Source organism: Myodes glareolus, chromosome 21 (assembly GCF_982192425.1).
Source record: "Myodes glareolus chromosome 21, mMyoGla1.1, whole genome shotgun sequence".
NCBI lineage: Eukaryota > Metazoa > Chordata > Mammalia > Rodentia > Cricetidae > Myodes > Myodes glareolus.
This window is the reverse complement of record NC_142046.1, coordinates 8,954,710-9,026,798: the sequence shown is the minus strand read 5'-3', so window position 1 is coordinate 9,026,798 and position 72,089 is coordinate 8,954,710. Positions and strand designations below refer to the sequence as shown.

Below are 72,089 nucleotides of genomic sequence, written 5' to 3'. Positions count from 1 at the left end.
GTTGAGCAAGGTTTACTCCAAAGAGAATAGGATCCCACAAAGCTGGTATATACAAGTAGAGGCACATCCCAGTGTCCCTATCAGTGGCCCCTCAGTCTGCCCCAGCTGTCAACCCCCTTCAGAGGGGCTTGGTTGTTCCCAAGCTCATTTACCCCCAGTCAAGTTGGAGTTGGTGAGCTCCCATTAGCTCAAGTAACCTGTCTCAGTGGATGACCCCCTCATGGTCTCACTCCTTCCATTCTTAAACTGGATCTTGGGAGCTCAGTCCAGTGCTCCAATGTGGGTCATTGCCTCTGTTCCCATCTGTTGTTGGACGAAGGTTCTATGGTGATATTTAAGATACTCATCAGTCTCACTACAGGGTAAGGTCAGTTCAGACACCTTCTCCTCTATTGCTTAGGGTCTTAGCTGGGGTCATCCATGTGGGTTCTTGGGTATTTTTCTAGAGCCAGGTTTCTTGCTAACTCGCTCAGTCAAGATATCTCTTTCCTTGTTCTCATCTCTGTCCTTCCTCCATCTCGACTATCCCATTCCCTCAAGTTCTCCTCAACCCCCCTTCTCCCTTTTCTTCTATCCCCGTCCTCTGCTCCCAAATTTTTGTCTGATTCCAATTTCCAGGTGGGTCTATATATGTTTTTCTTTGGGTTCACCTTATTACTTAGTTCTGAGAAGAGATTTTTACTGCTGTTGCTACTGCAGGGAGCCAATCCACATGGTCCAGATTGTACCGGATCTAGGTTCTGGGTCTCTACCTGCCCAGGGAGTGTGGAAGTCTAGAAGGTTAATGATCTTTTTGTTTGTTTTTGTTTTCCATACAGAGTTTCTTTGTGTAAGTCCTAGATCTCCTAGAACTAGCTCTGTAGACCAGACTGCCTTGAACTCACAGAGATCCACCTGTCTCTGCCTCCCAAGTGCTGGGATTAAAGGCATATGCCACCACTGCCTAGCAATTTTTTTTAATATCAGTACCTGAGTCCAGCCTAATGTCCATTTAACTGTCCTATTTTTCGGGGTTCCTGGAATCTAGTAGTAGGTTGTTGTTGTTGAATGTGTTCTACTACAACAGCTGGCATGGATGAATGAGATAATGTGCAGGAGTCATCGATAAGATTGTTACATGTATTAGCACAGATTTCTCCCAAATCCCCATAGCTAGATAACATTGTCTCTTTGAAGAAGAGAGACTTTGGCACATGGGAAATGTTGCCTAACTTCTAATGCTGCAGAAGTGTACTGATGAGGAAGGGTCTTTTCATCTTGATGGTGAGAGTTTTCTTTCCTAAATTGTTTGGTATTCTGTGTGATGCTGATAGGATGTAGGGTTCAAGAAGGACTCTTGCTATCTGTTAGATTACCTGTGATAAAAGCACTGTTTGGACCATACTTGAGTTAGTGAAAAATTTGTACTGTGTCCTGAAGGAAGTCTTGCTTGCACTAGGTATAAAACTGTGTTCAGAATTTAAGATTCAGACAGTAAAGCAAATAGTTTGTCTGAATTTTGATGCAGTCAGTCCCCTGAGAAAAAGCATGTGTCCGTTGTGTCAATTGGGTAAAGAGTTCCTTCTCTTTCATTTCCAACAGAGACAAGAGCAGAATGAAGAGGAAGAGCAAGAGAAGGGGGTCTGAGTTCCTCATTCTGGAGCTCCCCATCAGACCAGAGCAATGGGGCATCTTCTTCACCCTGTTGCTGGTCATGTACTTGACCACAGTACTGGGGTATCTGCTCACCATCTTGCTCATCAGGCTGGACTCTCACCTCCACACCCTCATGCCCTCATGTACTTCTTCCTCAGCCACTTGGCCTTCATGGGCATCTCTTCCTCATCAGTCACTGCCCCAGAGATACTCAGGACCATTCAGACTCAACACCTAAACATTCCTTATAAGTGGTGTTTCTCAAATGTATCTTTTTTTTTTTTTTTTTTTTACTTTTTGTATATGTTGGAAATTTGCTTCTTGGAGTGATGATCTATGAGTGGCTATCTGCCACTCACTGTACCACACTATTATGATGAGGGAGGAGCTGTGTGTGACTAGGTGTTGGTTCATTCCTTGTATACATGCCTTGTTATAAACTCCTTCCCATTCCATCCATCCCTTATCTGTTCTATGAACTCAATAAGCCATTGAAGTTGCCCTGCTTAGACATTGGGATAATGGTCTTTACTGAGGGGTGAGTGTTGACTCTTGTGCCATCGGATACCATTTTGGGTTCTTATGCACTGGAGCTACTGTTCTAAGGGTCCCCTCCACTAAGACCTATGAAGTTCTATCCATCTGCGGCTTTCCACCTCTTCCTAGTACTTTCTCACTATGGGACTCTTACAATTATTAATTTCTTTTCTTCTTTAAGTAACCCCTAATTTAAAGACATGATTGCTTCAGTTTTGTGTGCAGTGGTGAACCCCATGCTGAACCCTTTTATCTATAAAAGGAGGAAGAGATGTGAATGGTGAGGGAGGTCCTTCTACCGTGTGTTGCTTTTCTTGGTTAATGAATAAAGAAACTGCCTTGGCCTGTTGATAGGGCAGAACTTAGGAAGGCAGAGAGAGATGCCATGGAGACAGATGCCGGGTGGAACTTGAGCCAGTAAACCACAGCCTTGTGGCGATAAACAGATTAGTAGAAATGGTTTAAATTAATATGTAAGAGTTAGCCAATAAGAAGCTAGAGCTAGTGGATCTGGCAGTGATTTAATTAATAGTTTCTGTGTGATTTTTTTGGGTCTAAGCTAGCTGGACAACTGGGATGAACAAGTGGCCCCTCCCACTACATGTGAATGGTCTCTGGAACTGTTTTTGGGAGTTATATACTCAATTTCTTTGTTCCTTTTCCTCATTTGAATAATTATTTGATTATTTTGTACAGTGTATTTGTATCATATTTACTGCCTCCTAACTAACTCCTCACAGAGTCTTTATATAGACTTGGTGAATTTTCTGTGTGTTTTTTGGGGGGGAGGGGTTTGAGACAGAGCTTCTAAGTAGGTATGGAGTTAGTCCTGGAACTTGCTCTGTAGACCAGGCTGGCCTCGAACTCACAGAGATCCTCCTGATTCTGCCTCCTGAGTGCTGGGGTTAAAGGCATGCACCACCACTTTCTTTTTAATTTTTTTGTTCTTTTATTGAGAATAGATATTTTTCATACACTATATTCTGAAAACAGTTTTCCCTCCCCAAACTCCATCCAGTTCCTTCCCACTTTTCATTCCATCTAGAGCCACACTCTTTTTGTCTCTCATTAAAAACATTCAGGCTCTAAGGAATAATTATAAAATAATAAGATAAAACAAACACAAATTGAAATAAGTCAAAACAGAAGAAAAAGAGTTGAAGAGAAAGCTTGTGAAATCCATATAGACACATAGACACACTCCTTCACACACAGGAATCCCATTAAAACAAAGCCACAATATATACACAAAGGACTTGAAAGGTTAAAAATATCCCCAAACCCTGACTTAACATGATACAAAAACCTTCCAAGGATGTGATTGAGTTATGTTGACCTTCTATTGTTGGCCATGGGACCTACCCTTAAGAGTGGTTTGTTTGCCCAGTGAAACTCCTTTGGAGAAAACTGATTTTTCAGTTGACAGTGGTTACCAATTGGAGATAGCCTCTGGGTTAGGGATGGGGCATGTGCCCGCTTCTTTCAGCTCTAGTACTCCATTGCGCACAGTCCTGTGCAAGCCCTGTGCATGTGCTACAGTTTCTGTGAGTTCATATGTTCCAGCTCTAGAAGACCTTGGCTTGTGCACTCTTTCTGCCTCATTTTCTGCAGAGTTCCTGAACCCTGAGGGGAGGGACTTGATTGAGACATCCAATTTAGGACTGAATGTTCCAAGGTTTCTCATTCTCTGCTCATTGACTGGCTGTGGGCCTCTGTGTTTGTTCCCATCTGCTGCAGGAGGAAGCTTCCCTGGTGATGGCTGAGCTAGACACTGCTCTATGAGTATATCAGAATGTCATTAGAAGTCATTTAATGACTATGTTCCTCTAGCAGAACAGTAGTCTTTGTCTCTCAATTTGTTATATGGTAGATTATTTCTATTAATTTATGCATATTGAACCATCCCTGCATCTCCGGGCTGAAGCCTTCTTAATCTTGGTGGATGATCTTTTTTGGTGTGTTCTTGGATTTGCTTTGCAAGAATTTTATTGAGAATCCTTGCATCTATGTTCATAATGGAAATTAGTCTAATTCTCTTTCTTTGTTTATCTTTGGTTATCTTCCTTTGTTTGATCTTCTTTTGTGGTTTAGGTAGCAGAGCAGCTGTGGCCTCATAAAAGAATTGGGCAGTGTTCCTTCTGCTTCTCTTTTGTGGAATAGTTTGAGGAGTATTGGCATTATTTTTTCGAGAATTTGGTAGAATTCTGTACTAAAACCACCTGGCCCTGGGCTTTCATTGGATGGGAGACTTTCAATAACTGAATTTCTTTCACTTGGGATTATAGGTCTGCTTGTGTTAATTATCTGATTTTGATTTAACTTTAGTAGGTGGTTATGGCAGTTTGAAAGTAGTTGACCCCCATAACTTCATAGGGAGTAGCAATAATAGTAGGTGTGACTTTGTTGGAGTGATATGGCTTTGTTGGAGGAAGTGTTTCACTGTGGGGTTAGGCTTTGAGGTTTCCTATGCTTAGGATTGTAGCATGAATAATAAAAATCCAGAGACAGATATTGGGATTCAAGCTGAAGATCAGAAAAGCAAAGCAACCAAGCCACTAGGGAGTTCTTACCTCCACCTCTACTCAGACAGACAAAGGGCCAATTCTTTCCTCAATGTGAATGCAGACTGCAGTGTTCTCTATCAAACCTCTGACTGCTCGCTCTGCTCCTCAGACTCATTCTGCTTTATATTCCTCTTTCTGACAAGCCAAATTACTCCTGTCTGCACCTCCCTAGTGCTGAGGTGAAAGGTATGGGATTCTAAGTTCTGGGACCACCTTTGTGTGAGCTCTATTTCTCTTTTAGACAGATTCAATCTTGTGTAGACATTGAGTACAGGATTAAAGGTGTGTGCCACTTTCAAGAACTAGAAATCTGCATTACATTATTAAATGAGTTGTATAGTTACAATACCTTGAAAAAGATTAGAAATGTATGCTTTAACAAAATTAATTAAATTTGTATCAATATACAAAATTTGTATACAGTATACAAAAGTCCAGTCTGATGCAAAATATTTAAAACTAGCAGTTGCTTTAAAAAAGTATATTCAATCATCTACCTTTTTTCATCTTATCATACCTATATCCCCCTTTTTTCTTTTTAGAAGAGATTCAATAATCTACCCTTTTATCCTATCATATCTGTATCCGCCCTTTTCCTTTTCAAAACAGGAACTCTGAATTTAACCTTCTTTGTTAAACTTTTCTCCTGACGGTAACCAACATGTAATAATAATAATAATAGCTTGTAGCTACCCCCTGAATAATGACAAATATTCATAACACATTGAATGACCATAACCCACCCACTTCACCTCTTGGGAATGTGATTGTCATATTCTTAAATTCACTTCCTGCTATCTGGGGGCAGCGGAATCTGTAGGGCATTCTGAAAAGAAAAATTGGGTTAATTGTCAAGCCAGTCTGCATAATGGAAAAGTGCAGAGCTTGTCTCAAATCCTGGCTAGAGTTGTCTGTTAGGCTGGATCATCTCAGCCATCTCAAAATTTTTCTGAGCAATTTGTAGTTTAAAGCCGACCTGTAGGTGATGTTTTCCAGTTTAGCGGTGTTATTGTCGTTCTGGAGCCCCGTTCTCCTTCTGGAGACTTCAAAGGTTGCTGTTACGTGTGCTCATGGTTCACTACAGAAAATGGTAAGAGGCTCAAACTTGAAATCATGTATAGAAAGGTAGATGAAGCCTTTTTCTAGAACCAGTTAGTACTTTATACGATCATTAATACCATGACAAAAGTTTAATATATATCTATATCTATATTAATCTTATAAATTTTGAGATAATATTTATACATTAAGAAAAGCTGTTAAAGAGTCAATATAAAAGCAAATGATTATGAGATTAGTGGCAATGAAAGGGTCCTTAAATTTTGTTTTTCTTCTGTCCCATAGCAGGTGGCTCTTTTGGCATGATACGAGATTTTGGATTTTACTTTATTAAGTATGCTTGAGTTTAGAGAAGGAGAGAGTCACAATTCAACTCCAAAGTCAGCTTTAATCTTTAACTAGATTGGGACTATAAAAAAGATCGTTTACCTTATGTATATGTAGAGAATACCAGAAACAAACATTTGGGAAGATTTATGAAGTTTTATCCTGTTGTAAATGTGATATACCAATAGTCCAAATTACTCTTTTTCTTGAGATTTTTTTTTTCTGGGTGATTTGTCCTTTTTCTTCAGATGTCTCATTTGTCCAGTGGTCTTTTGATTCCTTTCCTAGATGCCTTTAGTCCCCTGAAAAGACAGATACAAAACCTTTCCCCAACACTAATCTGGGGGAGATTCTCTTTTGGCAAGTTATAGCTGATCAAATCAAAAGCGTTTGTTAGTTTTATACGTTAGTTTAGATTAAATGACCACGCTGTTTGATGAACTATCATCTCTTCTAATTAAGAAGTATCTCTTGCTCAAATCGAATCTTTATGTTTGTCTTTTACATTGCCCCCAAGTTACCAACATGTGCAACTGCCTGAGATAAAATCTGAGACAGTCAGAAGGTCACAGCTCCAGCAGGCAGACTTCATGGTGAGCACGCTCATGCTTCGCCATGAGCCAAAGATGAGCCAAAGTGTCAGAGTCACCACTGAGGCGCCGAGGAGTCAGCTAACAACCTGGGGTAGTTTGTAGTTGCTGATGAACAATGAATTTTAACAAAACAAACAGTAACAATCACAGAAGAACCAGTGGAGTTGCTGATCTCAATGAGAGCTTGGAGCCAACGAACACCCACCACACACCTTTTCCGACTCCTCATTTTAGTGGTTCTCAGCTGTCAGTGTGCTATGGCTGTGGTGTCTGTGGAATGGACACTCCGAAGCACCACCTGCGTTGTGATGTGGCTAGGTTGGAATGGGGCCGTGGAATCTGTATTCCAAATAAGCATTCCAGGAACTGAATGGCTGGTCTATGATGTTCTGAAAAACACTGACGTGCCTTCAATATGTGACAAAACACTAGTTATTGTCTGTAACTTCATGGGGAAGTTTTACGCTAAAGAAAGCATTAAAATAATTATAACAGAAATAGTGTATTACACAAATCTATCAACAATTACACAATTACAATTTCTTTTAAAAGTGGCATCATAAAATTATGTTAATTTTTTAAAATAAATTTTGTTTTAATCCAAGACACCTATAAAATACTTGCTGGTGTGAGAAGTAAACAATTCCAGTTACACAGAACACTACAGAACGGGGGAACTCTGGCAGAGATAATTTCCCCCAGAGCAGGGCTTTGCTCAGAAGATTCAGATTTAATGATCCTGAGGAAAATAAAGAGAGACACACATAGATCTAATCTACATGGGAAGTAGAAAAAGATAAGATCTCCTGAGTAAATTGGGAGCATGGGGACCCTGGGGGGAGGGTTAGAGGGGGGAGGAGAGACTCAGGGAGGGGAATAGAGAAAAATGTAGAGCTCAATAAAAAAGAAAAAAATTAAAAAAAACCTCATTTGCTAAAAAAAAAAAAAAAAAACCCCTCATTTGCAGGACTATGGGAGCAGTGAAAGCAGCAGTCGGTCCTTCTTTTCTTAGGATATTTACTGAAACCAGGACTACAGGACACCCTGCACACAGAACTCAGAATTGGAGGAGAATAGCATAGATCATTGCAAGAAAAATTTTGCCACTGGGAAAAAAACCCCACATTTTCTATACCTGTGAATGTATCAAATGGCCATTTCCGTGGAATCTATCTAGTCACATATATAAAAATTTCTAAAAATAACGACACTGTACTGCTTGCTGAAACCAAAAAGTTTAGGAACAGTTGGAGCAAAAATAAATGTTTGAAAGCACCATACTATACTGCACAAGGCTTCAGGAGACACAGGGTGCACCGCAAGATGTTGGCAGCTTATGTCTAGTGCAAACCATTACCCTCTGGTATGACTGACCTGGATGCACCCTGTAGACCACTCTAGTATGTCTTTAGGTAAGTGCAGCTGTTCACCCTGGTGAAAATACGGGCGAAACTGCTTTATTTCCACTTTCAGCAAAGTGTAAAATTCAAAACGTGGAAAATACTATATTCTGCATGTGTATTTTCTTTACTGCTTCTATTCATATGACTTCCAATGGGCTTAGTAAATTGCATGCCCTTCAGAATTTGTTGTACCTAAAAGAGATATATCATTTATGAATGAAAATGCCCAGTTAAAAATAGATGATATGAGAAAAGACTATTATATACCTAAAAATGCAAATTAATTGATGGTAAAAATAGAGCTACACATCTCATTCTATTTTAAATATATTTGCTTGTCTTGGTAGAAACTAAAATTGAATAGTTACCAAATGCAATACTAAGTTATTTTTGAGATACTCTCAAAACCTGCTTCTATATAGGTGTTCTTAGTTCATCAAGCACAAATGTGAGGCTCCACAACTGATGTGATTTGAAGAATTCCTTTAGAACACATTTGTAAACTATCTGTAACACAGATAAGCCCTTGAGGGACACACAAAGAGTAAGGTTGCTCCTGATTCAACTAAACCATTTCAGGAGGAATTAGTTTGTTTATTTACAAACATTTAAGGGATTGGGCATAATGTTGAGTATGTCTGACTAAAAACACTACTACTCATTCACAAATTTTGTTTCTAGACAATTCTTTTTTGTTGATGCTGTATTTCACCCCTAGAGTTCTAAGTTGTGAAGAGGTGTAGTGATCCTACTCTTGAGAACATTTTGTACATGTTCCCATTGAACACTGTGTGGCCGTTCAAGGCTGTCAAGGATATCAACAAGCAGCAGCTGTTGAAGAACATTTTACCTCCCACAGATCAGTGTGTTGTCCTTGCTTAATTTGCCATACAGGATTTCAAAGGCCTAAGAAGCATCTCATGGAGGGAGTGGACCTCAGCATACACAGCACTGTACCTATTCTAACTTGCACACTCATGACCACATCAAAACTCTGACCACTGAACCATTCCAATGAATTGTTGGTGTACAATCTCTCAGTGTGTTATAAGAAGAATTAGAGACTAAAATTAAAAATTCAGCCACCCCAGCTTTCCAAAGGAAATGTGTTCTGGGTATTTGCAAGGCTTCATTGTCTGAATTAAAGTTTTAAACCCACAAATTATCATGGCTGTATGAAACAGAGAAGTCACACAGAATGGGTCAGAGATGACTTTTCTATAATTAGTGGTAAAATCCAATTTTGAGGGGGTGACTCAGGCTTTCTTTCTTTTTTTTTTTTGAGGAAACAGATGCCCAAGCTCTTCTTGGTGACAGGTGAGATCAGGTTCCCATTTATTAGCTAAAAATAGAGTGCGTGCTTGTGTTGGCAGGTAAGAAGTGAGAGGTATCACCACTGGGGTCCCCATCCTACACAGACATGCCGACTTTTTCCCGGTGGTGCCGAAGGGCAGACGGTATGAGCAATGCTGGGCCTCGAGGCCATCGGTAGCCTAGAGTTTGTCAAGTGTAATGATCACCAAGCACCCAGAGTTTCAGAGAACATTCCCTAAGGAACATGGAAATATCCAGACAAGAACACGAATTAATAGACATTTATTGTAAATTGCTTATGGTTTACACATTACTGATGGCGAAAAAATACCTGCTAGATGAACAACTTCATCACGATAATTCTCAACTGGTGTGGCATGTCCTTTTCTAAAAATTTAAATTTTAAGCCCCATATCTTTCCTGACGTTGTCTTGAACCTACCCCGAGGCCAACATGACTGAGCCTTTCTTTCACCCTCACATCTAACACAACAGGCATGCTGTCCCATCGATTCAACACGCTCTTTACAAGGCAAATTAGCATACAAAATTGTTCTCATCTAGAAGCTACATAATGATCACTTTATATTTTGCGGCAAAATCAATGATGGCCACATGCACATGACACACTAGTAGACACAGAGTTCCAGATGAACCGTTGGTTATTAAGTGGTGATGGCCTGGTGTGGAAAATTAATACACTTATTTAGTAGAAGTAGCTAAAGTAACATGCATCAGTGGCTGAGATCAATTAGAATACAAATTAGGTGTATAAACAGCAGAATGAAGGCTTAATTTGTGTTTAATTTGATGCCTGGCATGTCTGAGTTATACACCTTTCAAATGGCAACAGCAAAGAGGAAATCAAACATTTAAATAGTCATTGATTTATAGCGTGGGCTGAGCTGTGAATACACACCCTTTATAAACATTTTTTTTATTAAATTATAAAAGTTTCCATTTCAGCCCCTCCTCCCAACACCCTCCCACTCCCCTCACTCCCTCTCCTCCTCCCTCTCCATCCCCTAGAGCAGTCAGGGTTTCCTGCCCTGTGGGAAGTTCAAGTTCCTCCCCCCTCCCTCCAGGTCCAGGGAAGGTGAGAGTCCAAACAGACTGGAGCGCCAAAATCCAGTATATGCAGAGGAAGCAAGTCCCAGGGTCATTGTCAATGGCTTTTCAAAAAGGCTCCGGGCCAGCCACATTCAGAGAATCTGGTTGGATCACGTCCTCGTTCAGTCCCAGTCCAACAGGCCTTGGTGAACTCTCATTATATCAGTCCCCTTGGATCAGTGGGTGCTCGCATCCCTCGCAGTCCTGATTACTTTTTTTATTTTCTTCATCCTTCTGCTCCTCATTTGGACCGTGGAGTGCTCAGTTCGGTGTTCCAATATGGGTCTCTGTCTGTATCGCCATCCAACGTCGGATGAAGGTTTCCACTGCCCCTGCCTTCTTTGCTCACGTTCTCTTTCCTTCTGCCTCTCATTTGGACCTAGGGAGCTAGGTCCAGTGTTCCAACGTGGTTCTTCGCCTCCATCTCCATCCATCGCCAGATGAGGGTTCTATGGTGACATGCAAAATATTCATCAGTATGGTTGTGGGCCAAGGCCGGTTCAGGCACCCTCTCCTCTGTCCAGAGAACCATCTGGGGATCTCTCCTTGGACCTGGGATCCCCTTTATAATCAAGTCTCTTGTAAACCCTAAAATGATTCCCTTAGTTGAGGTATATACTTGCCTGATCCCATATCCATCCTTCCTCCCTCCCCCCCATCCCAGTCCCCCGATCTTTCCCCAATCCTCCCCTACTCCCTTCTCTCTAACCCTCTCCCCTTTCGACAACCCTCCCCCCCCCACCATGCCCCCGAGGTTACCTGGGACTCTTGTCTATTTCCTACCTCCTGGTGGATAGCTAAATAATCTTCATCAGGTTCATCTTCTTATTTAGCTTCTCTAGGATCACGAATAATAGGCTCAAAGACCTTTAATTATGGTTAGAATCCACTTATGAGTGAATACATACCGTGTTCCTCTTTTTGGGACTGGCTTACCTCACTCAGTAAAGCGTTTTCTATTTCCATCCATTTGCATGCAAAATTCAAGATGTCATTGTTTTTTACCGCTGAGTAAAACTCTAATGTGTATATGTTCCACACCTTTTTTAACCATTCTTCTATTGAGGGGCACCTAGGATGTTTCCAGGTTCTGGCTATTACAAATAGTGCTGCTATGAACATAGTAGAACAAATGCTTTTGTAGTATGTTAGGGAATCTCTAGGGTATATTCCCAAGAGTGGAATTGCTGGGTCCTGAGGGAGGTTGACTCCCAGTTTCCTGAGAAACCGCCACACTGATTTCCACAGTGGCTGCACAAGTTTGCATTCCCACGACCCAGGCTTTCAATGTGCCTAAACTTTTCAAAATCAGGAAGTTCAAAGCTGGAAGTGAATTAGTGTCAATGGTGACACTAAGATATGATAACCATATATGATAACAATAATGCTGTTGATATCACAATTAGAAAATGATAATATATTCCTGCTGTAAAACGGTATAAATGTGAGTCCTGGAATCAAATTCACAAAGGCTAAACAGACTCTGTTAATTTGCTAATCTTTTCTCATCTCTGATAGCAATTCAATTCCTTTTTCATCATCCATTGTCACCATCCCTAGCCAGGTCCAGCTTAGGTAACTCATCAAAATGATCACGGCAAGGCAAGATATTTGTCTTGGGGGAGAGCTGATGCAGATAGAGAAGCTGTCATGGTATCTCAGGATAGAGTCCATAGGTAAGCTGATGGACACAGAACACAGCAGCAAGATGAGGATCTGGTTCTAAGATCTAAGTTTTGTTGAGCACCAGTCTGATAAGTATTAATGGAAAATATTTTATCTGGTTTATAAAACAATATACCACATTCCATCAGTTATTAGAAAATATAGAAAAACTGCAATCTGTAAGATCTGTCTGATGTTTTTTCATCACTCCTCTTTCAAAAGGTAAATGTTGATGTCTCATAAAATCCGTGAGTATTCACTTTCGAGTCATGTGGGACACACATGCATATATCCCATACTCTCCTTTCACTAACCCTGCATATCAGAGACCAACAACAATGGAGACAGGGTTTCAATTTTCCATTCCCAATCAACTTCTTCACATGTGGGATTTGATAAATGGTTTATTCTGTCAGAAACTGACCACAATGATCCTGAAAATATTACTTGAAATCTCCTGTTTTCATATACACAATTAGCATGTTTGTGAATTCTTTGACAGAGCCATTAGACTGAACTATATCTTCACGCATGCTATGAACTAAAGAAGACAATTTTAAGAGATAAGGTGAGCAAAAGACTGGGTTTCCTGTTCATTTCCTCAATGGTAAAAACCAAAGAATGCCAAAGAAGTTGTTGCTTTGGAGTAGTAAGCTTAAAAGAAAGCAGAATTGTAGAGATAGGAGTCCAAACAAAATAATTTTCAATACAAATGCAATGCACAATACGTATTAAATTCTATATCCCCCAGAATATGGTGCTGAAGCAATTTTCTTTAAGATTGAAGAAAATGAGATCTCTTGGGCATGAAAGCATTTTGACAAACAATGTAAAAGGATTCCTCCTAAATGAGATGGTCACGACACAGCTGCAGGACATATGAACTCATAACAAGAGGAACTAGTAGCCTCAGATGCTCGAGGAATGGGTGTCTATGGGTTCTTTGGAGGTTATAATTATTGCACTTTCTTAATTCTCAGTCTGTATTGGACAAATATGCTTTTTCTAAAGTATCTGAGAGTTATTTTTATTTGCCTTACATGTTAATAGTTGGTAGATTTTTTTTTTTGTAAAACAGTAAATAATTGTAAGACAAAACTTTTCCTAGTAAGATCCAATGCAGTCTAACTCATGCCTAATAGAGTCCACAACAGACCAAGGTATGTATATCACACAAGTCCACTTAATATTACTTATTATTGCCACGTGATGAATCAATGAGTTAAGTTGGGGTTTTACTTTACTGTTTTCCAGGAATACTGGTGAGAGGTTACTCTCAGGAATAGAAATGATTCAAGCACATTTGCACCACCAAAGCCCACTCCAGCCCTGGCAACAGCTCACAAACACAGAGATCCTAGGGCACAGTGCACAGACTGCAGGCAGCTCAACAGGTTAGAGACACGACCCTTTTCAAGAGATTCAGTTGACCTTCCTTATCCTGTTCCTGGCAACTGGGCTGGTCTCAGTCTTCTTTACAGCTTGACTTGTTAGAAAATGACTTTCAGCAACTTGACATATTCATTCTTGGGAAGAGAGGCGCTGGTAATTCTGGTCACTTTCAGGGACTCTTGTATCTATTTTGAGTTGTGTACCTTGCTGCTGAAGGAGAGCCCTGCTGGATGGAAGAATGCTTCAATCTCAGAGGAAACTTATACAACACTGAGAAGCGAAGAGAGCTGTCTGAGGTGTCCTGTATGATTGTGCATAAGTTACAAGTCTAAAGATTAAGTGTAAACAGCACTGACCCATCCTGATTCTGAGAGAACTTTCCACTTGTATAACTGCAGGATGCAATGTCACTGGTTGGTGGGTTGAAATCAGTTCTGAGAGTGATGATGCAAAAATGATCACTTGATGTGGGAGTCCCCTCTGTATGCTGTGATTACCATTAATGAATAAAGAAACTGCTTTGGACCTATAGCAAGGCAGAAGTTAGGTAGGCAGGGAAAGCTAGGCTGAATGTGAGGAGAAAGAAGGGTGGAGTCAGGGAGATGCCATGGAGCTGCCACCAGTCAGACATGCCGAAACTTTGTTGGTAAGCCACTGCCATGTGCCTATACACAGATTAATAGAAATGGGTTAAATTAATATAAGAGTTGGCCAATAAGAAACTAGAGCTAATGAGCCAAGCAGTGATTTAAATGATATAGTTTCTGTGTAATTATTTCAGGTCTAAGCTATCCCAGTGGCTGGGAAGAACAGGCACCCTCCTCCCCTACAACAGATTGGTGCCCAATGTGGGGCACGAACCCATGACCCTGAGATTAAGAGTTTCATTCTCTACCGATTAAGCTAGCTGGAAAACTACTCCCACATTCTCCCCCAAAATAGATTATGGATGTTTGTCTTTGTTTAGAATATTTATAGATGTTATAAATAATGGTCTGGACAAAAAGCTAAACAAAGGAGATTCGATTCAGAGATCTTGTTAAAAAGAGTGTGTGTGTGTGTGTGTGTGTGTGTGTGAAGGGCTGTGGTCTGTACCCTATCACTTGTGTTTTAAATAAACACTGATTGGTCAGTAGCCAGGCAGGAATTATAGATGGGGCAGCCAGGCAGAAGTAGAGGAGGGGCAACGAAAATGCTGGGAAGAGGGAAGCATAGTCTCCAGCTGTGACCCAGAGGCAGTGGAAGCAAGATGTGACTGCCTTGCTGAATAAGGTACTGAGCCATGTGGCTAACACAGACAAGAATTATGGGCTTATATAAGTTATAAGAATTAATTAATAAGAAGCCTGAGCTACTAGGTCAATCATTTTATAATTAATGTAGACTGCTGTGTGATTTCTTTGTGACTTAATAACTGTGGGAACCGGGCAGAACAGGAATCTCTGTCAACAATCACTTATATCTAAATTTAATTTAGTTTCTCTAGATTTCTTAGTCCTTTAAAATATTTCAATTAAATATTAAGTATGCCTATTGGTCCCCATCCTCAGTAAAGTGTCATTTAAAAAATAAATTAATGCTGTTAAAATTTTTAAAAATGTACACACATGCTTCGAACAACTATTATTTGCAATATCTTCAAATTGGACATGGTGCCAAAATCCTTCAGTGTGGAAATAGTTCAAATGAGGTATATAAAAATATGTTCCACAGGCATGTTGTATGCTTGATAGACTCCGAGTAAACCTCCAAATAATATGTAGTAATATGTATCAATAAATGAGCCTCCAATATGATTTTTAGAAAAGAAAATTCAAAAGCCCAAAGACAATTTATAGCCCTTATATACTGTGTTCTTGAAAGGAAACCACCACAGAAATGGGTAATGGATAATGGCTTGACATCCAGAAATAGGATGGTCAACACGAGAGCTCTATTGTTGTGATTGTAAAGCTAGGGCCAGTCATGAGAAGTGCCCTTTTCAATTGTTGACCGGGCAGTCTGAGTGAGTCCCCAAACAATGCAGTTTATTGGTCTAGCTGGTGCTTTCAGGGCTTGTTTGATGATAAGCCCATGTTGCTGAAGAAACCACACACATACGGACACAGTACACAGTACACACACACACACACACACACACACACACACACATACATATATACATATACATATACATACATGTGTGTAAGAAGTAGCTCTCACTCAATGGCTACACACAACTGACTAACTAGACTTATGGAACTCAAGAGGAGGGAAAAGTGAAATCATACCTGGTACTAGAATCCTAGGCAGCTTCTTGACTCTATTTATGGACCTTAGAAAAGTATCTCTTACCACTACATTTCTAGATCATCTTAATTCTTTACTAAGTCCTAAATCTTTTTTTTATACCCACATGTAGGTGTGGTCATCACTCCCGTTCCAAGTAACCAGTCATTACAGTAAACGCAAACTATTACAACTGCTAACAAGAAGCCACACTGCACACACTAGAGACATCACCAAAGCAGGGGTGCCCAGCCCCACTAAATAGATCTATATGCAGCCCCTGCATCTTCAACTCATGGAGCATCACAGAAGAGGGGTTGGAAAGAGTGTAAAAGCCAAAATACCTGGAAGTCTGCTGTAAAACAGTCTCTCCTAGAAATAGCTTCATAAAAAAGACCATAAAAATGGCACTACCAATAGACATGTTACCAATAAAGGGAAAATATTTCACAGGGCCCTATGTCTAGAGAAAGAGCTGGTATAGGAGTTCCTTCTGTTTGTGTGTTGCTTTCATTGGATAATGAATAAAGAAACTGCCTTTGCCTAGTTTATAGGCAGAACTTAGGTAGGTGGAGAAGACAGAACTGAGTTCTGAAAGAAAGAAAGAAAGCAGAGAGTGAGAACAGCCATGGAGCTGCCAGAATCAGACATGCTGAATCTTTCCCGGTAAGCCACTGTCATGTGGCGATACACAGATTAACAGAAATGGTTTAAATCAGGATGTGAGAGTCAGCCAATAAGAGGGTAGAGACAATGGGCCAGGCAGTGATTTAATTAATACAATTTCTGTGTGGTTATTTTGGGTGGCAGCTGGGATAAACAAGGGACCCTCTCTTTACAACAAAAAGCTACAGAAAACTAACTACTGCTGGCAAAAGGACAAACAGCATCTCCCAGGAACGAATCCCTTATTGGCTTTCCAATGCAGAGAGGCCAGACTTGTAATGATAAACACGCAAACACCAAAATCAGGGTTAGTAAGAAATGTGTGTGTGTGTGTGTGTGTGTGTGTGTGTGTGTGTGTGTGTGTAAGTAAGCAATAATAAAAAGAAAAAAGAGATTATCAACTTCAGAGTGGAAAGGGATCGAAGGGATTGGAGGGTTTTAAGGGAAGGCAGTTGGGAAGGAATCTATGTAGGAAAAGGAGAGAAAGAGATGTAATTCTGTTTCAATTAAAGCATAATAAAATTTCATAAACAAGGAAAAGAACAGAGAATCATTGCTGTAGTGGGGATGTCCTAGTCTGAACTGTACAAGTATAGATTTCCTGGTTCTATGATTGGAGACATTTCATTCCATAGGTTTATATGTTGAAGCTTAGTCCCCAGTGTGACAAGGATGAGAGATGGTGGCATTTTTTAAGAGACAGACACTCCCAAAAGGCCACCCTCTGATTGCAAGTGCTGACCTCAAAAGAATTAAAGCTGATTTAGTGGATCCTTTCTAGTGAATACATGAACATAATTGACTGAGAACAAGGTTAAGCCTGTCTTCCTTGTCTGCTCTTGTTTTACCCCAAGCTGTCTCATCCATGTCCCCAACATGACACTGTTTGGTGTGATGTAAAATAATCAAAGTTAAAATGATCAGAGACCAAATTGATAGACTACTTACCCTTCCAAACTTCAAAATGGTGAACAACAGAAAATAATCTAGCATATGTAGCTATCATAGCACACTAGGGTTTGGGGATGCAGTACAAGTTTGTGTAGTCTCAGCATCTCTGTTCATCCCTAAAATATTTTTGAAAGTAAAATTTTGTCTTGATAAAAACAGATGGGGGCTAGGCACATGTCATTTTGTCAGTTACGTCATGAGCCTCAGAACTCTGACATCACAGTGCTCAGTCACCATGACTACTGCAGACTCCTCAGACTTCAGTAGTTGGTCTGCCAACTGCTGTGGCTATCTGTGGTGTTTAGTGCCAAGGAGAAAAAAGAGAATTTCAAGTCCATTGAAAGGCTATCCCTTCCAGGCTCTGTGGAAAAGGTATTCTTCTAATATCCACTTTTGATCCTTAGGATGGACTGGTGTTCTCAGGAGATGTCCTATCTTGATCCTTCCAGATTATGTGAACTAATTCTTAAACTTCAGCTCCAGCTTTACAGAAGTCTACGTAGAATAATAATGTTAAGTGCTGTCACCTAAAGAAAGGAGACATTACACGTCAGGGGACGGATGCTCTGAACTACATGGGAAGGAAATGTCTGCAAGTCTCTTAAAGTGGCTGTTGGAGTTGTGGGGAGGTTTCATGTTCTGCTCAGTCCAGTTGTTTTAATTATTTTGACCACAGAGCAGTGAACTGGAGAGTGGGCACATTTCATCCACAGTTCTACAAAATCTCTGGCTTTTAGGAATCTTTTGATGTTTCCAAATTTATTTGTTGTTCTTCAGTACCTATTTTCCAAAATATGAGCAATCTTTATGGCAGGAATGACATTACAAGAAATCTAATTCACTAGAATTATGTCACTAAATTGGAACTACTTCTTTTCACACCTTCTCAAAGTTTTCAGCTTGAGGGAAAACTATTGTTTTCTCACCCCTCCTTTTCCCTTTTCCTTCAGTCCTTGCTCAGTAAATGTATTATATTTATGTGAGTCTTTCTTGAAGAATGGAGCATAGGAAATTAGTTAAATGTGTATGTATATCCTCCATATATATATATTTATATATGTATACACACACATATATGCTGGTGTGTATAAAAACATAAACTTACTATATAGGTAGCCACACTACATAGATTAGTGGTATTTTTAATGTAGTAATTCATACTCTTCAAAGTTGTGTATGAATGTATGTTTTCATTCCCCGATTTTAATGGTTTCTGGAAATTTGTAAATCATTCCTAATTAAAGAATTTTCCTAGTTCAGCCTCTTTCTTGGCACTGTAGAATTTATATTACTCTGACAGTTTACACAGACGTTAGTGCTTCAGCACTTGGAAACAGTAGACTGACCGTATACTCCACACTCTAGCAGTTGCTCATTTTCCTGCTGTCACCAAGAGTGGCAAGGCGGTTTTTTTGTTTTGTTTTTGTTTTATGGGAAGGGATCTAAGTACCATTAGAATTGTTTTTATTTTTTTTAAGCAGAACCACTTTTCTCCAGTAAAAATTGTTAGTTTTTAAATAGTATAATGGCTATTATTCATAGGAAAGTAACAATGTGACCCGTGTTTTTCTAGTGCCCTCTGTTTTGTAGTCTTCTCAATAATTTATATCATTATAATGCTTTTTCTGAATTCTCTGCTTTAATCTTTTAGAGAAAATAGATTTTTAAAATATAATATATCCTGATTATGGTTTTCCCTTCCTCTTTTCCTCACAGCTTCTTCCCACCTCCCCTCCCATTCTGATCTACTCCCTCTCTCTTGCTCAATAGAATATAAGCAGACTTCTAAGGGATGAAAATAAAATAAAATAAAATAACTTAAAAGAAAAACTAGTTTATTGGAACTTGAAAAAAACCCAAAAAACAAACAGACCAGCAAATAGTAGAAAAATAGTTCAGAAAAGGCCCAAGAATCAGAGACCCACTTGTTTGCACACTCAGAAATCATATAAAACACTAATGTGGAAGTCATAGTTTATATGCAAAGGACCTGGTAGAACCAGTGCAGGCCGTGTATGCTGCCTCAGTCACTGTGAGCTCAGATGCGCATTGGTCATGTTGATTTAGAAGGTCTTGTTTTCTTGGTGTCCTTCAATCCTCTGGCTCTTACACCCTCTCTGCCTCTTCTGCAGGATTTCCTGTTCCCTGAAAGGACAGCTTTGATGGAGACCTCTTTCTTAGGGCTGAGTGTTCCAAGTCTCTCAGTCTCATTCTAATGTCTCTGTGTGGGTCTCTGTGTTTGTTCTAATTTTCTGTAGGGGGAAGCTTCTCTGGTGGCAGCTGGACAAGGCATTTATCTAATAGCATAGCATATTTCATTAGGAATCATTTTATTACTACATTATTTTATTAGAACAGCAGTATTGGGTTCTCCCCTTGGTCCTGGGCTACCTGGTGTCAGGTTCTTGTTCACACTGACTGTGATGGTTATGGATTACATATTATGGAATTGGCCTTAAGTCAAATCAAATACTGGTTGTTTACTCCCACAAGCTTTGTGCTTTGTACCATTGCAGGCAGGACACCACCGCAGATTAAAGGTTGATAGCTGACTTGGTGTTTACATTTATTTTTGGGTAGTGTGAACAAAGATGCTAGATCGAAGGAATGAAGGCTCTGCGTAGGCATCAGCTCAACTTCTGTATCTTCAATGGGCTGTGTAGGTGTTTCCCTCAACTATGGGACCTTGCGATAGTTTGAAGAGAGAAACCTAGAGTCTTGGCAAAAGCCTGGGTTACTTGGAGATTCCAAAGGGAACATGGCAATCCTCTGGACAACAACTTAGTTAGATGCAACTGATTGTGGTACAGGAAGCTTTATTTCGTGACAAGATATGGACAGTTGAATCTTCTTTGCCTCTATTGTCTGGCAGTTGCATTTAGATAATGAAGCCTCTGCTGCATTCAGCTTCCATCCTACCCATAAAATGGCCCTCAGCTTTAGCAGCTTCTCCCTGTATTCTCTCCATGTCTCCCACTCCCACAGCCCTCCCATAGGCTCCTCTAATTTAACCCCCCACCATCAATTCATAGCTGTTTTCCTTTGCCCTGGCATCTGTTCCCACACCCTCTTAATCTATACTTAACATCGTGGGTCTAGAGATTTTGGTTGCTTATCATGAATTCATTCTGAAAGGTATTGTTTACCTACTTCTATCTTAGTCAATTTGTCATTTGTACAGAGGAAGGCCACTGATTTGGGTGCGTTAATTTTCTATCAAGCTACCTACATTCCTCAAAGTGTTTATCAATGTCTGAATTTGATGGTGGAATTTTTTGGGTCACTTATTTATACTATCACATTTTCTGCAAATAAAGGTACTTTGACTTCTTCCTTTTCAATATGTATCCCTTTGATCTCTCTTTAGATGTCTTAGTACTCAGTGAAGATGTCAGATACTGTATTGAATACATACGGAGAAAGTGGACAAGTTTAAATTGTTTATGTTTTTAGTGGAATTGCTTTGAATTTCTCTTCATTTAAGTTGTTGGCCTTGAACTTCCTGTAAACTGCCTTTAGTATGTTGAGGTATGGTTCCCTGTATCCCTAATCTGCCCAGGACTTTTATCATGAAGAGGACTTGGATTCTGATAAAATCCTTTTGTACATCTAATGAGAAGATTATATGACTTTTTCCAGTTTGTTTATGTGGTAGATTACACTATTAATATCCATATGTTAACCATCCCTGCATTTCTGGAATGAAGCCTTCTTGGTCATGGTGGATAATCTTTTGGTTATGTTCTTGGATTCAGTTAGCAAATATTTTATTGAGTATTGCTGCAATTATGTTCCAAAGGAAAATTGTTCTGCAATTCTCTTTCTTCTTTGGGTCTTTATGTTGTTTGCGTATCAGAGTGTGACCTCATAAAACAAATTGAGCTCTCCCTTCATTGATTTTTAATGTAAGAATGTTATTCACAGAATACCATTATTGTCACATTTCTATCAAATGACTTTGATTACATATGTAATGCCATAATTTTAGAACTCTGTGTGCTGTAAGTCATATACACAATTCTAACATGGATATATCAGTTATCAAAGACACAAAATACTTAGATCTTCCTCAAACCTTAATTACCTGCTTCTAAGGTTGTTTATCTATAGTAACTTTACAATTATTATTGCTGCCAATATGAATTTTTGATACTTCATACATTATCTAAGGAAATAATGCTTCAATTTAGTAATCCTATTTCCCTTTAAATAGCTCCTTAACCAAGTCTTTGGTACCCAAAATTCTTCATGTGGGTTTCAATTTCTTTAAAGTAAGTTAAGCTGTGTTCTTCAAAATTCTTTCACATTTTCAAAAATTTATTTTCTGCTGTTCCACATTCTTGGCATCTGTTGCAGCAGCACTAGGTCACCTCCATGGACTATGAAGATGAACTACCTGTGTAACAATTAGAATCTTAATCACTGAAAACAACACCGATAAACTTCAATTCTATCTGCAGTAAGCACAGGTGAACTTCCTAGTTCCTACACTCAGGGGGAACAGGTAGATCAAGGATATGATAGGCTGCATTCTTCCTTGGAGACTCAGAAAGCTTTGATTCTTGGTTCATTCAGAGTTTGACTAAATTTGATTATTGCAGAGAGGGTGGTCACCTGAGGACTGTAGTTTTCTCAGGGAAACTGTATTTCTTCACGGTCTTTCCATTCCACTTCAGTCAACAACCGCAATGTTAATACCACTTTTCTTCAAATCTGACTTTTTCTAGAGTAACAGGTGTCTGACTCTACCTGAGTAGATCTCTATGATTTATACTATCTTAGGTGATGAGAATGGAGCTGATGGGTTTCAGGATCACAATGCCAGTAACATCTGCATGATGTCTGTCCCAACTGACATATTCATAGTTTGGAAGAATCAGGGATTTGGGATCATTGATGAAATTTCTATATTTTATGGTCTTTTACACTACTATTCCCATCATTTCACCGATATTGTTCTCTTTGGCTTAATGTTCTCAATGACTTACATGTTGCTAATCCATTGGCCAGTTCTCAAGTGTTATAATTGGACTTAATGTATTTTTTGACATAACTATTGCACACTATCTGTAATATGGTCATTTCTCTTCTCTCAGTGTGTTTGATGATTATTTTACCTCCAAGTATATTATTCTTCAAATTCCAGATCTTCAATCTGTCCTTAGTACAGTTTCCTTAATGTACTCATGTATTCTGTATCTTTTAAAACTGTTATGCCATGGAGCCCTGCTATAAGAACTGAGCCTTCATGATTAATTTCATGTAACTCCCCAATCTTTGTGTTAGGTTATTTTATTGACTATTGACTCTCTATTCTGTTAGCGTTTGGCCTGTACCAGGAAAAGCCTCTGTACTGCAATGGAATCTGTCAATGAGAAAGCCTCAACTGGGGAGATGAATATTCAATACCTGGTGTCCCATGGACCAGTGGAGCTCAGACGAGGCTCTAGCAGTAAGAAGTGTCATCTGCATTTGTACAGAGACTTCTTGGTTGTGACCAATAGTCGGTATGTAATTTCTTCATGTTTTACTGATGTCAAGGATTGTATTTTCTCCAGCTCTTACTGTACAACAAATCAAAACGATTTTTATCCTTCTGTGCTTACAAGTGTTTTTGTTCCTATTCATTCAACATTGTGTTGTGGTCCTAATCTGTCCTGTGCTCCTGTAGAAAAGCCAGTCAAGAATCTACTGGAGCATTAGTAATTAGGGAAAATGTCAGTAATCCTACCACTTAGGAAAGTTATTGCCATAGTCAGGTAGATCTGGTTATTAAGAGAAAAAAACACAGTGGGCATCCTATGAATAACTGTTTTGTAAAATGTCATGGTATGGTGCATTTTATATATCTCCATGGTAGCTGTAGATTTATTGGTAACAAGTGTATGTAATTTGTCCCCTTACCTAAACATGCAGTGTCAATAGAAAGACTGATTATCCTGGGAAGAAAAGGACGCCAAGACTTTATAAAGGAGGGTCATTTTTCTTAGTGGTGCTCCCAAATAGAAACTTTAGGAGAGAGAAGATGAACCAGAGAGGCCCAGCAGTTCTGAGCTGGGCTTGACTATTAGATTGTCTGATTCTACCCATGTCTGTGCAGCTCTGGGTATTAGCCATTATGGGATTTCCTGTTATAGAAACTGGATCAGGTGATGTTATTTGAAGACTAAATATTTTCAAAGGATTTTCATTAGAGACAATTGCCCATGAAGCACTTAAGAACAGAATTATGACCTTGACTTTAAATCAATTTATTTGCATAGGTGTTGAGAAAGTATCTTAGGAAGTTTTTAAAATGAGATTTTTCTTGATTCATACAAAAAATTTCAAAGCACTGTTTCAAATACACAGTATAATTTATACTTTTCATTCAACATTCTGAATATACAAACCATCGATATTTGCAAATATGGAAAGGGTATATGCAGAACCTATGCTAGGTAAGCTTCCCTCAGCCTCTGCTTTGTTAAGATGCATTTGTTCATTTGCTGAGCTGTGTCTGCAGTGATAGAGATGGGTGAGTCCTGCTCTTCCTGGGTCAGGAAGAACTAGGTCTTTCTGTTAGCCCCACTGCTCCTTTGTTCAAGAACCAAACTAATGGATCTTCTCTAATTCTCATTTTAGGTGTAAGATAAACTTCAAGATAAAATACATCATCCCGCTAGCTGCCCTGTGGATGGGGGAATGTGTGGTCACTGACTTTGTAGGCCCCAGTCGGGCCAGGAAATCCTTTCTCCTGGGATGGCCCATGGAGAATTTTGTGGCCACCTTTCGGTAAGACCCATAGCTTGGTCTTGTGCTGATATGAGCTGGCTGTGAACATAGTCAACTTCATAATTGTCCAACAAAATTGAAAATGTAGATGAAAATTCTTTTTACTAGAACAGTTATTTTTTTCAAGACAGAATTTTTCTGTAGCTTTGGAGCCTGTCCTGGAACTTGCTATTGTAGACCAGGCTGGCCTCAAACTCACAAAGATCCACCTGCCTCTGCCTCTTGAGTGCTGGGATTAAAGGTGTGCGCCACCACTGCCCGGCTTAACTAGAACGCTTTAAGAGCAGGAAATTGTTTTATCTGGTTATAAACACAGTCAAGTCTCTTTCTAACCTGATGTTTTGACACTTGGCTTGTGTAGTATTTGCCTCCTGAAAGCTACCTACACGAAAAAAGTCCAAATGGATCAATGGTTGGTAGTACTGGAGTCCATTCTAAGATATAAATCCTAGGTTTGTCAGACTCTCAACATCCTTGTGTCAGTGGTGAGAGGGATCCTCAGGTACTGTGGAAGGAAGCTGAGTGAGTGAGCAATTGTCCTCCTTGCCACATTGTTCCAACAACAATCTGATGTTATGTTTAGTAAAATTACATGAGTATGTATTTTAAATACTATTGAGCAGGCAAGTTAGTTTTTACAGTTTTTTAATACTACCAAATTAGCATTGTTTTGCTATATAAAAAGATAATTACACTATAGAATCTGTCGTTCCTGAATGTCTCTGTAGCAGGTTGTCAGTCTTAGTACCTACAGAGAGCTTGGCAGGACTGGTGTCATTGGACTGTCAGAATTACAGTGACTTGTGGGCATATGCTAGCTTCCAGTTCACATTCTCAGGCTGACATGTAAATATGGAAGACCTCTGTGTATTGGGAAGTTCTCCAGCGGAAATGCTGCACTCAAAGGGATCCCGGGACCAGACCTGCTGCAGGAGAAGTTCATCCTGTGTGTCCCATACCCTCCTTTCCTCATTCTCTCTTCTGCTCAGCCCTCATCAGATTTCAGTCAGCTAGCATATGTACCCCCGTGTTTTGTAACCTTATCGAATGCTGCTTCAGTTGTTGGCTTGAAGAAAGTATTTACAGAGCTGTTTAGTAAGACGTTTCTAACTGTGACATTCTCTGCATATCTGCTTTTGCATATCAGAATTATCTAGTATTTTTATTTCCGATCCTTATTTTCAGTTTTGCCTGTTCATATGAACAGTTTATATTGGACATGTTTGGAGTGTTTGAGAGGAGGATTAACAAGTTTTCTTACATTGTGGACATCATCTTTTATATGTTATGTTGGGTTATATAGACATATAACTGAATATTGGGCATTTGTGACAATGCCTGGCACCCATTGCATTCCCTGTTTGCTATTATTTCTCTATATCACTTGGTGTAATTAGAAGTAGTATCCATGTACTTGTGCATTTTGGGAGTTAGAGGGATGGTCTACCAGATCAGATGAAAATGTTCTACTAAAACACTGGTGGGAATTCAGGGAACAGCTAGTAGAAAGAATACAAATTATTATAGACTTTGGGAAGAGAAACCTGGTTACATAGAAAGTTGGACAGAATTTGTGTGTGACTTAACAGCTCCAGTTCTGTGTGCAGACCCATGAAAATGGAAGTACACCAGCACACACAAGTCTGTGAATAAAATTAACTCACAGCATGGACTAGCAGCTTCCAAACAGAAGCTAGAAACTAAGTATTTAGCCATTGAATGTACAAAAGAAACATGGAGTAGTGTGTAGGACTAGAATGAGAGTTGTGAACTCATTTAGGGATAATTTATGATAAGGAAGATGTTCCTGGCATAATCTTGCTAGTGACAGCTATTGTGGGAGAACAAATATTGTCACTCTTAATCAGTTATATGCTGTATGTGATTCAATTCCCTTTCAAGAAAGTTAGGGACAAATTTATCCTTAAAACACTTTTCTTACCAGTCCTAAAATCCATGATGAAGTAGCTTACAGATGATCAGGAATGTCGCATGTAAATGGATCTCAGTGTGACAATCAACATGTGAAGAATAAATATTCCATAAAGTATTTAACCTAATCTGTTTTTGCAATTTGCCTAAAGCAGTAAAATAATGTGCCTGAAATTTCTCTAAAATATATTATTTCTCATGCAAGTGTTCCATACATACTTATATTTCCTGAAATATGATTTAATCTAATACAAGTAATGTATTCTTGTATTGAAACGATACTCAATCAGTGGAACTGCTTTGAGACAGCTGCCCATTTAACTGTGGGAATCCTGAAGCTTAGAGAAGTTGCCTTGCCTGCATGAGATTAGAAAGCTTGGACCATGCGGTCTGTCTCTTGTCATCACTGTAAGGTCATCTGTAAATGACAGCTCTGACAGAAACTCTCATAGGAGTAGAATTCCTATAAATTTACACGTGTTGGTAACTATTGGACACTAATATTTTGGTCATGATACATACCCTTAAAATCGAGCAGTTAATATTTTGCTTAATGTTCTTACTTTTTATATTGCAGTTCCTCAGCTCAAAAAAGAGAGTGGTGCAATTTGCTTCAGAGGTAACATATTTTACTTCTTTAATTCAATATGAAAGAATGAGATTCTCAGCAACCCAACACCGTTTTCTTTTTATATCTTTGAGAATCTCAAGTTTTTAAGCACATGATTAAAAAATTTACCTACCCATGTCTTCCCAGATCCAGCCTTTTCCCTATTGACTAAGAATTTTGTTCTTTTTCATAATAATACATTTTGATCATATTTTTCCTTCCCATTTCCTCACAGATTCTCTCCACATACTCAGCTTTAGGTTCTTTTTCCCTCACTTTCTCTTTCCAAACATCTGGACTCTTTTCTATTAAGAGGAGAGTACAGATGAACATTCATGAGCATCTAGAGAGTAAGCTACAAAGTTCAGGTTTATGTGAAAGAGGAGTATAGTTAAATCATGTGGTAGGCTTATTTCTTTCTTTTTGAGAGCTTACACACCAGTTTCCATAGAGGTTGTATGGATTTGCTTCCCCAGCAGGAGTGAATAAGTCTTCCCAGTTACCAACATTTGCCTCAGGATTTGTCATCATTTGAATTTTTTTATAGTAGCCATACTGTTTAAGGCAAGATGAAACTTAAAATAATGTTAATTTTTATTTTTTAGGTGTATAATGATGGTCAAATTTAAAAAGTGTTTTTCTTTGTATGACATCTTTTGAGAATTTTTTTCTATACCCGAATTTTTATTTTAGTCATTTACTTTCTTTATGTTTATTTTATATTTTAGTTCTTTATAGTATCTAGACCCTTACTTTGTGACAACTGATAAAGACATTTTCCCATTCTGTAGGCTGTCTCTTTGCTCAATTGATCCTGTCTTTTGCCTTACAGAAACATCTTAGTTTCATGATGTCTGAATTATTAAATGTCAGTTTTTATGTCTGCACTGTTTGCAACCTGTTCAGTCAGTACTTTTCTGTGTCGGTGACTTTGAGTATATTTCCTAGTTTTCCCCTATATAATATCCAGGCTATTGAGAGTTTTGTGTAGTGTGAGAGGTAAGGATCAAATTTTATTCTTCTACATGTGGCGACTCCTTTATAGAAGATGCTGCATCTTCTCCCAGTGTATGGATAGCTTCCTTGTCAAAAATCAGGGCACTGTAGAAATGTGGGCTTATATGAAGACCTAAGCTCTATTACTTTGATAAGTGACGGTTTTTCTGACAGTGCAATTTCGTATGCATTATTGCAGTGCAGCATAACTTGAGAGCTGTCATGGTGATACTCCAGCTTGTTTGTTGTTGGCTTTAAAGATGCTTAATTTTTGGTTTTGTTCTTGATAGTCATTGCATTTCTTCTGAACTTCAAGAAAGATTTTTAATGTCTGTGACTATATTTCTTGGCATTTAGAAGGTGATGCATTGAAAACATGATGCACAGTCATTTTCACGACATTAATCCTGCCAGTTCATTAGCACAGGAGGTCTTTCCATATGCTGGTATATTCAATTACTTCAATGTTTTAAAGATTTCTTGGCACAAATCACTCATTTTTTTGGTTAGATCTATTGAAAGTTTTGTCTTGTTTTATGTGACTATTGAGAATGGAATTGTCTTCTTGATTTCTTCCTTGTGTTTGTCATTTTTATGTAAGAGGATGCTGATTGCTGTGTTTACGTTTGTATCCTGCTACTATTCTGAATATTAGCTCTAGGAATTTCTCATGTGCTTTAGATTTTTATGCATAGAATTGTATCATCTGGAAATAAATTTCTTGACTTCTTCCTTTCTTGGTTGTATCTGTTTCATCTCCTTCACTTGTTTTATTGCTCTAGATAGTAGAAGAGAGACGAATGAAGTGGCCTTTCTCCTGCTTTTAGTACAAACATTTGAGTTTCTTCTCTTTCTAGGATGACTTTGACTGTGGGTTTCCTGCATATGCCTTCATTATGTTGAAACATCTCCCTTCTGTCCCTATGCTCTCCATGACTTTTTTTTTTATCACAAATAGATACTGTATTTAGTCAAAAGTCTTTTATGAATCAAATGGTGTGATCATCATTCTATCCTTTAGTCCATGTATGTGGTGGATTATGTTTTTAAATTTACATATGTTGACATTTTCTTCCACCTCTAGTATGAATTTGACTTTAACATAATGTGAAATCTGTTTGTGTTATTGAATTTGGCCTGCAAGTATTTAATTAATAATTTTTGTATATATGTTCATTAGAGGTTTTGGTCTATAATTTTCATTTTGGGTGTTTGCTGTTTGGTTTTGATCTCAGGATTAGACTATCGTCAGACTATCGTCAGAAACTTGTTAATGTTTCCTGCATGTTTTTGGAATTTCTCACTTTTCAAACTGAGGAAGTGCTGGCCGACATTTTCATAATTCATTCTTCAACTTTTATGTGAAATCAAAGAGCATTCTGGACATAATATCAATTCATTATCAATACAAGTTACTTTAGTATGCACACTCAAAGGAAATACTGCTTCTTGGTTTTGAACCATGTATGATCATGATCCTTCTAATGTGGACACTAATGTTTTCAGAACCAAATCTGCTTCCTAAACATCACACTTTAGGGCAACCTGCTATTTCCTGTAATGTGCCCTGTTTTGCAAAAATTGTTGATGAGACTCACTTTAAAATTAAAATTTTGATAGCATATCCTTTATTAAAATCAAAACAAACACTAGACAATTTCACTTTTTTATGTATTTTTATTGAATTTGACCAGGTCCATTGAGGATCATAAGAAGAAAGACCATGGAAAGAGAATCACACTTGAGATACTCACAGAGGACATCCCCAGCTGGAGTACTGTATGTGCACAAAGACCAATATTTCATTGCAGAAACTGACTGAGGGAGGGAAAGGGCAAGGGAGGGGAAACAGGAGGAAATTTGAAGATAAGGCTGATGACAGAGGGTGAGGAAAAGGGAGGTAAAGATTTAGGCAGGGTCCACAGCTTGATTAGACTGAAGGTTGCTATTGCCTTCCCGTAGCAGGTATCCCAAACTCAAGTATTATTAGATTTAGACCATAGGCATGCTTTCCAAGTCAATACTAGCTTCATTTCCCTTTTTTTTGTGTGACTCAAGTACATAAGATCTTCAGCCATAGGGATTTGCAATCATTCCTGAATAGTAACCAAAAACCATGAAAAAAGCCTAATATTTCAGGGTGTATGTGGCCCATCAGTCCAACAGCTCCAATAGAAGTCATCGATTCTTTGACCTCGGAGTTTTATTTTTAGCCCGTCAGATTGTCACAAAATTAATGTCAGATGCTAGACTGTGAAAGGATTTCCCTTTAGCACTGACACTTCTTTTAGAGAGAGGCATCTCTGCTGTTCTTCTCTAAGAGCTGTTTTTCACAGGATACCATCCACAAGTGCAGATCCATGCACTTTCAAAAATCTGTTCTGGAAATAACTTCCTCTTTCTTTGGACATTTTCTAATTTTAGAGTGTAGTAGATATCTCCTCCCAAAGAGACCTTAGTCACTGGCAGATTTAGGGATGGAATTTTAATGACTAAAATTTTTATTCTGGATTCATACATTCATCATCTCAATGGATTTCAGGGCCAACCACACTGGTCATGGAGCCAGGTGCAGAGAAGTCCTCACTGCACAGCTGCTGTAAATTCTGCTGTGGTTCCTATGAATGTATAAGAACGGAATACATGATATGTCATGAAATAAATCTATTCTGTAAAACCATCGTATGAAAGCAAGGAAATGCTTCCCCATCTTTTCAAACGACCAATCACCCATTGGGAAAGCAAACTCAACTGAGGATCAGAGGCTGTGTGTCCTTTCAGAAAATATATTCTGATTGTTCGGCCTTTATATCTGTATATGCATACATGCATATGTGCGTGTGCATGTGTACATGCTTGTGTGCATGCATATGTGTGCACATGCCAACATGAATGCTTATATTTGTGTTTGTGTGGTATATAATTCAGAGACAGCCACAACTGATTCTCTCATTCTACCATGTGTATTCTGGGATTCTGTTCCCTGTCATAGGGTCTAGGGGAAAGCACTTTTGTTTTACCACCCCTCCCCCATAATCCAGTCCATCAGTTCACATCTTATTATACTTTGACTGATCCAAATCCTGACAGGGATACAGGTTAGACTAAGTTTCCTATTACTGCCCTCAGGTCTTTTAAAGGAAAGGAAAAACATACTAATGTTTCTAGCCTTATATGTGTTTTTCTTTGCCATTACCTGAATTGAGCTTTGGTTACTTGATGTGGAAAATGTTTGGATAAACAGCTATCAAATCATGTATTTCATGAGCATTATTAACTAGTAACATTTTTCTCTGTGTTTTCTACAGTCGTTCACTGTAACAGCAGCACGATCAGACACAGTGAATGACATCATCAAGAAGTTAAGACCGTTGCTGGGAATACCTGTAAGAGACTCGAACACTCTTTCTATTCATTCTATGTCTCCTTGTGATCCATTAATATTTAAATAAGTGCATAAATCACTGCCTAATACAAGATTATTCTATATGTAAAAAATTACCATCTTCTTCCAAATTTCAGATGTGAAGTCAGCTGGCTTGTTACATTAGTCTACATACAGCCTCTGCTCTTGTCTTCTCCCATGAAATTTGATCTCAATGATCAGCATGTGTAGTGCATTACTACCAGTGCACAATAAACAGTGTTTGTTGCATATGTAAATGCATATATAATGAATTTTTTGTAGTGTGTATATACCCAATGAACATAGTTTGTAAAGTTTCTAATACAAATCACTAGATATCTTTTGATGCCATTTTTAATATTTTCTTTGTCATGTAGACTTCTTTTAAAGATTTATTTATTATACACACAGTGTTCCGTCTACACACCAGAAGAGGGCACCAAATCTCATTATCAATGGATGTCAGCCACCATGTGGTTGCTGGGAATTGAACTCAGGTCCTGTGGAAGAGCAGCCAGTGCTCTTAAACTCTGAGCCATCCCTTCAGCCCCCTATGTAGACATTTTTGATACTGACTTATTTATTATGGACAAAGTTTCAAATTAATAATTATATCATGACCGATTTGATATATAGTTTCATCTAGAATATATCAAAGAGCTATATCCTGTGAATATTTCTATCAAGAAGCTAATAGGAAATTCATAAAATAACTCTTAAAGAGGGAAACGTATTTTGAAAATGACCTTGAATATAGGGCATTCATTCATTCAATTTTAGTGTGTGAGTATGTGTGTATATACATATGTTTGTAGGAGTGCACTTCCTAAGAATCATAATATCATAAATGGTATCACTAAAAGTAGAGGTCATTATTTTCTATCAGTAACCAGAAGTAAACAAGGTATTGATGAGCCATAACTTTACTTAATGCATTCTTCTTTGGTATCTCATCTGACTATCATAATTCAATGGATGCCAAATACTTTAAACTGGCTTGTTATATGGATCCCAAAGTCACGGGTATTAAATCTGTCGTGGATATTGCTTTATACTTCTGGATTATTATGAAGCTTAGATACTTGTCCTTTCTCTTTGTAGGATGGGGATTTTCTGAATGACGTTTAAGTGTTGATTTTGTGTTTCATTTTCCTCCAGGCCTCTCTAGTCTTTCTCTCCTTTACTTGGGTTGCTGAGGTTCCAAGGCTTCTAAGTTCAGCTTTGCTCAGTCATCATAGATTTGGTGGGCATGAGTACACTGTAATAATAATAAGTACAGAAACATGGGTAATAAGTTGTCTGGACAGGAACACATTATGACAAAACTCAATGTTCTCCAAAGTTTGAGGGACGTGGATGACAGAGACAATTATCATGCTGGGAGAGAGGGCATAGAGTGATCTCTTATTCCCATTGTCACAAAAATATAGCAGAAACTATGCATTTTGCATACACATTCTGATCTACCAGCAATGAGAAGCTAGGGATTTCGGTTTTCTGCTGATTGCAGAGGGAGCAGGTACATGGGACTCACCACTGTTAATTCCCAATGGCAGACTCCTACATAGACCAGAATTCTTGCCTGCCTCAATATATTCCAGTTTTAGGGATGCAGAAGAGGAAAGAAAATATGCACTTCAACTGTGTCCTGGGAAAGTACAGTGTGACTTTGGGTTCTTTTGTTCCCCAGAATGCTGAGGAAGATTATCAACTGTGGTTCTCTGCTAGCCAGGAAGAAGCGCCAGGCCCACTCCTGGGTAAGCTCCTGAGAAACATAAGCAGGCATTGAGTTAAGACTGTAACCCTAAATTGTTGACGTTTTCATTGATTTTCTTAAGCTAAAAAAACTCATAAATGCAGACATTTTACAAAGTGTTCTCTCATGCATTTAAACAGTACTTACAATACTTGAGAATTTCATACATGAATTGTGTATTTATATAATTTCTGTCCCTCCTTCTGGCCCTGTCATCTCTTTGTACATTTCTCTTAGTCCCCTTCAATTTTATAACCATTTAAAATTAAACTTATTCCTTTGCTTCTTTGTTTATTTGGTTGGCTGTGTGTGTGTGTGTGTGTGTGTGTGTGTGTGTGTGTGTGTGTGTGTGTAAGGCAAAAAGAAAGAGCACATTTATTGTGTCTCATAGGGGTATGTGCTTAGAGATGAGCAATTGGGTCAGAAAATCCCCTATAGTTGGTCCATCCCTGGGGAAGTCACATTCTCCTCCCTCTGAGCAGCCACTGACTCACTGACTGTTTTTAGCTCTTCATCTAAGGGTGAGGCCTTGTGAGATCTCCCCACCCACAGTGGCAGTTCAATTGGTGCTGCCCCTTTTTTGAGTCTCATTTAGGGAATTATATTGTTGAGATTTCAGGTGTGCAGCTTTTGTCTCATCCACTGAAGACAAGATCTCCTAGAAAATGTCCAGGTTCTCTGGGTCTCACAAGCTTTCTTCCTACTCCCCTAGGAAGCTGTCCAACCTTAGGTACAACAATTGCATTATAGATGAACCAATAGAGCTGTGGACTCTACAGAAACTTATTCTCTGACTGGCTGTTGATTGCTACATATTGTAAACTCTCTGCCTGCAACAATATCTGATCAGTCCAAAGATCTAAGAGCCAGAGGAAATCTGCAGCTCTTTTAAATATGTGCTCATGCTCACAAAAAGGACTTTTTGGTCATTCATCACTGTTAGCATTAATCTGTATTTAGTATTTTCTCTACACAGGACATGAGAACCCATATGCCATCAGAATGAGTGACCTTCGAAGTTCTACCTTTGTGGCAGTGGGGCCAAGTGACTACACTGGTTATCTTGATATCAACAAGGCAATCCGGGAGCTACAGTCCCCACATGTGCCAGGATTATTCATCCTGAAGCCCAAAGACCCACCCAAAGACCAGAGCAGTGAGTCTCCTACCTTCTAGTTTTTTATTTTACAGGTTCTTAAATTCTACCATTCCTATTTCCCAAGAGTAATTCCCTTGTGACCTCACTGTTGTTTCTTTATGTAATGAAAACATATCGTCAATTAGGGAAGTAAATATGAAAGAAAAGAAATTGTACTAAAGATGCTTGGTTGTGATTGTTACTGTGTGTGTGCATCCAGCTATTTTTTGCTTGATTAACATAACAGTTTTTTGGTATACATGTTATTTGTGTCATAATCAATTTGACAACACTTTATAGAAATTCATTATATGATACTAACCTCATAACAGAAAGCAATACACTGTTAGGAGTTATAGTTTTGGTATTTTAAAATTCTTTAATAAGACTGTGTTTGGAACAGTAAGCATAAAAACTAAATGTGAATGACAGAGAAAACAAAAGACCCAATAAAAAAAATCACTTCCTCTAAACAGTTGTAAAATCATCTGATTACATTTTTTTCAAACAGAAAGGCTCTAAGGGAATCAGAATACCATGCTTGTTATATATGATAAGAAGTTACATTATTTTAGACACACTTAGAAGGGGAAACTAGATCCCTGTCAATTTGTGTGTTCTTTGTGATATCAGTCTCTCTGGGTTTCTTTATTTGTTTTGTGACAGGGTTTCTCTTTGTGACTGCCTGGCTATCCAGGAACTCTCTTTATAGACCAGGTTGCCTGAACTCATAGAGATACAAATGCCCCCGCCTTCTTAATACTGGGATAAGAAGCCTGTGCACTGCTCTCTCCTGATTACTTTCTTTTCTTTTCTTTTTTAATTCTTTTTTTTCGAGACAGAATTTTTCTGTAGCTTTTGAGCCTGGCCTTGAAGTAGCTCTTGTAGACCAGGATGGCCTTGAACTCACAGAGTTCTGCTGAAATTAAAGCTATGCACCACCAACGCCTGGTTTATCACCAGATTTCTAATGAATGTTTGTTTGACATGGCTGGAGCTACAAAAAGGGTTTGACAGACTTAAACAAAGTGTGGGGTATTAAAAAGGCAAATGAACATACTGGAGAAGTTCCTCTGAGATTCAGACCACTGGCTGCTCTTTCAGAGGTTGTGAGTTCAATTCCTGATTACCACTTGGCAGCTCATAGCTCTCTGTAATGAGGTCTGGTGCCTCTATTTGGTGCCCTCTTCTGGGGCTCAAGCACACATGCAGGTAGAAAGCAGTATATAATAAATAAATACATTTTTGTAAAAAGGTGAATCAAATTAATCATTACAAACCTTTATCAATCTTCCTTGGTTAAGAACAAAGTCTAAATATAATTTTTTTCCATCAGTTTAGCAGAGGCAACTTCGTATGAGCTAGCATGAGTGGAGCATGCCACATTCATAAAGAAAAGCACAAATACAACATATTTAGTTTTTTTTTACTTCTTTTTGTTTTATTTATAAAACTTTCCACTTCCTCCCCCCTACCAATAGCCTCCCACTCCCCCCACTCCCTCTCCCCCTCCCTCTCCAGTCCTAAGGGCATTCAGGGTTTCCTGTCCTATGGGAAGTCCAAAGTCCTCCCCCTTCCATCCAGGTCTAGGAAGGTGAGCATCTACACAGACTAGGCTTCCACAAGGCCAGTTCATGCAGTACAATAAAAACCCAGTGCCATTGTCCTTGGCTTCTCAGTCAGCCCTCATTGTCAGCCACATTCAGAGAGTCCAGTTTGATCACATGCTCCATCAGTCCCAGTCCAGCTGGCCTTGGTGAGCTCTCATTAGATCAGTCCCACTGTCTCAGTGGGTGGACGCATCCCTCACGGTCCTAACTTCCTTGCACATGTTCTACCCTCCTTCTGCTCCTCATTTGGACCTTGGGAGATCAGTCCAGTGCTCCATCATGGGTCTCTGTCTCTATCTCCATTCATCGCGGGAAGAAGGTTCTATGGTGATATGCAAGATATTCATTAATGTGGCCATAAGGATAAGGCCAGTTCAGGCACCCTCTCCTCTGCTGCCCAGGGAACTAGTTGGGGAAATCTCTGCCCTCCTTCAAGCCTGCCCTATTGTCTGTGAGATTCTTGGCCCAGGAACAGTTCCTGCTCCTGCACTGCGGCTACCCTCCCAGAGGGTTGAGTGCGCAAAATTATAGAAGAAAACTTTTCCAACCTAAAGAATGATATTTCTATGAAGATACAAGAAGCATACAGAACACCAAATAGACTGGATAAAAAAAAGAATCCCCTTGCCATATAATAATCAAAACACAAGACATACAGAATAAAGAGCGAATATTAAGAGCAGCAAGGGAAAAAGGTGAAGTTACACATTAAGGGAAACCTATCAGAATTACACCTGACTTCTCAATCGAAACCATGAAAGCCAGAATGTCTTGGATAGATGTGCTGCAGACCCTAAGAAACCATTGCATGCAAGTCCAGACTACTATATCCAGCAAAGTTTGCATTCACCATCAATGGAGAAAACCAGATATCCAAGACAAAAACAGATTTAACAATACTTAACCACAAACCCAGCCTTACCGAAAATACTAGAAGGGAAATCGCAAACCAAGGAAGCCAGAACTTCCAAGAAAAGCTGATACCTATACTCCTTAATGTATTTCACAAAACAGACACAGAAGAGTCATTGCCAAACTCCTTTTATGAAACTACAGTCACCCTGATACCAAACCACACAAAGACTCAACCAAGAAAGAGAATTACAGGCCAATCTCACTCATGAACATCAACACAAAAATTCTCAATAAAATACTTGCAAACCGAATCCAAGAACACATTCAAAAAATTATCCATCATGATCAAGTAGGCTTCATCCCAGAGATGCAGGGCTGGTTCAACAACGCAAATCTATCAATGTAATCTATCATATAAGTAAATTAAAGAAAAAAGCCATATGATCATTTCATTAGATGCTGAAAAAGCATTTGACAAAATTCAACACCCCTTTATGATAAAGGTCTTGGAGAGATTAGGGATACAAGGTTCATACCTCAGTATAATAAAAGCTAAATACAGCAAGCTGACGGCTAACATCAAATTAAATGGAGAGAAACTCAAAGCCATTCCACTAAAATCAGGAACAAGACAAGGCTGTCCACTCTCTCCATACCTCTTCAATATAGTGCTTGAAGTTCTGGCAATAGCAATAAGACAACATAAGGAGATCAAGGGGATTAAAATTGGAAAGGAAGAAGTTAAACTTTCGTTATTTACAGATGATATGATAGTGTACAGAAGCGACCCCAAAAACTCTATCAAAGAACTCCTACAGCTGATATCCTTTAGCAATGTGGCAGGATACAAGATCAACTCCAAATACAACATCATTACTGCTCTGAAAATGCAAATGATTTCTTGTAAGATGAGAGGTCTTCATCTGGTAACCTGATTTTTTCACTCTGCCCATCCAACACCAGAGATTAGAGATGACTGTGTCTTTTAGATTCCACATCTTTCTTCCGTGTCCTAGAGGATTTGTGACAGCAAATCAAGCTAATTTTCATTCTCAAATTCTCAACTTTTAGTTCAAACAATGAGTTATCATTAACTAAAGTTGGTTTAAGATGATTAACTAAGTTAAATCTGATTAATGAATATATATATTAATAATGGATACAAGTTACTTTGCTAAATCTATGTTTCTCAAGGCAGAAGCACATGTCCCACTTGTTACAGTGGACTGAGAAGTGTTCACATCTCTAATATCCACGATATCATTCTGATAGGATTTCTGAGATTTTTGGTTATGCAATTTTTATTTTTATTCATTGAGTAGCTGAAGTATATTCTAAATCAAGAGACAGAAAATAGATTAATTAGGGTGTTACTGCTGTGATATGGCAACATGACCAAGAGCAACTTTAGTAGGAAAGGGTTTGTTTCAGCTCACAGTTCCACATCACAGTCCCTCACTGAGGGAATTCAGGGTAAATGAATTCCTGCCCTCTCCTTATAATAAGGTTCTAATCTGATGCATGAAGCTAGATTAAACAGAACTGAAAAAGTACAACAACAGGGTATGTATGAACAATGCAACCACTGAGTGGATCCTCCAGTCGAGAGACCTGAGTCAGAGGAGTTTCTTGCTTTTTGTAGAAACAGGGTGGAAGGCAGTGATGCGCTTGTTAAGGTACTGGGACACTGTCTGGGTCTGGGGCCTGATACCTGTGTCCTGGGTCCAGTGGTCACTTTGGCATCTGTGGCTAAGCGTGCCCTTTTGTTCATTGTTTTGCATGGGGTTTTGTGAACATGCTGACTTTTGTGGGCACACCCTTATGGTGGGAATCTCTTTGATTGCAGACTGCAACTTCTAGCCAATTTCTGTCTGGAAGTGGGAGGGTGAGATCTTTTAGTTCCTAAACCCCCAGACTAACTTAGGAAGCTCTCAAAATGGCAAAACAACAACAAAACATGTAGCAGGAGCCATGGCACAGTGCTGCTCTTCCTTACTTGCTCAGCCTGTCTTCCTACAACTCCCAGGACCACCGTTCAGGGGTGGCACCAGCCACAGTGAGCTGAGGTGCTGGACATAGGAAGTAAGACAGATCAGAAAAAAAGAGATTATAGTCTTTCCCACAGGCCAGTCTGATGGTGTCATTTTCTCAATAGAAGATCCCTTTTCCCAAATGAGTCTTGCTTATGTCAAGTTGGCACAAACTTAGCTAGGACAGAGCTTTCCTCTTACAGTATTTCCATTAGAGAGCAGGAGTAGAGTATATTCGGATGGAATTCAAAATAATGAAATCAGTTTGGGAATAGAGGAACCAGGTTACATAGAGAATGTGAAATGTCCACCTCCATGTTTAGTTTCCAAATATTTGTATCTATGAACTTGTAGAAACATCTTCCTGGATGTATGGAAGTATGTGCTTTTTCTTTTCTCTCCTTTTAAAGATGACTGGGTCTTAATTTCAGGAATGGAACTGTGTGGCCTCAAAACCTTACACCTGTCAGCAGCTGCTCATCCAAATACAATATAGTTAAGGAGGCTGTTTTGTTTACAATGCCAAAAATCACTTAAGTAAGGGTTAACATTTTAGCAACATTATTTTGACCAGGCTTTGAGGTGTGCAGTGCTTAATTCACTCATGGGTTGGTAGTCTCATTCATAATAAAATTAATTAAACAGAAGATAAAAGATTTTATTGATTAACTGGCAATTTCATATATGTATGTACATATCATATTTAATCCCAACCCCAACTACTCCCATTTTCAAGCCTTTTTCGAAACACACCTGCTTTGCGTCCTCTTTATTTTTCCTTAAAACAGTTTTAAGCATTCAGTTATATTTTGTCCATCTACTGTTGGATGTGTGGCCATCTACTGTATCATGATCCACCAAATGGAGACAGCATCCTCAAAGCAAACTGAATTTCACTATTGGCAGATAGGAATTGTCCATAAACCATCACCTGTGGGTGAGACTTTCTGCCCAGCTCCACTCCCCATGCTGGGATTGTCTCTAGAATATTGGGTTTACACATGCTTTGTCCATGTTGTCACAGCTATTGACAGTTCATGTTTGCAGCTGCTGTTTTGTGTAGAAAACATTGTTTCATTGGCGTCAGCTTTTCCATCTTCTCTAATAGTCTTTCTTCTCTCTTCTCTGCAAGTGTCCCCGTGTCACAGGGGAACAACTATGATTTATTGGCACCATATAGGACTATGCTCTCCATAGCCTTTTATTCTCCTCACATTGACCAGCTGTGGATCTCTGTGAAATCACTATCTACTGCCAAAGAAGTGACTCTGATGAGGACTGAGAATTGGACTAATCTATATCATAAGTCAGTAGGAGTTGGCTCAGTACTATGCACACACACTAGTAAAAGATAGTGATACTTTTTTGCTTAAGGCCTCAACCCATCTAGCTAGAGGTTATTGGCTCTGATAATGGTGCCAGATGTGTGTTCCATCTTGGAGACTGGTCCTTACTACATTCAGAACATGGTTCGCAATCCATGACATTTGTGCCACAGTTGCACCACTGGACAAATCTTCACAGGACACTTATTATCCTAGCTCACAGGGCTGCAGTGAAGTAAGGTTGATGATGGCTCTTATTCTCCAGTAGTGTACATAGCCGAGATGGAAGGAAAGTCCCAGATCTTTACCAGGTTGACTTGTTCATTTCTGTGAGTCAAACATATGTTATCTCCAATAATAGGAGCTTAGTGTCAAGTTCTGGAAGACAACCATTATCAGTGTCAGTAGCCTTTTAGGAGTCTATGGGATCCTCTGGCCAATAACTCACCAAGAGCATCTGATTTCTTTTTTTCTTTTTAACTGGAACCATGTTTGTCTTTATTTTTTAAAATGTTTATTTATTTATTTATTTATTTATTTATTTATTATGTATACAATATTCTGTCTGTGTGGCTGTCTGCAGGCCAGAAGAGGACATCAGATCTCATTATTGATGGTTGTGAGCCACCATGTAATTGCTGGGAATTGAACTGAGGACCTTTGGAAGAGCAGGCAATGCTCTTAACTGCTTAGCCATCTCTCCAGCCCCTGTTTGTCATTATTTTATTTTTTTTAAAGGAAAACAAACTATATTTATTCATTTTATATACTAATCACAGTTCCCTCTCCCTCACCTCCTCTCATTCCCTCCACCTCCTGGCCCCCATCCATTTCTCAGAAAGGGTAACACATATTACTATGTGGACATTCGTCCAAGGCCTTCCCTACTATATCTAGGCTGAGCACATTATCTATCCAAAGGGAATGGATTCCACAAAGCTAGTATAAGCAGTCAGGATAAATCCTGGTGCCACTGACAGAAACCACACAGTCTGCCCTAGCCATACATAAACTGACAACCACATTTGGAGAATCTAGTTTGGTCCTATGCTGGTTTCCTCCCTATCTAGCTGCAGTTAGTGAGTTCCCTTTAGCTCAGGTAGACTGTTTCAGTGGGTATCCCCATTATGGTCTTGATCTCTTTGCTCATATTCTCATTCCTCCCATTCTTCAACTGGACTTGGGGAGCTCAGACCAGGGCACTGCTTCAGATCTCTGCCTCTGTGTCCATTAGTTGCTGGATGAAGGTTTTTTCTTTTTGTTTTTTTTAAAATTTTTTTATTGATTTTATATATCTATACATTTTTCTTTGCTCCCCTGCCTTCCTCTCCCCACAACTTTTACCCTCTCCCATGGTTCCTATGCTCCCAATTTATTCAGGAGATTTTGTCTTTTCTACTTCAAATGTAGATTAGATTCATATATCTCTTAGGGTCTTCATTTATTGTCTAGGTTCTCTGGAATTGTGTATTGTAGGTTGGTTTTCCTTTGCTTTATGTCTAAAACCCACTTATGAGTGAGTACATATGATATTTGTCTTTCTGGGTCTGGGTTACCTCACTCAATATGTTTTCTAGATTCATCCATTTGCCTGCAAATTTTAGGTTGGTCTGAAGGCTGTGCATTATAAGTTGTTTGTATTACATTGTTAAATGAGCTGAAAAGGTACAATACCTTAACAAGATTAGAGACATATGTACAGTATGTTTTACCAAAAGGAATCTCAAATTTGTATCAATATACAAAATTTGTATACAAGATACAAAGTCCCTTCCAATATAAAACATTTATGGTGACATTTAAGATAGTCACCAATCTGACTGCAGGGCAAGGCCAGTTCAGGCACCCTCTTTTCCATTGCTTATGGTCTTAGCAGGGGTCATCCTTGTGTATTCCTGAGAATTTCTCTAGAGCCACGTTTCTTGCTAGTCCCATAATGGCTCCCTCAACCAAAATATCTCTTTCCTTGCTCTTCATCTCTGTCCTTCTTCCATCTTGACTGCTCTGTTCCCTCAAGTTCTCCTCCCTGCATCCCTTCCCCCCTTCTCTTCCCTGCATCCCTTCCCCCATCCTCTTCCCCTTCCTCCATCCCTTGCCCTCCCACTCACATGCTCCAGATTTTGTTTTTTGGCTTTTTGAGAAAGGGTTTCTTTGTGTAGCAGCTTTGGCTATACTGGACCTTATTCTGTAGATCAGGCTGGTCTTGAACTTCCAGAGATCTGTCTGCCTTTACTGTCCAAGTGTAGGGAATAAAGGAGTGTGCCACCACTGCCTGGCTGAGTATTCCATTTCTAGAATATGCATTTGTTAGACAGTTGGATCTAGAGTGAGAATTACCACCAGCTATTGGGTAACTCCATTTATATTATTTTTACATATGTATGTGTATATATTTAGGCAGCTTCTACAATAGTTGGCTTCTAGAAGGCTTTTCAAAAAAAACTGAATGTTAGTTATCCTCCCAGTATTCACTCCTCATTGCTGCCTTCTCACTCCCACATCATTTAACATTTTCCCATGATTTCCCTTTCCTCCTTTATATCACTGTGTTCTATTTTCAATGCCTTGAAAATTTGCCTCATCATCCCTTACTAGTTTTCTGACTTCTAAGTCTATTCCAAGAGAAATACACATATCTGAAGACTTGAGTAAGTGACTTGGTGTTGTTTCCCAGAGTCAGGATCCTGTGTAGTACCTTGAACAGTGAGATGAGGTCATTTAAGGGTAAATACAGAAAAGAAAAATGACCAGATAGATAAGATATTGGGTGAAATTTCACACATCTTCTATAGTGTGCCCTATCTGTTCACTCTTAAATTATTTGATGTATGCAGCTTATTTAAGCAAATATTATAGTACTTTGTTAGGAAATCATCAATCTACTGCAAGTAATGACTTCCTTTCTTCCTCAGATTCAAAGAAAACAGTTAGAAGAGGATGTTCTTTGATAAACTGGATTTTTCGGCGGGGCCCTGACTATGTCCGACTGGACTCACCAGCCCCAAGCACTGGGCAGCCTTTTGCAAGGCCCCTCATAGATATTTGTGAAGATGGTGATCAGTCTGCTCCAGTTCTGGTAAGCATGATATTTTGTCTTTTGTGGCCACACTATTTCTACAGAATAGAGCACTTTCAAATCCTTTCTCTAACTGGAAGAACCAGTAACAACCCATGACTAGGAGAGAAAGCTGGTAAAATTTCACTTTTAAAGAAAAATAATACCTCTTTTTGGTTTTAATGATTTATAGAAGGAAAGAATGCAAACATGAGAGAAAAATTCATCCTTGTATTTTTCACTGGTTGAAGCAGTCACTGTCTTCTGGATGATGGCAGGGGATACAATGAACCTGACCCTGTGAACTCACCTCTGCCTCACATCACCCTGTCAGCTTCTTCCTTGAACTCTGTACTTGTCTGAGAGGTCCTTCCATGGCCAATGATTGTTCTGAAAGTGCATATTCTTTTTTGTTAATTAATTAATTTACTAACTAATTATTTTTCATTCCAACCACAGTTTCCCCTTCTTCCTATCTTCCCTTCCCCTTTACCACCTTCACTTCTACTGTCTCCAAATCTTCTGCCCCATCTTCTTCCTGAATCTACTCCTCCGCCATCTCCATTCAGAAGGATAAGGCCTCCCATGGGAGTCAACAACGAATCGCCCCTTCTTCCTATCTTCCCTTCCCCTTTACCACCTTCACTTCTACTGTCTCCAAATCTTCTGCCCCATCTTCTTCCTGAATCTACTCCTCCGCCATCTCCATTCAGAAGGATAAGGCCTCCCATGGGAGTCAACAACGAATCGCATATCAAGTTAAGGCAGGACCAAGTTCCTCCCTCTTGCATGAAGCCTGGATAAAGCATCCATAGAAATTGATTCCAAAGAGTGAACTCAAAGGTCAGGGAGAGATCCTGGCCCCACTCCTAGGGACCATACAAAAGACCAAACTATAAAACTATCACCCAGATGCAGAGGGTCTAGGATGGTCCCATGCAGGCTCCCTATCATGCAGGTCCAGTGTCCCTGCCTGTCCCCAAACTCATGTCAGCGTTTCCCTGTCATGATCTTGACCTCTCTTGGTCATAGATTCCCTTCTCCTTTCTCTTCAGGAGCTCAACCCAGTGCTTGGCTGTGGATCTCTGCATTTGTTTCCATCACTGGATGAAGCCTTTATGTTGACAATTAGGATAGTTTCCAATCTCATCATAGCACTCTCTCCTCTGTTGCTAGGAATCTTACCTAGGGTCATCCTTATGAATTCCAGGGAGTTTCTCTGGTACTAGTTTTCTCCCTAACTTCATATTCACTCCTTCTATCAAGATATGTCTTTCAGTGCTCTTTCCAAATCCATTTTTCCCCCATCTAGAACATCTCATTCCCTCATTTTCTCATCCTCTGTTCCCTCTTCTTTACCTCTCTAACCTACACTCAGTTTACAAGAGATCTTACCTATTCACCTTTCCCAGGGTGATCCATGCATCCCACTTAGGGGCCTCCTTGCTGCCTAACTTCTCTATGGCTGAGGATTGTAGCTTGGTTATCTTTTGTTTTACATCTAATATACATTTATGAGTGAGATCATTCCATTTTTGTCTTTCTGAGTCTGGGTTACCTCACTCAGGATGATTTCTTTCTAGTTCCATCCATCTGCCTGTATAGTTCATGATGTCATTGTTATTTTTGGTTAAGTAATACTCTATTTTGTAATATCACATTTTCTTTATCCATTCTTCAGATGATGGGCATGTAGTTGTTTCCAGATCTGGCTATTATGAATAATGCTGCTATGAACATAGTTGAGCAAGTGTCCTTGTGGTATGATTGAGCTTCCTTTGGGTATATGCCTAAGAATGGTAATGCTGGGTCTTGAGGTGGAGTGATTTCCAATTTTCCGAGAAACCACCATACTGATTTCCAAACTAGCTGTACACGTTTTCACTCAAATTGCTAGTAGAGGAGTGTTTTTCTTACTTACTCCACATCCTCTCTAACATTAGCTCTCATTAAGATTTTGATATTAGCCATTCTGAGAGGTGAACGAAGGTATCTCAGAGTCGTTTGGATTTGGCATTCCCTGATAGCAAAGGATGTTTATCTTGGCCATTAGAGATTCTTCTGTTGAGAATTCTGTTTAAATCTGTACCCTGTTATTAATGGGATTATTTGGTATTTAATGTCTACTTTCTTGAGTTTTTACATATGATGGATATAAATACTGTGTCAGATGTGGGGTTGGTGAAGATCTTTTCCCATTCTTTTGGCTGCCATTTGTCTTATTGACAATGCCCTTAAGAATAACAGAAGATTTTCAGTTTTAGGCATTCCAATTTATTTACTTATGTGATTCATCATGATTTTTTTATTTTTTAAATTTATTCACTTATTAAAAATTTCCACCTCCTCCCCGCCTCCCTTTTCCCTCCCCCTCCCCATCTCCCCCTCCCTCTCTAGTCTTAAGAGCAGTCAGGGCTCCCTGCCCCGTGGGAAGTCCAAGGTCCTCCCCCCTCCATACAGGTCTATAAAGGTAAGCATCCAAACAAACCAGGCTACCACAAAGTCAGTCCATGCAGTAGAATCAAAACCCAGTGCCATTGTCCTTGGCTTCTCAGTCAGCCTTCATTGCCAGCCACGTTCAGAGTGTCCATTTTGATCACATGCTCCATCACTCCCAGTCCAGCTGGCTTTGGTTAGCTCCCATGAGATCAGACCCACCATCTCAGTTGGTGGATGCACCCCTGGTGATCCTAACTTTCTTGCTCATGTTCTCCCTCCTTCTGCTCCTCATTTGGACCTAGGGAGCTAAGTTCAGTGCTCCAGTGTGGGTCTCTCTCTCTATCTTCATCCATTACCAGATGAATGTTCTATGGTGATATGCAAGATATTCATCAGTATGGCTATGGGACAAGGCCAGTTCAGGCACCCTCTCCTCTGCTGCCCAAGGAACAATCTGGGGACCTCTCCTTGGACCTAAGAACCCCTCTAGAATCAAGTCTCTTGCAAACCCTAAAATGGCTCCCTTAATTAAGATATTTACTTCCCTGCTCCCATATCCATCCTTCCTCCATCCCACCCATCCCATTCCCCCAAGCTTTCATGAATCCTCCCCTTCTCTCTTCTCTCTACCTATCTCCCCTTATATCCCATTCCCCTCCGTGCACCCAAGTTTGCCCATCAATCTTGTCTATAGTTATCCAGAAGGATAACTATATGATTTCCTTCAGGTTCACCTTCTTATTTAGCTTCTCTAGGATCACAAATTATAGGCTCAAAGACCTTTAATTATGGCTAGAATCCACTTATGAGTGAGTATATACCATATTCCTCTTTTTGGGTCTGGGTTACCTCACTCAGTAAAGCGTTTTCTATTTCCATTCATTTGCATGCAAAATTCAAGATGTCAATGTTTTTTTACTGCTGAGTAAAACTCTAATGTGTATATGTTCCACACCCTTTTTAACCATTCGTCTATTGAGGGGCACCTAGGTTGTTTCCAGGTTCTGGCTATTAGAAATAGTGCTGCTATGAACACAGTTGAACAAATGGTTTTGTAGTATGATAGGGAATCTCTACGGTATATTCCCAAGAGTGGAATTGCTGGGTCCTGAGGGAGGTTGACTCCCAGTTTCCTGAGTAATCGCCACACTGATTTCCAGATTGGCTGCACGAGTTTGCATTCCCACCAACAATGGATGAGTGTTCCCGTTACTCCACATCCTCTCCATCATAGGTTATCATTGGTATTTTTGATTTTAGCTATTCTGACAGATGTAAGATGGTATCTCAAATTTGTTTTGATTTGCATTTCCCTGATCGCTAAGGTGGGTGAGCATGACCTTAAGTGCCTTTTGGCCATTCGAAGTTCATCTGTTGTGAATTCTCTGTTCAGTTCAGTACCCCATTTTTTAATTGGGTTAATTAGAGTTTTAGTGTGTAGTTTCTTGAGTTCTTTGTATATTTTGGAGATCAGACCTTTGTCTGATGAGAGGTTGGTGAAGATCTTCTCCCAGTCAGAAGGTAGCCTTTTTGTCTTAGTGACAGTGTCCTTTGCTTTACAGAAGCTTCTCAGTTTCAGGAGGTCCCATTTATTCATTGATTATCTTATTGTCTGTGCTACTGGGGTTCTACCTAGGAAGTGGTCTCCTGTGCCTATCTCTTGTATACTACTTCCCACTTTCTTTTCTAACATGTTCCATGTGGTCAGATTAATATTGAGGTCTTTAATACATTTGCACTTGAGTTTTGTGCATGGTGATAGATATGGATCTACTTTCATTCTTCTACAGGTTGACATCCAGTTATGCCAGCACCATTTGTTAAAGATGCTTTCCTTCTTCCATTGTATACTTTTAGCTTTCTTGTTGAAAATCAGGTGTTTATAGGTTTGTGGGTTAATGTCCAGGTTTTCTATTTGATTCCATTGGTCGACTTCTCTGTTCTTATGCCAATACCAAGCTGTTTTCATTACTGTAGCTCTGTAATAGAGTTTGAAATCAGGAATGGTAACGCGTCCAGAAGTTCCTTTAGTGTATAAGATTGTTTTGGCTATCCTGGGTTTTTCGTTTTTCCATATAAAGTTGATTATTGTTCTCTCAAGGTCTGTGAAGAAGTTTGATGAGATTTTGATGTGGATTGCATTGAATCTATAGATTGCTTTTGTTAGAATTGCCATTTTTACTATGTTGATCCTCCCAATCCAAGAGCAAGGGAGATCCTTCCATTTTCTGGTATCCTCCTCAATTTCTTTCTTCAAAGACTTAAAGTTCTTGTCAAATAGGTCTTTCACTTCCTTGAATAGAGTTACCCCAAGATATTTTGTGCTATTTGTGGCTATTGTGAAAGGTGATGCTTCTCTGATTTCCCTTTCTGCTTCTTTATCCCTTGTGTATAGGAAGGCAACTGATTTTTTGGAGTTGATCTTGTATCCTGCCACATTACTAAAGGTGTTTATCAGCTGTAGGAGTTCTTTGGTAAAGTTTTTGGGGTCACTTATGTACACTATCATATCATCTGCAAATAATGAAAGTTTACCTTCTTCCTTTCCAATTCGAATCCCCTTCATCCTCTTATGTTGTCTTATTGCTAATGCTAGAACTTCAAGCATTATATTGAAGAGGTATGGGGAGAGTGGACAGCCTTCTGTTCCTGATTTTAGTGGGAAGGCTTTGAGTTTCTCTCCATTCAATTTGATGTTAGCTGTCAACTTGCTGTAAATAGCTTTTATTTATTTATTTATTTATTTATTTTTGTTTATTAAATCATGAAAGTTTCCATTTCTGCCCCTCCTCCCAATACCCTCCCACTCCCCCCTTCCCCTCCTCCTCCCTCTCCATCCCTAAGAGCAGTCAGGGCTTCCAGCCCTGTGGGAAGTTCAAGTTCCTCTCCCCTCCCTCCAGGTCCAGGAAGGTGAGTATCCAAACAGACTGGATCCCAAAAATCCAGTATATGCAGAGGAAACAAGTCCCAGTGTCATTGTCAATGGCTTTTCAGAAAGGCTCCGGGCCAGCCACATTCAGAGAATCTGGTTGGATCACGTGCTCGTTCAGTCCCAGTCCAACTGGCCTTGGTGAACTCTCATTAGATTAGTCCCCTTGTATCAGTGGGTGATCGCACCCCTCGCGGTCCTGATTTTCTTTTTCATGTTCTTCCTCCTTCTGCTCCTCATTTGGACCATGGGGGGCTCAGTATGGTGCTCCAATGTGGGTCTCCGTCTGTATCACCATCCATCGTAGGATGAAGGATCTGGATGGGAGCTGGGATGGCAGGCGGGAGGGAGGAGCCAGCACTGCAGGGTGACCTGGGAGTCTATGGGGTCGGGGAAAGCCTGAGTTCCTCCTCACCGGGACCCTGCCACGGGCCCGAAGCAATCTCACCCCTCCAATGGCCCTCTGCTAGAAGTCCTGTAAATAGTTTTATTATATTTAGGTATGATCTTTGTATCCGCAATCTCTCCAACACCTTTATCATAAAGGGGTGTTGAATTTTGACAAATGCTTTTTCAGCATCCAATGAAATAATCATATGTTTTTTCTTTCAGTTTATTTATGTGATTGATTACATTGATAGATTTGCGTATGTTGAACCAGCCCTGCCTCTCTGGGATGAAGCCTACTTGATCATAATGGATAATTTTTCTAATGTGTTCTTGGATTCGGGTTGCCAGTATTTTATTGAGAATTTTTGCGCTGATGTTCACGAGAGAGATTGGCCTGTAATTCTTTTTCTTGGTTGTGTCTTTGTGTGGTTTTGGTATCAGGGTAACTGTAGCTTCATAAAAAGAGTTTGACAATGACTCTTCTGTTTCTATATTGTGAAATACATTAAGGAGTATAGGTATTAGCTCTTCTTGGAAGTTCTGGTAGACTTCTGCATTGAAACCATTTGGTCCTGAACTTTTTTGGTAGGGAGAGTTTTGATAACAATTTCTAATTCTTCACAACTAACAGGTCTATTTGAATTGTTCACCTGGTCTTTGTTCAACTTTGTTATATGGTATTTATCTAAAAAATGTCCATTTATTTTACATTTTCCAATTTTGTGGCATACAGACTTTTTAGTAAGATCTAATGATTATCTGCATTTTCTCTGTGTCTGTGGTTATGTTCCCCTTTTCATTTCTGATCTTGTTAATTTGCATGTTCTCTCTCTGTTGATTGATTAGTTTGCCTAGGGGTTTGTCAATCTTGTTGATTTTCTCCAAGAACCAGCTTTTTGTTTCATTGATTCTTTGGATTGTTTTCTCTATTTCTATTTTGTTGATTTCAGCCCTCAGTTTGATTATTTCCAGTCCTCTACTCCCCCTGGGTGAATCTGCTTCTTTTTTTCTAGAGCTTTCAGCTTTGCTGTTAATCTCCAATGTGTACTTTCTCTGTTTTCTTTAATTGGGCACTTAGTGCTGTGAACCTTTCCCATAGGTTTGAGTTTATTTGTTGTGTCTTTATTTTCATTAAATTCAAGGAAGACTTTGATTTCTTTCTTTATTTCTTCCTTGACCCAGGGGTGATTCAGTAGTTGACTGTTCAGCTTTCATGAGTTTGTAGGCTTCCTGGGCATAGCATTGTTGTTTAATTCTAACTTTAATCCATTGTAATCCGACAAGACACAGGAGGTTACTAGTATTTTTTTTGTATCTGTGGAAGTTTGCTTTGTTACCGAGTATGTGCTCAATTTTCGAGAAGGTTCCATGAGCTGCAGAGAAAAAGGTATAGTCTTTCCTATTTGGGTGGAATGTTCTATAGATGTCTGTTAAGTCCATTTGATTCAATCTCTCCAATAATTCTCTATTTTTCTCTTGGGTTTCTGTCTGATTGACCTGTCCGTTGGTGAGAGAGGAGTGTTGAAGTCTGCTACTATTAATGTGTGTGGTTTGATGACTGCCTTGGGTTCTAGAAGTGTTTCTTTTACATAAGTAGGAGGCTTTATATTAGGGGCGTAGATATTCAGGATTGAGACTTCTTCCTGATGAATTGTTCTTGTTAAAAGTAAAAAATGTCCATCTCCATCTCTTCTGATTGATTTTAGTTTGAAGTCAATTTTGGTAGAAATTAGAATGACCACACCCACTTGTTTCTTTGGTCCGTTTGCTTGGAAAACCTTTTCCCAACCCTTTACTCTGAGTAGGTGTCTGTCTTTGTGGTTGAGGTGTATTTCTTGTTAACAGCAGAATGTTGGATCCTGTTTTCATATCCAGTCTCTAAGTCTGTGCCTTTTTATAGGTGAATTGAGTCCATTGATATTAAGTAATATTAATGACCAGTGGCTGTTGACTCCAGTTAATTTCTTTTTGTGTAGTAGATTTTGTGTGTTTCCCTTCTTTGAGTTGTGCTTGTGAAGGGTTGCTAGATGTCTGAGTTATTGTAGGCAGTGTTGACAATGTTGGATTTCTTGGTTTGTGATTTTCCTTCTATTACTTTTTGTAAGGCTGTATTTGTGGCTATGTCTTGTTTAAATTTGTTTTTATCCTGGAATATTTTGTTTTCTCCATTGATAGTGAACAATAGCTTGGCTTGGTATAGTAGTCTGGGCTTGCATCCAGGGTCTCTTAGCTTCTGCAGTACCTCTATACAGGACCTTCTGACTTTCATGGTTTTCATAGAGAAGTCTGGTGTAAGTCTGATTGGTTTACCTTTATAAGTTACTTGACCTTTTTCCTTTGCAGCTCTTAATATTCTTTTTTTAATCTCAATGTTTTGTGGTTTGATTATTATATGGGGAGGGGATGGTTTTTTTTTTTTTGATCCAGTCTATTCGGTGTTCTGTATGCTTCTTGAATCTTCATAGGAATATCGTTCTTTAGGTTGGGAAAGTTTTCTTCTATAATTTTGTTGAATATATTTTCTGGGCCTTTGATCTGCAATTCTTCTCCTTCTTCTACCTCTACTATTCTTAGATATGGTTTTTTTTATTGTGTCCCAGATTTTTTGAATGTTTTGTGATGAGAATTTGTTGGATTTGCTGTTTTCTTTTATCAGAGTGTTTATTTTCTCTATGGTGCCTTCAGAGTCTGAGATTCGTTCTTCTATCTCTTGTATTCTATTGGTTATGCTTGTTTCTGTAGTCTCTGTTCGTTTACCTAGATTTTCCATATCCATCCGTCCCTCAGTTTGTGTTTTCTTCATTGCCTCCATTTCCGTTTTCAGTTCTTGAACTGTTTCCATTACCTGTTTGATTGTTTTTTCTTGGTTTCCCCAGGTGTCATTTACGGATTTACTCATTTCTTCAAACTTTTTGTTATACTTCTCCTCCATTTCTTTAAGGGAGTTAATCATATCCTGTTTAAGGGACTCCATTGCTTTCATAATGACACTGTTTTCCTCTTCTTCAAATCCTTCTGTTGTAAGAGTGCTGGGATCTGGTGTTTTCATGTTTTTTTATTTCAGATTGTTGGAGGAATTCTTGGCGCCTGCCCATCTCTTCCTTCAAATGCTCTCCAATGGAACTTCTGATACAGGGTCAGGTTCCCTTGTTGGCCAGGGACCTTATCCTCTGATGGATCTTCTGTTATAGCATCAGTGCTCCTTGCTGGCCTGCAATATGGCTGACTAAAGGCCTACCTTGCTGCAGGAAGGCTATTAAAACAAATGAACTCCCTCCTGCCCGGTTGCACTCACCACCCAGTACCAGAGCCCAAACAGGCTGAGCTGGGAGATTTTATGGCCCCGAAGAAGAGAGGGAATAAGGGAAGGAATTCCTGGGTGAATGCTGGGATAGGGTAGGAGTGAGAGGGCTTAGCAGGGTGAAGCAGCCCCTGCAGAATGACCAGGGAGATAAGGGTGTCGGGGAATGTCTGTGTTCCCTTTCTGGGCTTCTGCCAGGGGTCAGGAGCACACTCACCCCTCCGATGGATCTTCTGCTACAGGATCAGAGCCCCTTGCTGGCCAGGAATCTCGCTGACTAAAGCAACATGATTTTTCTAAAATGTGGCATGAATCCTTTCACCTCAACCAAATATATAAAAAAATATGTTCCTTATTTTGACCAATTTTAATTTTAAAAAGTTATTAGACTTTCATTGGAAACATTTAATGACTGTTCAGCATCTCTCCAAGCACTGTACTCCATATCAGGAAGTTAATGCTATATTGGATAAAGATTATCATATTACATACAACATTGTACTTGAAAAGCCTCAAATGTTTTATAAAATTTTGCAATGTCCACATCTGCCTAATCCTACATTTGAGAATTAATAAAAACCTTGGTAAGGTTTGTGTGGAACTCAAGGTTACATAGTGAATCAGTGGCAGTATAGATTGCATTCACTGTGGTTTTGTGAGTCTGACAGCATCATTCTATACTGAGAGCTATAAATACTAAGAACAGAGGAAAATGGAAGACTGATTCAAATACGTGTCATCACTAAAACATCCATAAGTCCAGATAGTTGCTAATCAAATGACAGAAGGATCAGGACTTACCGTTTTATAACCATTTTTAATCAACACTGAAAATGTAATCTGTGCATGGGCATGATCTATATGCCCAGTTGAATCCTGTTTGAGGTGCTCACTGTACTCAAGTTCATGTCTTATGTTTTTACTCCTAGTGGCCCATGGGACTACAGAGGATGGCAGAGTTCTTAGAAAAAATTACTTGGTTAAAATATCAACCATTCTCAAGAACAAAGCCCTGTGCCAGTATTTATTATGTTGCTACTTTCAAAATATTCTGTCACTCTGCTTGCTTCTCTTGAATACAGATGAAATACTGAAAAGTTATTCTTCCTAAATGGTTGAAATCAGATATACTGCACAATGAATTTCTGAAATAATAGATTAAGTGAAGTAAAATTTTCTTTGAAGTCAGCCGTTAGCACCCTAATACCCAGAGATTTACAGCTATCAGTTTATAATCCAGTCTAGAATGGAGGTGAGATTCTGGACTTATAGTCACACATCTATAGCCCTTTAACCTTCATATTCCTGACATTTCTTTGCTTGATGGAATTTGTCTAATTGTTTTAGAAAGTCTTTAGAAACTATTGCAGTAAGAACTGAGGTGAGTCTAGTGACTGAGAGGATATTTGTACTAAAATAACTTTTTTGTTTTATTCAACAGTGAGTATCAAACAACCTTTCTACCCAAGAGTGTTAAGTGCCACAGTGTTCTTCACAAGGGACAGCTGCAGCAGGATGTCTGAGGCCCCATCTGGATCCATCCCTGCAGCTAGTTCACCATCATTCTTTTCCTTCATTAGAGACTAGAATCACTGTAACCACAAATTACTTTTCTTCATTAATTACTACCGTATCCTTCTGACAACTCTTTTCAAAGTACTGACAGGACTCGTTACAACTTGTTTTAAATCTGTCTGTACAGAGATAAGAGAATTCTTCAACAAAAGAATCAAACCACCAAACAGAAATGTCGAGAAGCATCTGAGTTGATGCTTCCTTTCACCTATTCACAACTGAGAAAAATCTATCTACCGATTATCTCCCATTTTTCTACTTCGTATTTTTTGAGTTTTTATTGTTTATTATATGAATTAAATGTATCTGTTTATTTTGTATTACATTTATTCTTTATTGTTATAATAAATATTTCATAATTTGATGTCTAGACAGTTCATGTCTCACATAGGTCTTTGCAATATGCTCAGCTGAGCATTTTATCTGTTCTTAGCTGTGTAGTTCATAGATAAGCAATCATTTAACAATTCAATTGGGATTCACTAACAAGTCTGCCATTTCAGTAGGCTAGGGAGTTATTCTTGGTCTATGTCAAGTGAGTTAAGTTTCTTTTTACATGGTAGTAGAAGAATTTTCAGAAGCTAGAGCAATTGATGTTTATTAATGTCATATTGATCAAAGATAACAGTGCCAGGGTCCAATCAAAAATTAATTGAGGAGGTCCTTTAAAGATTCAATATGTGATCAACTACAAGAGAGAAGGAAAAAGTCCTTTATTTCCTGGGTGGTGGTAGCAGGTAGGTTGGAACTGCTCTTTGTTTCCCTGTCACCAGAGCCAAATGACCACACACAGAAACTGTATTAATTATAACACTGCTTGGCCTATTAGCTCAGGCTTCTTATTAACTAACTCTTACATCTTAAATTAACACATTCCTATTATTTTGTATTTTACCAATAGGCTCATGGTTTACCAGTAAGTTTCCGTGCATCTTTCTCCTTAGGCAGCTCCATGGTGTTTCCCTGACTCTGCCTTCTTTTTTCTTCTTTCTGCTTGGAGTTCCTGCCTTGCTCTATTCTGCCCCATGGTTGGCCAAAGCAGCTTTATTCATTAACTAACAAAAGCAACATATATACATAAAAACTTCTCATTCTTTCCCCCTTTTCTGTCTAAATAAAATGGAAGATTTTAACTTTAACATAGTAAAATTACATATATAAACAGTAATCAAGCAACAGTTTTATACTACATTTATATTAGACAAATTTAGGAATATATCATCTATCCTATGTCTGTGAGTCTAAAGTTTTATATCTAATTTATGTATTATTATAACTAAGGAAAACTATAACTATAGCTATTACCATTTATCTTCACCTATTCAAAGACTCCAAGACTACAAAAAGATATATTACCCAAGTAAACAGGAAGTACTTTGTATAAGCAACTTCCAAAACTTGGAATTGGCAGCTACATCTCATTGCCTGGACAGTCACCCGAAGTTCTTCCATAATGTTGGGGCATCCATCTTCAACCTAAAGACCCACAGTATCTGGCAGACTTTTTTATGAAGCAGAAAATTTGAAGATCTCATTTGCCTTGTAATGGCAAAGTTATAAGTTTCTTTCTTTTGTGTCGTGTAGAATGTCTGACAGTTCCTTTAATGAAGCAGAAACCCTGAAGGACCATATGTACCTTCTTTAGGCCAGTTCAAACATCACTTTTTCTTGTGGGACTCCCATGTCCAGTTTGTACAGAATACAGACAAGCAGTCCAGGCAAGAGCAGTTTCTTGTCCAAGTGTCTAGCCCTGCCACATTGAATGCAAATTGCATAACAAGTTTTTTTTTCAATGCTCATCAGCCTCTCTGAAGTAATGGGTACTACCAGAAGCAGACATGTTTCACTGTCAAGAATAGTGTACATTCTTAAAATATTTTAAATGTCATATTCTGTATGTCTTTGGAGTATTGAAGATTATCTATCTAACTGAAATTATATTTTCTAAATATATATAGAAAACCTAACATGTCTACAAGTATAATTACTATAGTTAACTATTTATTAATCTGTATTTCTTAACTATACATTGCATTTTAAAATAAGCTGCACAAATATAATACCTTAAACAGGAGCAGAAATGCATATACATAGTATAACAAAATTAACCTTAAATTTGTATCAATAGACCAAGATCCATTCCATTGTGGTGTGTTCACTGCTGTACCATATCCCCCTGTTACATGAAAACAAACATTTTTAAACAACCATTTTGTAAATTAAGGCATAGTTTTTCACAAACTATTTTCTGTTCTTTGTTGGGTGAAATATTTTTGGGGGTTCACAGATCTTTGTGGAGTGTTGATCCATCAAGCCACATAAATCTGTAAGGAAACCACAGGTTCTCATCTTATGTGGAAACAAAAGCAGAACCTCTTTTCCAAAGCAAATTCTGAAGTCAAGATACCTTTAAAATATATATGCTGGTTTATCTTAGCAGCCCCTAGAATCGAATATCCCTCTGTAGTCAAAAAATTCAAAGAAAACACAATACAAATATACAACACAAAATACAAAATCCAGACACTCTATGTATTTTACATCTTTGCGTGTCTTATATTTATTTATTCCTTTAATGTATAGATGTCTGTACTCTGTCTCTTTAAATACTTTGTTTTATTTTTTCTATGATGTGGGATTTCCATCTGTATGGTCTCAATGTTATTGGTTAATAAAGAAACTGTCTTGTCCTATTGATAGGGCAGAGTAGAGTTAGGTGGAGAAAACAAAACTAAATGCTGGGAGAAAGAAGGCAGAGTCATTGAGAAGCCATGTAGCTCCATTGGAGACAGACACTGAAACTTTACCCGGTTAGTCACAGCCTTTTGGTGATACACAGATTAATGGAGATGGGTTAATTTAAGATATGAGGTAGCCAGAAATACACTTAAGCTATTGGCCATATACTATTGCAAATAATTTGGTTTCTGTGTGATAATTTTGGGGATGAGCAGCTGGGAACAAACAAGTGGCCTCCTATTACATTTCTTTTTTCTTTTTCTTTTTTTCTTGCCAAGTGTTTTTATTAGAAACAAAATCTTCTTTTAAATTTAAGAGATTTTTTAAAATATACCAATTCAAGTTCCCACTCCCTCCCTTCCTCCTATTTTGTCCACACACCCTCCTATACCACCTCTCCAATCCTCAGAGAGGGTAAGGCACATTGTTTTGGGGAAGTTCCAAGGCCCACCTTACTATATCTAGACTGAGCAAGGTAAACATCCAAAGAGAATAGATTTCTAAGAAGCCAGTACATACAGTAGGGCTAAATCCTGGTGCCACTGCCGGTTGCCCCTTAGTCTGTCCCAGCCATGAAACTGTCAACCACATTAAGAGCAACTAGTTTGGTCCTATGCTTGTTCTTTCCAATCCGCTTGGAGTTGGTGAGCTCCCATTAGCTCAGGTAGACTGTTTCAGTGGGTGAACCCATCATTGTCTTGATCTCTTTGCTCATATTCTCATTCCTCCCACTCTTCAACTGGAGTTTGGCAGGTCATTTCTGTGCTCTGATGCTGGTCTCTGCCTGTGTTTACATCAGTTGCTGGATGAAGGTTATATGATGATATATAAGATATTTATCAGTCTGTCTACAGGGCAAGTCAAGTTTAGGTCCCCTCTCCTCTATTGCTTAGGATCTTAGCTGGTATCAGCCTTGTGTATTTCTGGGATTTTCTCTAGACCCAGGTTTCTCTTAATCCTACAAAGGCTCCCTTAATCAAAGTATCTCGTTCCTTGCTCTCATCTCTGTCCTTCTTCCATCCCAACTATCCCATTCCCTCACTCCTCCACTTCTCATCTTCCCCTTCCACCCTTTCTTTTCCCTACACCCCTATGCTCACAATTTTGTCAGGTGATCTTGTCTGTTTGCAATTTCCAGGTAGATCTATTTATGTTTTCCTTAGGGTTTACTTTATTACTTAGCTTCTCTAGGCTCATGCACTATAGGCTCAATGTCCTTTGTTTATAGCTAGTATCCACTTATGAGTGAGTACATACCATTGGTGCAGGAGAATTGTCTGTATTCTGTCAATCATGTTTTAAATAAATGCTGATTGACCAAGCAGGATGTATAGGCAGGAAAACCAGACAGGAAGTGGAAATGGTGCAAGGAGAGCAGGAGAATTCTAGGGAGGAGGATGTTGATTCCTCCCACTCCTGTCCAGATCACTGAAGCAGCAGGATGTGATCTGCCCCACTGAAAAAGGTACTGAGCCACATGGGTAACAGAGATACAAACAATGGGTTAATATAAACTACAAGAACTAATAAGAAGCCTGACCTAATGGGCCAATCAGCTTTATAACTTATAGAGATCTCTGTGTGATTTTGGGGGGAGTTAAACAGCTGTGGGAACCGGGCAGGACAGAAAAACACAAACAAGCAGGCCCCCTCATGTTATATACCATATTAATTTTTTTGGGTCTGAGTTACCTCATTCAGGATAGTGTTTTCTAATTTCATCCATTTGCATGCAAAATTCAAGATGTCATTTTTTGTTGTCATTGTTTTTTACAGCTGAGTAGTAATCTAATGTGTAATGTACCACATTCTTTTTAATCCATTCTTTGGTTGAAGGGCATCTAGGTTGTTTTCCGGTTCTGGCTATTACAAATAATCCTGCTATGAATATAGTTGAACACATGCCTTTGTAGTATGATTGAGCATCTTTTGGGTATATTCCCAAGAGTGGCATTGCTGGATCCTGAGGTAGGTTCATCCCCAGTTTTCTGAGAGACCACCATACTGATTTCCAAAGTGATTGTACAAGTTTGCATTCCAATCAGCAATGAATGAGTGTTCCGCATATACCACATCTTCTCTAGCATAAGCTATCATTGGTGTTTTTGATCTTAGCTATCGTGACAGATGTAAGATGGTCTCTCAGAGTTGTTTATGATTTGATTTCCCTGATGGCTAAGGATGTTGAACATTTCCTTAAGTAAGTTTTGGCCATTTGAGATTCCTCTTCTGTTAAGAATTCTCTGTTTAGTTCTGTACCCCATTTTTAAATTGGGTTATTTAGAATTTTGATTTCTAATTTCTTGGGTTCTTAATATATTTTGGAAATCAGTCCTCTGTCTGATGTGGGGTTGGTGAAGATATTTTCCCATTTAGCAGGCTGCCTTTTTCTCTTATTGATGGTGTCCTTTGCTTCATAGAAGCTTCTCAGTTTCAGGAGGTCCCATTTATTAATTGTTTCTCTTAGTGTCTGTGCCACTGGGGTTATACTAAACTTTTTCAATAACTGTGGCCCTGTAGCAGAGCTTGATGTCAGGGATGGCGATGCCTCTGGAGGTTCCTTTATTGTGCAGGATTATTTTGGCTATTCTTCCTTTTTTTGTTTTTCTATATGAAGTTGATTATTGTTCTTTCAAGGTCTGTGATTTATGTTACTTGACCTTTTTCCTTTGCAGCTCTTAAAATTCTTTCTTTATTCTGTATGTTTTGTGTTTTGATCATTATATGCTCAGGCAGGAGTTTTTTTTATCCTGTCTATTTGGTGTTCTGTAAAGCTTCTTTTACCTTCACAGGGATATTCTCTTTTTAGGTTGGGAAAGTTTTCTTTTGATTTAGTTGAATATGTTTTCTGTGCCTTTGAGCTGTTGTTCTTGTCCTTCTTCTACCCATAGTATTTGTCTGTTTGGTCTTTTCATAGTGTCTCAGATTTTCTGGATGTTTATTTATTTATTTATTTATTAAAAATGTCCACCGCCTCCCTGCCTCCCTTTTCCCTTCCCCTCCTCACCTCCCTCTCCCTCTCCAGTCCTAAGATCAGTCAGGGTTTCCTACCCCGTGCGAAGTCTAAGGTTCTCCCTTCTCCATCCAGGTCTAGGAAGGTGAGCATCCAAACAAACCAGGCTCCCACAAAGTCAGTCCATGCAGTAGAATCAAAACCCAGTGCCATTGTTTTTGGCTTCTCAGTCAGCCCTCACTGCCAGCCACGTTCAGAGTGTCCAGTTTGATCACATGCTCCATCAGTCCCAGTCCAGCTGGCCTTGGTGAGTTCCCATGAGAACAGTCCCATGGTCTCAGTGGGTGGACATACCCCTCGTGGTCCTGACTTCCTTGCTCATGCTCTCCCTCCTCCTGCTTCTCGTTTGGACCTTGGGAGCTAAGTGCAGTGCTCCAATGTGGGTCTCTCTTTCTATCTCCATCCATTGCCAGATGAAGTTTTTGTTAAGAATTTGTTGGATTTAATATTTTCTTTTACCAATGAGTTTATATCCTCTATACTATCTTCAGTCCCTAAGATTCTTTCTTCTATCTCTTATATTCTGTAGGTTATTCTTGTCACTGTTGTTCCTGTTTGTTTACCCAGATTTTTGATATCCAGAATTCCTTCTGTTTGTGCTTCCTTTATGACCTCTCTTTCAGTCTTTAAGTCTTGAACTATTTCCTTCACCCGTTTGATTGTTTTTTCTTGGTTTTCTTTGAGGGGATTTATTAATTTCTTCTATTTTTTTGTTTTCCCCTCCATTTTCTTAACAGAGATTTTCATTTTCTTTTTAAAGGTCTCTATCATTTTCATAAGGTTACATTTAATGTTGTTTTCTTCTGCTTCTTTTGTGTTAGGATGATCAAATCTTCCTGTTGTGTGACCGCTGGGTTCTGGTGTTCCCATGTGCTTTTTAGGTTGTGGGATGAATTCTTGCATTGGTACCTACTCATCTCTTCCTTCAAATAAGGCCTTCAGTGTCTTTGTGTCTTGGTTCAATCTTTGCAGGGGCTGTTTGGATGTTTTGGAGCTTTTCTTGGTGTGCTTTCCCAATGTCTGTCTCAGAAAGTCTCAGAGGTCTCTATAAGCCTCTATAAGTTTTGGTCTTCTCTCCTGGTTTGTTCCCTTGGTGCTCTCTCTTAATCCCCTCAGTTTTGAATTAAGCCCTTGATCCTTTTAGTATTATAGCAAGCTCTCAGCTCTTAGGTGGGGTGAGTCTAGTAGAGTGGGGGGGTCCAGTAGATGCATTTGGGTTTTGGGGGAGCCTAGCCACAGTAAACTTCCTGTTGGTTGGATAGAAAGCAGAGGGAGTTGGGGGAAGGGGCTCAGGTTTTTGTCCCATTGGGGGCATACCTGGAGAGTGGGGCATCCCATCATGTAGCTGGGACTCACCTCTTAAGTACCCTCATTATTGGAGTGTTTCAGAGTTCCACCAATGTTGCAGGAAGATAGAAGGTGTTGGGGGCATGGTATGGGAGAAGTTCTGGGCTCCTGAGATCTGGGTTTCTTTCTTGGTATCCAGAATTAATTTAATTGCTTTTAATTTCTCAAGCAAAGAATATTTCTCAGCATTTTACCAGCACCAAAGAAGGAAAAGCAAAGATGCTCAGGACTTTTTTTTTGCATCAGGTTGTACCTCTAGTTGCTACTCTGCAACCATGACACTTGCTGGACAATAAAGATTATTACACCTAAAACAATTTATTGAAATTCTTAATAGGTAATTAATAAATCGATAAACTTGAAAGTTATGTAATTGCAGACAGCATTATGGTTTAAACTTTTATTAACTTTTTTGCTAATACAGTGAATTGCATTCTGCAAGGCATATATAGTTATTGTGATATATCCATTTATTGGATTTTGGGACTTCGTTTTTTTTTTCATATTATATTCTTAAGAAAATGGTTTGAAAACAGAGCCAAGAATGATGCAATCTTTACAGAGTAACAATGAACAGCCATCTGACAAGATTAATGCCACTGAAAATCAAAAGTTACCTGAAAAATTAATACTATTAAAAAGGGTAACATAAATTTGAAAGACAAAATAAACTTCATGTCAAAGGATACTGAGAAATTATCTGAAAAAATTCAAACTGTGGTGTGGGAGAATTGTCTGTATTCTGTCAATCATGTATTTTAATAAAACACTGATTGGCCAGACAGGAAGTATAGGCGGGTCAACCAGACAGGAAGTAAAGGCGGGGCTATGAGAATAGGAGAAGGCTAGGGAGGAGGAAACTCCCTTCGCCGTTCCTGCCAAGATCACCAAAGAAGCAACATGTGAGCTGACAACTGGAAAAGATACTGAGCCACATGGCTAACACAGACAAGAATTATGGGTTACCATAAGATGTAAGAATTAGTTGATAACAAGACAGAACTAATGGGCCAATCAGTTTATAATCTTATGGAGTCCTGTGTGTGATTTTCTTTGGGGATTGCTGGTTGTGGGGTACTGGATGGGACAGATACCCCAACAAGCCGGCCCTCATGTTACAATACTGCTGAATTTGACAATCAAAATCTGTTAAAAAGTTATGATAGGTTAGCAGATAGAGTATCTCTCCAGGAAGGCAATCTGCACACTATCCAAATAATGTCCAAGGATGAGATGTTATTTTAAAAGAAAAACTTCATACCTTGGAATCACATGTGCAGAAGGAGGACCAGAGATTAGGTGCCTCAATGAAATCACTAGAAATATATACAGTCCAGTAGATTCAGGCTTTACAAAAGACAGTAGTGAAAAGATTTGAAATGATTGAGAAAATTATTGGAGCTGATGAGCAGGGAAAGAAGGTACAAGGATAGAATTCAGTCAGTAGCTGTCAGAGATGACTTCTCAGGGTTTTAACTTCCTTCCTTGTAATCTACACTAGTAAACATCAAGTTCTTAAGGCCAAAAGGATCCAAAGATGGTTGATGGATTTCTATAGGGATGAATAATCTAAAAGAAATTAAGCAAGCATTCCACATTTGTTAGGGAAATGGTAGAGACATGGGCTTCAAGCCTTAAAGCCCTTCCAAATGACTGGCTTCAGTTAGTTTCAGCAGTCCTGGACAATGGGCCTCACTGATGTTTAAATGCTATTTCAGAGAAGAGGCTAAAATTTTAGTACAATAAGAAAAAGCAAAAGGACTTGAAACTTCCCAATATCAAATTCTTGGTGAGTGCACTTATGCTGACCCACAGGCTCAAGCTCTTTATGGTGAACAAATCTTGTCCCTATGCCACAAAACAAACTTAAATGCATGAGTCAGGATTCAAGAACTAAGAAAAATAAATTGAATCTTATACCAGGTCTAAACAGAACCAGAGAGAACCCTTTACTGACTTTTTACATAGATTAACCAAGGCTGTACAAATAGGAGTAATAATCCCAGATGATAGATGAGTACTTATTAAATTTCTAGCTTTTGAAACTGCTAACTTAGAATGCACAAAGATATTTGGGCCTTTAAAGGTTAAATCAGCACCAGTGGATGAATGGATTCTGCATACAATGAGCATTGAGACATTTAAGTATAATAATGAATCTTGGGAAGGAGAAACAATTTCCAAAGGAACGAAGAGACATCAAAATGCCAAATGTTTTAATTGTGGGAGAATAGGACATTTGAGAAGGGATTGTAGACAAGGAATTCCTGGGAAAATATCTCCTCTGAGAATGGCAAGAATAGGAGGACTCAAACTTCAGGTTTATTTAGAAGGTGTGACAAATGCCAACATTGGACCAGTGAATGCAGATTAACTAAAGACAGACCAGGCAACCTGATATCATCAAGAACCTCCTTGGGGGGCCTCCCACAGGCCTCCAAGTCAAAAGTGGTCCATTCATTACCAGTCACTGTGAAGGACACACCTCATCAGGAAAATGTAAAAAAAAATCTAGATCTTTCTGTAAAAAACCACACTGTTGTAGATGATAGATTAAACACGGGGGATAAGTAAAAAATTCCAATAGGAAATAGTAAAGGTATAATCTGTCAGACTTCTATAAATCATCAAAGACCAAAGCTAAGAGTGTTTATTAATGGCATTGTAGTTGTGGGTTTGATAGACATAGGTGTGTACATGAGTATCATTACTCCAGAATCTTGGCATCCAAATTGGCCTCTTCAACAGGCAGAAGTTAATTACTAGGAATTAGAATTCTAATTCAAGTGAAACAAAACATGAGATGGTTTGAATACTCTGTGCCAGAAGGACAGAGAGGAAACCTGAGGCCATATGTGGCAAATATTACATTGAATTTATGATGTGACCTGCTGTAACAATGGAATACCCAGATTAACATCCCTGCAGTCCCAGAAACTCATAATTCTGGGAAGGATATCATAAGGTACTATACACAATGGTCATCAGCCATTCAGACTGTACAAGAACACAAAGCAACTAGCAATCCTTTGAGGTACCAATAGCCCTAAAATGTACCTTTAAAATGGCTGAGAGACCAATTTGTGTTAAACAGTGCTTGTTAGTAGAAGACAAATTGCAGGCTTTGCACAGGAGCAACTACCACCACATTGAAGAATCAACAAGCCTTGGAATTTTCCTGTATTTGTTTTTAAAAGAAAATGTGATAAATAAAGAATGGTGACAGATCTAAGAGCTGTCAACAAGGCGATTCAACCTATGGGCTCTCTACAATCTGGAATTCCTCTGTCTTCTCTACTAGCAAAAGGATGGCCTCTCAAAGATATTGATTTAAAAGATTTTTTCTTCACTATACCTGTACAAGAAAAGGACACAGAAAAGTTTGGCTTCAAAGTGCCTACTTATAATAATTTTCAGCATACTAGAGATATTAGTGAACCATCTTTTCACAGGAAATGTTCAATAGCCCCACCCTATGCCAATGTTTTGTATGTCAGTCATTGGAAATAATACACAAAAAATTTCCTAAATCTATTTACCATTACATGGATGACATTTTGCTATCTGATACAAACATAGATGCTTAGTATGAATACTTGAAGAAGCAAAGAAAGTTTTGCCAAAATGGGGATTACAAAATGCTCCTGAAAAAAATAGAGAGGAGATTTTATCAGTTACCTTGGTTATAGAATAGGTTTACAGAAAATTAGAACACAAAAGGCACAAATTAGGAGAGACTAGTTTTGGACACTTAATGAGTTCCAAAGGTTCTTAGGAGACATTTCCAGTCTATGACCAGCTGTTGGGATAGTACCTGATCTAATAATTCATTTAAACAAAACCTTACATGGTGATAAAGACTTGAATAGTCTCAGAGCTGAAGCAGAAAAGAAATTGACAATTGTTGAGGAACAATTACAGGAGGCACATGTGGATAGGGTGAATCAAAATCTTTATTGTATTCTAGTCATATTGCCTTCCAGAATTTCTTCTACATGAATTTTAATGCAGAGGGATGATATTATCTTAGAATGGATCTTTTTACTACATAGACCAAGTAAAAAATTAAAAACTTATTTGGAAAAAGTCTCTGGATTAATTATAAAAGGTAAATTGAGACTTTGTCATGTAGCAGGTAGAGAACCAGCAGAGATTATAGTGCCTGTTACTACTGATGAAGTAAAAAAAAGTTATGGGAAGACAATGAACCTTGGTAAATAGCTTGTGCTAGTTTTATGGGGAGAGATTATTTGCAATTATCCCAAAAGTAATAGGTTTAACCTTATAAAGAGAACTTCTTGGATTCTTCCCCAATTTGTACTTGATGCTCCACTAACTGGAGCCCATACATTTTATACTGATTCAAATGATTCAGGGAAGGCAGGAAACAAATCAGAAGAATTAAGTAAGGTGGAACAAAGCCCTTATGATTCTTTCCAAATGGCAGAATTATTTGGTAGTCTCATGGTGCTAAGGGTTTTTAAAGAAACTCTTAATATAGTTACTGATTCACAATATGCAGAAAAAGTTGTTTTGCATATTGAAACTGCTTAATTTATACCAGAAGATACAAAATTGACTTCATTATTCATATAGGTTCAAGATATAACAGGAACAGTCTTTGTACCATATACATAACACACATCTGATCCCATAAGGGTCTACCAGGTCATCTAGCACAAGGTAATGCAGAAATTAATCGATTACTGATTGAAAGTGTGTTGAAGGCCTAAGATTTCCATAAGAAACATCATGTCAATAGCAAAGATTTAAAGAAAGAGTTTTCTTTCACATGGCAACAAGCTAAGGAGATTATAGAGATGTCCAACTTGGTCTTTCTATAACCAAATATTACTATCTGCAGGGACAAAGTCAAAGGGTACTCTTAGGAATGAAATCTGGCAGATGGATGTGTTCTACTTTACAGAATTAGGAAAAATTAAAATATGTACTCCACACCATTGATACTTATTCAGGTTTTCAGTGGGCAATTGCTTTAAGCTCAGAAAAGGCTGAATGAGTAATCACACATTTATTAGAAGTTATGGCCATCATGTGTATACCTGTACAAATAAAGACAGATAATGGTCCAGCATATGTGTCTTAGAAAATGAAACATTTTTTGCTTATTATAATGTAAAGCATATTACATGTATACCACACAATCCTACTGGTCAGGCAGTTGTAGAAAGATCAAATCAAACTATAAAGAACATACTGAACAAACAGGAAGGGGAGGAAAATCCTGTTGAAGGAGAGGAGTCCCTTTGTTCTGTCCCACCTGGCTAGCTTATACCCAAAATAATCACACAGAAACTGTATTAATTAAAGCACTGCTTGGCCATTAGCTCTAGCCTCCTATTGGCTAACTCTCACATCTTGATTTAACCCATTTCTGCTAATCTGTGTTCACCATGAGGTCATGGATTCCCGGGAAAGATTTAGCATGTCTGACCTGGTGTCTCCATGGTGGTTTTCTGACTCTGCTTTCTTCCTCTCAGAATTCAGTTTTGTTTCCCTGCCTACCTAAGTTCTGCCCTATCAAAAGGCCAAGGCAGTTTCTTTATTCAAACAATGAAAGCAACACATAGACAGAAAGACCTCCTACACCATTTCCCCTTTTCTGTTTAAACCAAAAAGGCTTTCACTTTAACACAGAAAAATTACATATAACAAAACAGTTATTAAGCAAGAATTATAGTTACAATATTTATATCTATTTTATCTTTTATCACAACAAAAGGAAAACTATAACTCTATCTATTTTTCAACTCCATCAAAGACTCCAGAAGAATATAATATTACCTAAGTAAACAAGAAGTAAACACCTTCCAAAAGTCTAGAAATGACAGAGACATCTCGCTTCTCGTACATTCACCCAAAGTTCTTCTGTACCATTGGGGCATCTATCTTCAGCCTACAGGCCCATAGTATCCAGCAGACATTTTCATGAAGTAGGAAATTTTAAAGACAGTTCAGTCACTTTCTTCCATGTCCTGCAGAATGTCTCACAGACTCTTTCATGAAACAGGAACCCCGAAAGATCATCTCACCTTTAGGCAAGTTCAGCAGTCATCTCTCTGTGGGTACTGCATGTCCAGTGAAGCAGTACAGGCGAGAGCAGTTTCTTGTAAAAATGACTAAGGAGCCTCTTCAATGCCCATCTTCTTCAGGAAGTAGCTTGGTGTTGCCAGGAGCAGACAAATCTCATTGTCATGAAAAGTCCTAAGTTATTAAAACATTTTAATGGCATATTCTGTAGTCTTTGAAAGATATGAAGAATGCCTATCTAAACTATATCTATGCACATCTAGAAAATCTAACTAACATGACTACAAACTTGACTATTATAGATGATTATCTATTAACCTATATTTCTTAATTATACATTACATTTTTAAATGAGCTACACAATCACAATACCTTAATTAAGATCAGAAATACAGGTTGAGTTGGAGGATTTTATGCCCTGAAAAAGGGAGGGAGGGAGGGAAGGGGTTCCTGGCTGAAAGCGGGGATGGGGTAGGAGGAGAGAGGGTTTAGCTGGGGGAAGCCACCCCTTCGGAATACCCAGGGAGATAAGGATGGCGGGAAAATTGTGTGTTCCTTTACCAGGCTTGTGAGGCGGGTCAGGAGCACACTTACCCCTCCATTGTCTCTTCTGCTACAGGATCAGTGCCACTTGCTGGTCAGAAATCTCCCTGCCTGCAGTCTTACCTTGCTGCAGGCAGGCTATTAAAACAAAGGAACTCCCTCCTGTTTGCACTCACCGCCCCATCCCGGCGGCGCCCACACAGGCTGAGTTGGAGGATTTTATGGCCCGAAAAAAAGAGAGAGGAAGGGAAGGGGTTCCTGGCTGAAAGCAGGGATGGGGTAAGAGGAGAGAGGGTTTAGCTGGGGGAAGCTGCCCCTTCAGAATACCCAAGGAGATAGGGATGGTGGGAAAATTGTGTGTTCCCCTACCGGGCTTGTGTGGCAGGTCAGGAGCACACTTACCCCTCCATTGTATCTTCTGCTACAGAATCAGTGCCACTTGCTGGTCAGAAATAGCCTGCCTGCAGCAAGGTAAGACTGCAGACAAAGTGATTCCTGGCCACTGGGACATAATAAAAAAAAACAAATCTAAGAATAATAGGGGTAGAAGAAGGAGAAGAATTGCAGATCAAAGGTCCAGAAAATATATTCAACAAAATTATAGAAGAAAACTTTCCCAACCTAAAGAACGATATTCCTATGAAGTTTCAAGAAGCATACAGAACACCGAATAGATTGGATCAGAAAAAAAACATTCCCTCGCCATATAACAATCAAAAAACAAAGCATTCAGATTAAAGAAAGGATATTAAGAGCTGCAAAGGAAAAAGGTCAAGTAACTTATAAAGGTAAACCTATCAGACTTACACCAGACTTCTCTATGGAAACCATGAAAGCCAGAAGGTCCTGGATAGAGGTACTGCAGAAACTAAGAGACCACGGATGCAAGCCCAGACTACTATACCCAGCCAAGCTATTGTTCACTATCAACGGAGAAAACAAAATATTCCAGGATAGAAACAAATTTAAACAATACATAGCTACAAATCCAGCCTTACAGAGAATATTAGAAGGAAAATCACAACCCAAGGAATCTAACATTCCCAACACTGCCTACAATAACTCAGACATCTAGCGACCCTTCACAAGCACAACTCAAAGAAGGGAAACACATACACTCTACTACCCCCCAAAATAACGACCGGAGACAAAAATCACTGGTCATTAATATCACTTAATATCAATGGACTCAATTCACCTATAAAAAGACACAGACTTAGAGATTGGATACGAAAACAGGATCCAACATTCTGCTGTTTACAAGAAACACACCTTAACCACAAAGACAGACACCTACTCAGAGTAAAGGGTTGGGAAAAGGTTTTCCAAGCAAATGGACCTAAGAAACAAGTGGGTGTGGCCATTCTTATATCTAACAAAATCGACTTCAAACTAAAATCAATCAGAAGAGATGGAGATGGTCACTTCATACTCATAACAGGAACAATTCATCAGGAAGAAGTCTCAATCCTGAATATCTATGCTCCTAATATAAAGGCACCCACATATGTAAAAAAAAACTCTTCTAGAACTCAAGGCAGTCATCAAACCGTACACACTAATAGTAGGAGATTTTAACACAACTCTCTCACCAATGGACAGGTCAATCAGACAGAAACCTAACAGAGAAATAAGAGAATTATTGGAGGTATTGAATCAAATGGACTTAACAGACATCTATAGAACATTCCAACAAAATAGGAAAGAATATACCTTCTTCTCTGCAGCTCATGGAACCTTCTCGAAAATTGACCACATACCCGGTAACAAAGCAAACTTCCACAGATACAAAAAAAAATATTAGTAACCACCTGTGTCTTGTAGATCACCATAGATTAAAGTTAGAATTCAACAACAATGCTACCCCCAGGAAGCCAACAAACTCATGGAAGTTGAACAGTCAACTACCAAATCACCTCTGGGTCAAGGAAGAAATAAAGAAAGAAATCAAAGTCTTCCTTGAATTTAATGAAAATAAAGACACAACATACTCAAACCAATGGGACACAATGAAAGCAGTGCTAAGAGGAAAGTTCATAGCACTAAGTGCCCAATTAAAGAAAACGGAGAAAACACACATTGGAGACTTAACAGCACACTTGAAAGCTCTAGAAAAAAAAGAAGCTGATTCACCCAGGAGGAGTAGAAGACTGGAAATAATCAAACTGAGGGCTGAAATCAACAAAATAGAAACACAGAAAACAATCCAAAGAATCAATGAAACAAAAAGCTGGTTCTTGGAGAAAATCAACAAGATTGACAAACCCCTAGGCAAACTAATCAATCAACAGAGAGAGAACATGCAAATTAACAAGATCAGAAATGAAAAGTGGAACATAACCACAGACACAGAGGAAATTCAGAGAATCATTAGATCTTACTACGAAAGTTTATATGCCACAAAGTTGGAAAATGTAAAAGAAACGGACAGTTTTTTTAGACAAGTACCATATACCGAAGTTGAATCAAGAACAGGTGAACAATCTAAATAGACCTGTTAGTCGCGAAGAATTAGAAACTGTTTTCAAAAATCTCCCTACCAAAAAAGTTCAGGACCAAATGGTTTTAATGCAGAAGTCTACCAGAACTTCCAAGAAGAGCTAATACCTATACTCCTTAATGTATTTCACAATATAGAAACAGAAGAGTCATTGTCAAACTCTTTTTATGAAGCTACAGTTACCCTGATACCAAAACCACACAAAGACACAACCAAGAAAGAGAATTACAGACCAATCTCTCTCGTGAACATCGACGCAAAAATTCTCAATAAAATACTGGCAACCCGAATCCAAGAACACATTAGAAAAATTATCCGTTATGATCAAGTAGGCTTCATCCCAGAGATGCAGGGCTGGTTCAACATAGGAAATCTATCAATGTAATCCATCATATAAATAAACTGAAAGAAAAAAACCATATGATCATTTCATTGGATGCTGAAAAAGCATTTGTCAAAATTCAACACCCATTTATGATAAAGGTGTTGGAGAGACTGGGGATACAAGGATCATACCTAAATATAATAAATGCAATATACAGCAAGCCAACAGCTAACATTAAATTGAATGGAAACTCAAAGCCTTCCCACTAAAATCAGGAACACGACAAGGCTGTCTACTCTCTCCATACTTTTTCAATATAATGCTTGAAGTTCTAGCAATAGCAATAAGAAAACATAAGGGGATCAAGGGGATTCGAATTGGAAAGGATGAAGTTAAACTTTTGTTATTTGCAGACGATATGATAGTGTACATAAGCGATCCCAAAAACTCTACCAAAGAACTCCTACAGCTGATAAACACCTTTAGTAATGTGGCAGGATACAAGATCAACTCCAAAAAGTCGGTTGCCCTCCTATACACAAAGGATAAAGAAGCAGAGAGAGAAATCAGAGAAACATCACCTTTCACGAGAGCCACAAATAGCACAAAATATCTTGGGGTAGCTCTATTCAAGGAAGTGAAAGACCTATTTGACAAGAACTTTAAGTCTTTGAAGAAAGAAATTGAGGAGGATACCAGAAAATGGAAAAACCTCCCCTGTTCTTGGATTGGGAGAATCAACATAGTAAAAATGGCAATTCTAACAAAAGCAATCTATAGATTCAATGCAATCCCCATCAAAATCTCATCAAACTTCTTCACAGACCTTGGGAGAACAATAATCAAGTTTATATGGCAAAACAAAAAACCCAGGATAGCCAAACAATCTTATACAATAAAGGAACTTCTGGAGGCATTACCATCCCTGACTTCAAACTCTATTACAGAGCTACAGTATTGAAAACAGCTTGGTATTGGCATAAGAACAGAGAATTCGACCTATGGAATCAAATAGAAGACCCGAATATTAACCCACAAACCTATGAACACCTAGTTTTCGACAAGGGAGCTAAAGGTATACAATGTAAGAAGGAAAGCATCTTCAACAAATGGTGCTGGCATAACTGGATATCAACCTGTAGAAGAATGAAAGTAGATCCATATCTATCACCATGCACAAAACTCAAGTCCAAATAGATTAAAGACATCAACATTAATCTGTTCACTTTGAACCAGATAGAAGAGAAAGTGGGAAGTAGTCTACAAGATATAGGCACAGGAGACCACTTCCTAAGTAGAACCCCAGTAGCACAGACAATAAGAGAATCAATGAACAAATGGGACCTCCTGAAACTGAGAAGCTTCTGTAAAGCAAAGGACACTGTCACTAAGACAAAAAGGCTACCTTCTGACTGGGAGAAGATCTTCACCAACCTCTCATCAGACAAAGGTCTAATCTCCAAAATATACAAAGAACTCAAGAAACTAGACACTAAAACTCTAACTAACCCAATTAAAAAATGGGGTACTGAACTGAACAGAGAATGCACAGCAGATGAACTTCGAAGGGTCAAAAGACACTTAAGGTCATGCTCAACCAACTTAGCGATCAGGGAAATGCAATTCAAAACCACTTTGAGATACCATCTTACATATGTCAGAATAGCTAAACTCAAAAACACCAATGATAACCTATGCTGGAGAGGATGTGGAGTAACGGGAACACTCGTCCATTGTTATTGGGAATGCAAACTTGTGCAGCCACTGTGTAAATCAGTGTGGCGGGTTCTCAGGAGACTGGGAGTCAACCTCCCTCAGGACCCAGCAATTCCACTCTTGGGAATATACCCAAGAGATGCCCTATCATACTACAAAAGTAGTTGTTCAACTATGTTCATAGCTGCACTATTTGTAATAGCCAGAACATGGAAACAGCCTATGTGCCCCTCAATAGAAGAATGGTTAAA

The 72,089-nt window shown here is 38.8% G+C and overlaps 2 long non-coding RNA genes across 2 annotated transcripts; both read left to right on the top strand.

Moving 5' to 3' along the window:
• The first annotated feature begins 29,487 nt into the window (after positions 1 to 29,487).
• Positions 29,488 to 32,990, top strand: LOC148118649 (uncharacterized). The gene is made up of 3 exons (XR_015735882.1): positions 29,488 to 29,574; positions 31,104 to 31,181; positions 32,892 to 32,990. It is a non-coding gene; the product is annotated as an uncharacterized LOC148118649 (long non-coding RNA).
• Positions 32,991 to 33,974: 984 nt separating this feature from the next.
• Positions 33,975 to 53,846, top strand: LOC148118648 (uncharacterized). Its single transcript, XR_015735889.1, has 3 exons — positions 33,975 to 34,113; positions 42,828 to 42,991; positions 53,471 to 53,846. It is a non-coding gene; the product is annotated as an uncharacterized LOC148118648 (long non-coding RNA).
• The last annotated feature ends 18,243 nt before the right edge of the window (positions 53,847 to 72,089 follow it).